This window comes from Lolium perenne, chromosome 4 (assembly GCF_019359855.2).
Source record: "Lolium perenne isolate Kyuss_39 chromosome 4, Kyuss_2.0, whole genome shotgun sequence".
Taxonomy (NCBI): Eukaryota; Viridiplantae; Streptophyta; class Magnoliopsida; order Poales; family Poaceae; genus Lolium; species Lolium perenne.
In genome coordinates this window covers 279,037,021-279,109,109 of record NC_067247.2, presented here as the reverse complement: position 1 = coordinate 279,109,109, position 72,089 = coordinate 279,037,021, and the positions used below count along the sequence as shown (strand labels likewise).

At 43.6% G+C, this 72,089-nt stretch overlaps 2 protein-coding genes across 2 annotated transcripts; both read right to left on the bottom strand.

The window, feature by feature from the left end:
- Window positions 1–58,081: 58,081 nt before the first annotated feature.
- On the bottom strand, window positions 58,082–61,881 carry LOC139830168 (uncharacterized). Its single transcript, XM_071818170.1, has 3 exons — window positions 61,760–61,881; window positions 59,188–61,501; window positions 58,082–58,375 (listed from the first exon to the last, which is right to left on the bottom strand). The coding sequence occupies exons 1-3, from the start codon at window positions 61,879–61,881 to the stop codon at window positions 58,082–58,084; spliced, it is 2,730 nt and encodes a 909-aa protein (XP_071674271.1).
- A 1,719-nt stretch (window positions 61,882–63,600) lies between these two features.
- LOC127295523 (aquaporin SIP2-1) lies at window positions 63,601–66,616 on the bottom strand. Its single transcript, XM_051325487.2, has 3 exons — window positions 65,989–66,616; window positions 64,586–64,843; window positions 63,601–64,019 (listed from the first exon to the last, which is right to left on the bottom strand). Exons 1-3 carry the CDS (start codon window positions 66,304–66,306, stop codon window positions 63,861–63,863), a joined length of 735 nt encoding a protein of 244 aa, XP_051181447.1. The 5' UTR covers window positions 66,307–66,616; the 3' UTR covers window positions 63,601–63,860.
- Window positions 66,617–72,089: the final 5,473 nt, after the last annotated feature.

The following is a 72,089-nucleotide window of genomic DNA, read 5'->3' as shown; positions in this document are numbered from 1 at the left end:
AAGCGCTTTGCTGTCCAGGACTGGCATGTGGTTGATGGTGGTAATATTGCGGGAAGTACAGATGCAGTAGAATAGTAAACAAGCAGCGATAGCAGTATTTGGAAACAAGGCCTAGGGATCATACTTTCACTAGTGGACACTCTCAACATTGATCACATAACAAAATAAATAGATAGATGCTAGACTCTACACTCTCTTGTTGGATGATGAACACCACTAACTGTGTAGGATTACACGAACCCTCAATGCCGGAGTTAACAAGCTCCACAATATTCGATGTTCATATTTAAATAACCTTAGAGTGCACAACAGATCAACATAACCAAACCAAGTACTAACATAGCATGCACACTGTCACCTTCACGCTACGAAAGGAGGCATAGATCACATCAATACTATCATAGCAATAGTTAACTTCATAATCTACAAGAGATCACAATCATAGCCTACGCCAAGTACTACACGATGCACACACTGTCACCATTACACCGTGCAGGAGGAATAGAGTACTTTAATAACATCACTAGAGTAGCACATAGATGAATAGTGATACAAAACTCATATGAATCTCAATCATGTAAGGCAGCTCATGAGATCATTGTATTGAAGTACATAGGAGAGAGATTAACCACATAGCTACCGGTACAGCCCTTAGCCTCGATGGAGAATTACTCCCTCCTCATGGGAGACAGCAGCGGTGATGAAGATGGCGGTGGAGATGGTAGCGGTGTCGATGGAGAAGCCTTCCGGGGGCACTTCCCCGTCCCGGTGGCGTGCCGGAACAGAGACTCCTGTACCCCAGATCTTGGCTTCGCGATGGCGGCGGCTCTGGATGGTTTCTCGTACCGTGGCTTTTTCGTATCGAAGATTTAGGTCAGGGACCTTTATATAGGCGAAGAGGCGGCGTCAGAAGGTCGACGAGGCGGTGACACACTAGGGGGGCGCGGCCCAGGCCCTGGCCACGCCATCCTGTCATCTGGGGCCCCTGTGGCCCCCCTCTGGTGGCTCTCGGGTGTTCTGGAAGCTTCCGGGGATTCTAAGATGCTGGGCGTTGATTTCGTCCAATTCCGAGAATATTTCCTTACTAGGATTTCTGAAACCAAAAACAGCAGAAAACAGCAACTGGCCCTTCGGCATCTCGTCAATAGGTTAGTTCCGGAAAACGCATAAATATGACATAAAGTATGCATAAAACATGTAGGTATCATCAATAAAGTGGCATGGAACATAAGAAATTATCAATACGTCGGAGACGTATCAGCATCCCCAAGCTTAGTTCCTGCTCGTCCCGAGTAGGTAAACGATAACAAAGATAATTTCTGGAGTGACATGCCATCATAACCTTGATCATACTATTGTAAGCACATGTAATGAATGCAGCGATCAAAACAATGTAAATGACATGAGTAAACAATTGAATCATAAAACAAAGACTTTCCATGAATAGTACTTCAAGACAAGCATCAATAAGTCTTGCATAAGAGTTAACTCATAAAGCAATAATTCAAAGTAAAGGTATTGAAGCAACACAAAGGAAGATGAAGTTTCAGCGGTTGCTTTCAACTTGTAACATGTATATCTCATGGATATTGTCAACATAGAGTAATATAACAAGTGCAATATGCAAGTATGTAGGAATCAATGCACAGTTCACACAAGTGTTTGCTTCTTGAGGTGGAGAGAGATAGGTGAACTGACTCAACATAAAAGTAAAAGAAAGGTCCTTCAAAGAGTTAACTCTTATGCAAGATCTGGGGTCCTCAAAAAGAAAGCCTTCCGGGGGCACTTCCCCGTCCCGGTGGCGTGCCGGAACAGAGACTCCTGTACCCCAGATCTTGGCTTCGCGATGGCGGCGGCTCTGGATGGTTTCTCGTACCGTGGCTTTTTCGTATCGAAGATTTAGGTCAGGGACCTTTATATAGGCGAAGAGGCGGCGTCAGAAGGTCGACGAGGCGGTGACACACTAGGGGGGCGCGGCCCAGGCCCTGGCCACGCCATCCTGTCATCTGGGGCCCCTGTGGCCCCCCTCTGGTGGCTCTCGGGTGTTCTGGAAGCTTCCGGGGATTCTAAGATGCTGGGCGTTGATTTCGTCCAATTCCGAGAATATTTCCTTACTAGGATTTCTGAAACCAAAAACAGCAGAAAACAGCAACTGGCCCTTCGGCATCTCGTCAATAGGTTAGTTCCGGAAAACGCATAAATATGACATAAAGTATGCATAAAACATGTAGGTATCATCAATAAAGTGGCATGGAACATAAGAAATTATCAATACGTCGGAGACGTATCAGCATCCCCAAGCTTAGTTCCTGCTCGTCCCGAGTAGGTAAACGATAACAAAGATAATTTCTGGAGTGACATGCCATCATAACCTTGATCATACTATTGTAAGCACATGTAATGAATGCAGCGATCAAAACAATTTAAATGACATGAGTAAACAATTGAATCATAAAACAAAGACTTTCCATGAATAGTACTTCAAGACAAGCATCAATAAGTCTTGCATAAGAGTTAACTCATAAAGCAATAATTCAAAGTAAAGGTATTGAAGCAACACAAAGGAAGATGAAGTTTCAGCGGTTGCTTTCAACTTGTAACATGTATATCTCATGGATATTGTCAACATAGAGTAATATAACAAGTGCAATATGCAAGTATGTAGGAATCAATGCACAGTTCACACAAGTGTTTGCTTCTTGAGGTGGAGAGAGATAGGTGAACTGACTCAACATAAAAGTAAAAGAAAGGTCCTTCAAAGAGGAAAGCATCGATTGCTATATTTGTGCTAGAGCTTTGATTTTGAAAACAAGAAACAATTTTGTCAACAATAGTAATAAAGCATATGTGTTATGTAAATTATATCTTACAAGTTGCAAGCCTCATGCATAGTATACTAATAGTGCCCGCACCTTGTCCTAATTAGCTCGGATTACCTGGATTATCATCGCAATGCACATGTTTTAACCAAGTGTCACAAAGGGGTACCTCTATGCCGCCTGTACAAATGTCTAAGGAGAAAGCTCGCATCGGATTTCTCGCTATTGATTATTCTCAACTTAGACATCCATACCGGGACAACATAGACAACAGATAATGGACTCCTCTTTTATGCATAAGCATATAGCAACAATTAATTTTCTCATATGAGATTGAGGATATTTGTCCAAAACTGAAACTTCCACCATGGATCATGGCTTTAGTTAGCGGCCCAATATTCTTCTCTAACATTATGCATGCTCTAACCATTTTAGTGGTAAATCTCCCTTACTTCAGACAAGACGAACATGCATAGCAACTCACATGATATTCAACAAAGAGTAGTTGATGGCGTCCCCAGGAACATGGTTATCGCACAACAAGCAACTTAATAAGAGATAAAGTGCATAAGTACATATTCAATACCACAATAGTTTTTAAGCTATTTGTCCCATGAGCTATATATTGTAAAGGTGAAGAATGGAAATTTTAAAGGTAGCACTCAAGCAATTTACTTTGGAATGGCGGAGAAATACCATGTAGTAGGTAGGTATGGTGGACACAAATGGCATAGTGGTTGGCTCAAGGATTTTGGATGCATGAGAAGTATTACCTCTCGATACAAGGCTTAGGCTAGCAAGGTTATTTGAAACAAACACAAGGATGAAGCGGTGCAGCAAAACTCACATAAAAGACATATTGTAAACATTATAAGACTCTACACCGTCTTCCTTGTTGTTCAAACTCAATACTAGAAATTATCTAGACCTTAGAGAGACCAATTATGCAAACCAAATTTTAGCAAGCTCTATGTATTTCTTCATTAATAGGTGCAAAGTATATGATGCAAGAGCTTAAACATGAGCACAACAATTGCCAAGTATCAAATTATTCAAGACATTTTACCAATTACTACATGTAGCATTTCCCGTTTCCAACCATATAACAATTAACGAAGCAGTTTCAACCTTCGCCATGAAAATTAAAAGCTAAGAACACATGTGTTCATATGAACCAGCGGAGCGTGTCTCTCTCCCACACAAGCATTTATTCAAATAAAAACAAAAACAAACAGACGCTCCAAGTAAAGTACATAAGATGTGACAGAATAAAAATATAGTTTCAAGGGAGGAACCTGATAATGTTGTCGATGAAGAAGGGGATGCCTTGGGCATCCCCAAACTTAGATGCTTGAGTCTTCTTGAAATATGCAGGGATGAACCACCGGGGCATCCCCAAGCTTAGAGCTTTCACTCTTCTTGATCATATTGTATCATCCTCCTCTCTTGACACTTGAAAACTTCCTCCACACCAAACTCGAAACAAACTCATTAGAGGGTTAGTGCATAATCAAAAATTCACATGTTCAGAGGTGACACATTCATTCTTAACACTTCTGGACATTGCCCAAAGCTACTGGAAGTTAATGGAACAAAGAAATCCATCCAACATAGCAAAAGAGGCAATGCAAAATAAAAGGCAGAATCTGTCAAAACAGAACAGTCCGTAAAGAAGAATTTTATTGAGGAACCAGACTTGCTCAAATGAAAATGCTCAAATTGAATGAAAGTTGCGTACATATCTGAGGATCACTCACGTAAATTGGCATAATTTTCTGAGTTGCCTACAGAGAATTAGGCCCAGATTCGTGACAGCAAGAAATCTTTTTCTGCGCAGTAATCCAAATCTAGTATGAACCTTACTATCAACGACTTTACTTGGCACAACAATGCAACAAAATAAGATAAGGAGAGGTTGCTACAGTACTAACAACTTCCAAGACACAAATATAAAACAAAATTACTGTAGCAAAATAAACACATGGGTTATCTCCCAAGAAGTTCTTTCTTTATAGCCATTAAGATGGGCTCAACAGTTTTAATGATGCACTCGCAAGAAATAGTATTTGAAGCAAAAGAGAGCATCAAGAGGCAAATTCAAAACACATTTAAGTCTAACATGCTTCCTATGCATAGGAATTTTGTAAATAAACAAGTTCAAGAAGCATAATGCAAAAAGCATAGAAAGATAAAACAAGTGCAGCTTCAAGATTTTCAGCAAAAAGAGAGGTGTTTTAGTAACATGAAAATTTCTACAACCATATTTTCCTATCTCATAATAATGTCCAGTAGCATCATGAGCAAACTCAACAATATAACTGTCACATAAAGCATTCTTATCATGAGTCTCATGCATAAAATTATTGCTACTCCCAACATAAGCATAATCAATTTTATTAGTTGTAGTGGGAGCAAATTCAACAAAGTAGCTATCATTATTATTCTCATCATCAAATATAGGAGGCATATTGTATTCATAATCAAATTTATCCTCCATAACAGGCGGTACCAAAAGACTACTATCATTATAATCATCATAAATAGGAGGTAAAGTATCATCAAAGTAAATTTTCTCCTCAATGCTTGGGGGACTAAAAATATCATGCTCATCAAAGCCAGCTTCCCCAAGCTTAGAATTTTCCATAGCATTAGCAACAATAGTATTCAAAGTGTTCATACTAATATGTTCCATGGGTTTTTTAATTTTCGGATCAAACCATCCATGTCTTAAATCAGGAAATAGAATAAGAAGCTCATTGTTGTCCATTATGCCTTCCTAGTGTAAACAAGAAACAAAAAGATGCAACTGCAGGATCTAAAGAAAATAGCTTCGAGCACAAACACAATGGCGCCAGAAAAGTACTGTTACCTGGAACCGGAGTATGAGTGCCTTTTACCTTTCCTCCCCGGCCGGCGCCAGAAAAGTGCTTAATGTCTACGGGAGCTTCTATTCTTGTAGACAGTGTTGGGCCTCCAAGAGCAGAGGTTTGTAGGACAGCAGCAAGTTTCCCTTAAGTGGATCACCCAAGGTTTATCGAACTCAGGGAGGAAGAGGTCAAACATATCCCTCTCAAGCAACCCTGCAACCACAAAACAAGAAGTCTCTTGTGTCCCCAACACACCTAATAGGTGCACTAGTTCGGCGAAGAGATAGTGAAATACAGGTGGTATGAATAAGTATGAGTAGTAGCAACGGCACCAGAAAAGTGCTTTGCTGTCCAGGACTGGCGTGTGGTTGATGGTGGTAATATTGCGGGAAGTACAGATGCAGTAGAACAGTAAACAAGCAGCGATAGCAGTATTTGGAAACAAGGCCTAGGGATCATACTTTCACTAGTGGACACTCTCAACATTGATCACATAACAGAATAAATAGATAGATGCTAGACTCTACACTCTCTTGTTGGATGATGAACACCACTAACTGTGTAGGATTACACGAACCCTCAATGCCGGAGTTAACAAGCTCCACAATATTCGATGTTCATATTTAAATAAGCTTAGAGTGCACAACAGATCAACATAACCAAACCAAGTACTAACATAGTGATACGTCCAAAACGTATCTACTTTCCCGAACACTTTTGCTATTGTTTTGCCTCTAATTTGTGTATTTTGGATACAACTAACACGGACTAACGCTGTTTTCAGCAGAACTGTTCTGGTGTCTCATTTTTGTGCAGAAATCCAACTTTCGGGAAAATCCTCGGAATTTATGCAGAAGGCCCTATTTTCCCAGAATACTGACGGAGCCAGAAGGACAAGTCAGGTGGAGGCCCGAGGGCCCCACACCATAAGGCGGCGCGGCCTAGGGGGGCCCGCGCGGCCCTGTGGTGTGGCCCCCTCGGTCGGCCTCCGACGCCCTCATTCGGACTACTTATTGCCTTCGACCTAAAAACGCACGGGGGGAAGTCGAAGTCGCCAGAAAGCCTCCAGAACGCTGCCACATTGCGAAACTCCGTCTCGGGAGCCAGAAGTCTCCGTTCTGGCACTCCGCCGGGACGGGGAATTGGAGGAGATCATCGCCGCCATCACCACCGACGCCTCTCCATCAACCAGCAATGTTTCCCCCATCCATGTGTGAGTAATTCCCCCGCTGTAGGCTGAAGGGGATGGTAGGGATTGGATGAGATTGGTCATGTAATAGCATTAGATTGTTAGGGCATAGTGCCTAGTGTCCGTAATTGGTACTTTGATGATATTGTTGCAACTTGTTATGCTTAATGCTTGTCACTAGGGCCCGAGTGCCATGATCTCAGATCTGAACATGTTATTATTTCATCATGATATTCATTGTTTATGGTCTTACCTGCAAGTTGTATACACATGTCGCTGTCCGGAACCAATGGCCCCGAAGTGACAGAAATCGGGACAACCGGAGGGGATGGTAGTGACGTGAGGATCACATGTGTTCACGGAGTGTTAATGCTTTGCTCCGGTACTCTATTAAAAGGAGTACCTTAATATCCAGTAGATTCCCTTGAGGCCCGGCTGCCACCGGCTGGTAGGACAGAAGATGTTGTGCAAGTTTCTCATTGCGAGCACGTACGACTATAATTGGAACACATGCCTATTGATTGCTTTGTACTTCGACACCGTTTTATTATTATCTGCAAATGCCCTGCTATGATTGTTACATGAGTTTCTCTCATCCATGCAACGCCCGTCATCCATCCACTGTGCCTACGGTATTTTAATCCCGTTGTTTACTATAATTACTACTGCTGTCTTTGTTACTCTCTTGCTTGTTATTCTACTACTACTTGTTATAAAACTGTTACTACTGATAAACTCTTGCGAGCAAGTCTATTTCCAGGTGCAGCTGAATTGACAACTCCGCTGTTAAGGCTTCCAAGTATTCTTTGTCTCCCCTTGTGTCGAATCAATAAATTGGGTTTTACTACCCGCGAAGACTGCTGCGATCCCCTATACTTGTGGGTTATCAAGACTGTTTTCTGGCGCCGTTGCCGGGGAGCATAGCTTTATTTGGAAGTTCACTTGGATTGATATTGTTCGCTGCAAATTCTCCATCATGGGTAAAACTCGCGATCCTAAAGTCGCCATATTACCATCCACTACAAGAAAAGGTACAACTCTGAGTACCTCTGCTACACTTGATTCACCATCTGTGATAAGTCAACTTGTTTCACCGCCGCAAGCTTCACTTGCTGGTACTTCTGCTGAATCTGAAAACTCTCATAATATTGATAATATTTCTGCTGTGCTTGATGATAGTGGTTCATTGGGATCCTTTCTAGATGCTACAATTGTTAGGTCTAGACAAATTGAAAATGCTGAAACTCCTAATGCTTCTACACCTGTTAATTCACCTGAACTTGATTATTCTAGTGATTATCCTGATGAGGATTATGTGGAGCTTAATGATGATTTTATTAATAGATGCAATGCTACTACTGATGCAAGAAAAATTAAAAAGTTTCTCGCACAATATACTGTTAGACATAAGTTATCTCCTGATCCTGAATTTGCCACATCTCCTATATGCATTAAGGATAAAGATTATGATTTTTCTCTTGATCTATCTCATATAGCTATTGTAGAGAAAACACCCTTTGGTGGTACTGAAAAAGAAAGTGCTGTAGAACACATGATTGAACTTTCTTCTATGAGTAGCTTGTTTTCTGATGATGTCAAGATGCGTACTTACTTTGTCGCTAAAATTTTTCCTTTCTCATTACAGGATGATGCTAAAACTTGGTATAATATGTAATATCCCAGTATTAGGGGTTACAAAAAGAGAGGAAATAGATGTGTGCATTGCATTCATGCATAGAAAATCCGGGGAATTTTCGCGTTTTTGTTTAAAACCATCAAAGTGATTGAGGTTTCTTACATCGATGGAATTAAGTTAGTCATCGATGTGGGCGTGACAAATTTCGACATGACCTTTGTGAATTCATGTGTTTTCGGGAGAACAAATTTGAATTCAAATTAAATATGGATACTATGAATTCAAATAAGAATTTGAATTCTAAACAATTATATAACATACAAAGTAACAACAAATATAAATAAGAATCAAATATTACTAATAAGAATTCACATAAGTATTATTACAACACTTATTGAAATATTACAAGTTACATAAGAAATGTGAGATTACAAAATGGAACTAAAAGAAATTCTAAATCTAATCTAAATCTTCTCAACATTTCTTATTCTTCTTTTCCTGCAATAAGAGAAACAAAACAAAGAAAAAGGGAAAATTATTGGGTTATGGTTATAATGTTGCCATCATATGAAATGAGGCATTTTAATATTGGAACTCAATTAATGGAAATTAGGAACCAGTCCTAATCCCCAAAAGTGACTAGAGGGAATTATTCATCTTCGACAACATTTGTGATTTAGGAACTACTAGATAGTACCATTGGAGGCAGCAATGATAAATTAGGCATCAAATAGGCAACCAGGGATATTGTGCAACAAGTTATGATCAATTGGAATGGCAACAGAAGGCAACATTGTTATTTTCCCTCTAATCTAATCAAGTTCCTATTTAGAAGCCACAAATTAATTTAAATGGATCATTATTGACATAGAAAAGTCAATATGACCCTAACCAAATATTAATAAGCCACTGATAATTATGCAAAGCTTACATGCCAATAGATCAGTAGGCACAATACAGTTGGCAGCCACAAATAAAAATAAAGGTCAATACAAGATAACTACAAGCACCAGCCGTGCCTTGCACATGAGGCAAAGCAAACATCTACTTGACCACATACAACTGTACCAGGGACACAGGCAGCATAGTCACCGCATGCAACCATGTGCTGTCAGCAGCACAAGCAACAGCCAACCATATAAAAGAAGGAGCCAGCCGTACCAACATTCTTTTGCCTCACTAGTTAGCACCCCTAGCACACACATTTTTCTCACATTAGCTGAACCAACCAGCAACAAGTTTAGCAACCATTTGCACAAGCTAAACCGCCAGATCATCTAGCAGTCCTCCATCCATCAGATACAACAAGAACACCACCCAGTTAGTCTGGAAACCAGCAGAAGCAGCAAGGAGGTGCAGGCTCTACCGCAAGAGGCAGGCTAGATCAACCTCCAGAAGATCAAGTTTCTCTACCATAGCAGGTTGAAACAGCAATCTCTAATAAAAGCATCAAAAATAGCTTGTTTGGGGTAGTTTTTAACATCATATGATCATAGGTATGATCAAAGCCTATCTAAATCACCACACAAATACCTGCAGTACCAAATCATGCTAAGCATATTGTTACTCTATGCACACTCTTATGAGGCACCACAGAGAAACATAGATCTAGCAGATGGCACAGGCATTTATGCAAGTCAAATAAATAGGAATCCATCATAAACTATAAAATCATCAGTTCAGTTGTGAGATAGATTTTTCTCTCAGTTTGGCATAGAGATGCTATGCAGATTCATCACAGAGAATTTTAAACAAACTACAAGAAATAGTATCTGTTCTTAATAAAGGATTTAGCCTCAGACTTTTGCATCACTGGCAGGGTCAAGAAACAAAGCAAGATCTGTTCTTATCAGTTCTAAGTAAATAAGCAGCAAGCCCATGAATAAAAAGAAACCATCCAGTACATAAGGTACACGAATTTGGCAACATAATTATCTTGCACAGCCACATGCAAATAGTTGCTATTCCACACTTACAAGTGATAATAAAGAATCATTATATCATCTGGGTCTATCCACAAAACCCAAGAATGAGGCTATAACCACATCAATGAAATATCAAGAATACACACATGATCAGATGAGAATCTCATCATCTTAAGTATGGAACATAAATCGGAAGATACAACAGTGCATTAATACTATAACATCATCCAAACAGGGGCATGGCAGCAACTCACTTTAACTGAATTAATCTTCCAGATTATCAGTAGCAATAATATAGCTAACCATGCATGTCAATAAGGAATAGTCACCCAAATGAAAGCTTCACACACTAAAACAGGGCAGTGATCATTTGGATCATACCTCCCTTGTCCAAGTCATAGACCCAAGGGAACTAGCTCTAGTAATTTTGCAGCACATTGCACATAGATAGAGGAGAGGGAATGATTTAGCTCACAGTGCCATAGCGGAGAAGTAGACGCCGGGGTTGCGTCCGCGACACCATCCATCCGGCGTCGAGGATGGAGTAATCGCAACAGCACATCACAGCACCACCAGTACACAGACGCCGGGGTTGCACACCAGTGGCCGTCCCGCCGGCGTCGAGGCGGTGGTCGACACACGACCAGAAGCATCACCACAGCTAGGGTCCCGTGTCTGCGCGTGTGATAGCGCTAGGAAGCGTCGTGGCGGCGCCTGTTGAAGGAGAAGTCGATGGCAAAGCCACTCCGGCAGACGGCGACACCAGAAGAGGCCGGCGGCGGTCAAATCGACCGGCCACCGCGAGGTTCCCAGGGTCGTGGGCGAGCGACGTAGGCCACAAAAATCAGATCGAACTAGAGGGAGTTGTAGAGCTAGTCGAGGCGATCTAGAACCCCATCACGCCGGAGCTGGAGAGGGCCGGAAGGACTTGGCGTGGCGGAGCAACGCCGGCAACCGCGCCAGACCGCCAGGCTAGGGTTAGTCCGAGGGGTGAGAACCTTGGTGTAAGGGGCATTTCGGCGAGGGGAACTTGGTGGAGGAGAAGAACGAGCGGGTGGCGGAGCAGCTCCAGCGAGCGGCGGCGTCGGATGCGGCCAACATCGGTCGGAGCGGCGTCGGGCAGCAGCAGGGCGGCGGGTGCGTGTGGATGAGGAACGAGGATGTGCTGTGCGTGTGTGCGTGACGGAGAGACGAGAAGAGAGAGGGGTGGGTTTGGATCGGTTTGGGTTGACCCCAAACTAGGCCAAGCCAGACCAGGCTTCTTGGGCCGATTGGCCCAGCAGCCTCATGGTCCACAGCCCAAATAACATTTTAATGTAATTCTTTTAGGAAATTCTTTTGAATAAAATCAATACTAGAAATCAAATGAAGTAAGAATATTTGGTAACAGAAAATCTTAAATACAAAATAATATGTATGCAAAGATTACTTATTAACTATAATCCATTAGTCCACACTTATTTTTGTAAAGTTATATTTAATTATTCAAAATTCCAATTCTAACTTAAAATCACTTAAAATACGATTTATTAATGGAGGAAAATATCAAAGGAATTAATGCTCTTTTTCTTCAACTATATTTGATGTTTATTAAGTACAACAATTATATAGGCTCATCTTCTATTAAATTCTTACAAGTCCTAGATGCAAATTGAATTGTTCATTTCATCTTTTCACCCTAATACTTGTTCTTTTATAACAGTGGAGAATTATATAAAACCCTAACTCCATCATTTTATGCGAAACTCTAAAACCCTAGGAATTGTTAAATGTGATCATATGAACTTAAAATTCGCTCATAGATCTATAATTAGCAACTAAATAAATATTCTTGTTCTCATAAAATAGTAGAAGCCATACTACTAATAAGTTGGTATTTCATATACTCATCCTAATAAAAACCACATGATCAAATAGGATTAATTAAGTGTAAACCCTAGTTCCTATCATCCAAATTACCATCCTTAACCATCTATATTTAGCATCACATCATGGTGATCCACTCTAATAGTAACCATGTCTAGTATTGGACTTAACATGCTCATACCCAATAAACCCTACTAGTATTAGATATTTATTAACCATCCTATATACGAACCAACTATTCCTTACTTAGTGGATCCAATAGCAAAACATAGATAACCTCAGCCTTAATTGAATTACTTCTTATTACCTAAGTAGGATGTTCTTTAAAAGTTACTCTTTTGTAGTAACTAAAGAATAGTCACCAACCTTACCTAATAGGACCTATAGACAATAGCCAGTTGTCACCAGTAAGGTATACCAACCTTAATAGCAACCATGTATAATTAATTACTTGAGCTGCTTGTGCTTAAGTAAAATCATACAAGCCACAGTTCTTTGATGAATCCAACATTGTTTTGATCCATCTAATACTTACTTCAGAAACTAAGAAGAACCATAGTAAACCATAAAACCACAACCCTAATTATCATACTTGTTCTTTATCAAAGAACATGTTCTTCAAAAGTTATTCTTTTTGAAGTATATGATAAGTAATCATTAACCATGCCATATAGTACTAAAACCAACAACTGTTTATTACATGTTAGGATTATACCAAATCCCATTGTTGTGTGCTATTAATATTACTGCTGTGATGTATTGCACTACTTGTTTATGATACCAAGTAATCAACCTTAATAAAAACCTTGTTTGTGAATCACTCTAAAAGTGCAACACACCCCAAAGAAATCATATCAACTCACTAATCCTAAAACATCGGGGTTAGGTCACGCTTAGAGCGATTGCATCTCATACTAATGCATTATTGCATCTTTGCAATCTTTTAAACATCGTCCTTACCGGACGATGATGTTATTTCAGAATTTGGAGTTATTGCGTATCGAAGACCTTGACTGCATAATCTTGCAGCCAAGAAAGGCAAGTTCATCACTTGCTCATGTCATTTGAGTATTTCTATCAAATTACTTGCAAAGTACTATGGTTATCACTATTGCATAAAAACCAAAACCACTACTTTCATAACTATGAATATAACTATGTGGTGGGCAATGGAACCATGGATTGTGTTGATATGGTGGAGGTTCCATTGCAAGGGTTTATATCCATCTAGGATTAAACAACAAATGTCGCCAGTGATTCTTGTGCCGTAATACCCGTGTTAACCATAAGATCTGGAGTGGGACGGAATAGTCAATTGTATTTCCACCTCTTGTACATCAACGGATGCGCTTTACCGTAGACCCTTGATCCAAGAGAGGACAAGTGGTACCCTTGATCCAAGAGAGGACAAGTGGTAGGGTGGGGGTCCCGATGAAGTCCCCACGGTAATTGCGGTCTATGATGGGTTGCAGCTGCCGGCGAAGGAGTTCATGGTAGAGACCTGAACTGTTGTCGTGGTCGGGGGCCGTCCTTAATTGGTATAAGAGCACCGACGAGGACCCAGGGTCGGAGTTTGCATCAACGGGTGGGTGTATGAGGTAGCGGAGGAATATGATTGGCTATGACCTTATACCGGGCCTCACACCAAAGGAAGTGTGGACGAGAACTATAGACTCGGTTGGCACCAAGGTTAAGATCTCTTATGGGTAAAGCAACACACCTCTGCAGAGTGTAATGAATCGTGACCTGTCGCTCCCTGTTCCGGGATATGGAACTGCGAACGCGGCCGGAAAGGAGCTCCATGAAGTTCTAGTAAACCGGTGAAGGCTGACGGACATAGTTCTTCTGAATAAAAGCAACCTTTTTAAGAAATGGTTATGAAAACCTGCATGGGTATTAGACTTTCTGGTCTAATGCCGTAGCTAGTGCATTAAACACCTCTTTCCTATAATGAACTTGTTGAGTACGCTCGTACTCATCCCACTCTTAAATCCCCTGCTTAGATATGGAGGCATCGAAGGAGGATCTACCATGCAACTCGAAGACCGAGGAGTCTACAAATACTTCAAGGGGACAGGAACCTGCCGGAAGGGTCAAACACTACAACTACCATGGAGAAAACCTAAATTAAGTAGTAGAAGGGAACTAGCTTCCTAAACCTAGCTCCTATTTAGCTAGAATCTAGTCATAGCCTCTTTAGCTAGTCAAATACTCTATAAATAGAGTACGTGATAAGATTAGATCACGAGTCGTTCTTTTGGAGTTTATTTGCAGTTTTACCTCATTGTAAAGTAGGAGGCTGTGTGGATCTTTTGTAAAGAGTCTGGGTTGTAATTCTATAGACATGCCTTGGACCCGCATATGTTTCTGTTGTACCACTCTGAGCGATATAATACGAGTGGAACGGTGTTTCATTGGTGTTATATCAGACTTTCATACTACACCATGCAGTGGTATGCTGGGTCACCACAGTTGGTATCAGAGCAAATGCTTTGACCTTAGGATTAAAACCCTTTAAAGGAGACCTATAGGATTGGTAGTGTCTATAGGAAATTGTCCTAGGTAAACCAAATACTTCTTATGACTTGAGATGGATATTCACTTGAGAATAATCCTGACACACTTAAGTCAATGTTTCTTCCTTAAGTTAGTTAGCTAAACAAAGAGCACACCATTAAGTCCCTAAAACAATATATGAGTAGATCACAGTTGGTATACAATACATGGTAGTCCAAAGAGAGGATACAACCATAAGGATGATATCCTATTGGAAGATGTGTACCAACACAAGTTATGGTTAAGTAAGAGTTATCCAGAACTGTAATAGGAGTTATATCAAGTGATGAAATTAATTAAGATATCCTAATAGAAGATGTAGACCTAGATAAGTAATGAGTAAGTAAAATTATCTAGACATGTGAAACCACTGATAGTAAGTGATAAAAACAACTGATATGAGGTAGTATAGACCATGATGAGTCAATCATGGGAAATAAGGAAGAGTGATAGGAATAATATATGTCTACCTACATGGTAGAGTTGCTAATCATATATGATTCACTTGAGAGTCATTATGTGATGAAGTAGAACATCTAAAGTATTTAGGAGGAGTACAATAAGAAGCCAAGTGCTAAACAAATAGTGCAAGAATTGTGTTCCAAAACAATAAGAAGTGTGCCAAGCACATCATGACCATAGTTTTACAATAGAAACACTTGGAAGTATAGGAGCTATAGTCCAATAGTTATGTGTTCAGAATAACTATGCAAGAATCTAGATATACCATATGAAGTAGTCCTCAACATAATGAAAGCTAAGTTACTAATTCCAAAGAAAATTAGGTTAACCTTAACTATCCTAGACCACCTTGTTCCAAGTTATCTTATTGCAATTGTGCAATTAAGGTAAAGGTTGAGACAAATAGTAGACTTCCATATATTCGTGCTAACTATCACGATACAAACCTATCTTATGTGGTGATATATACTACACATCTCAGCCTGATGTTTAGAGATGTCTTACTCAACTATCATTATTCAGGCTTATGATGGTGTGTATTATAAGCACAAAGCTAAATCTTCTTGGATTTTTATTGGATTTTCATTGATTGACTAGATCTGTGCATGAAGTTTGACCTTGGTGTGCAAATGCATGTTGCATCATTGAGTTCTTTCTTGATGTTACAGGTCTAGAGGGTAAATGGGATCGCGTGAGGGAGAGACGAGTTACCAACCAACTGAGGAAATAGTAACGACTCATGAAGAGAGGGAGGCAAAAGAAGGTCAGGAAAGAGAAGCTAAGCGGATGGAAGAGGCATTCTCCGCCACTAGAACATCAACATCAACCCCTGTCCTGCTTGAGCAAGAATTCTTTGAGTACATGGAAAGGATGGCTGAGGATAGAGCAGCAAACTTAGCACAACAAAATGAGTTTTTCAGTCGTTTGATACGTGAGAATAATGGAGGTATCAGAAATGGAGGGCCAAAAGGAGTGAGTCTTACGGAATTCCTACAAACCAATCCACTGACTTTTGCTACCGCACCAGAACCTATGGATGCGGATGATTGGTTGAGGGACACTGAGCGGAAATTAAAGACAGTTCGGTGTAATGATGAAGAGAAGGTTAGATATGCCACATATCTACTATCAGGACTAGCAGCGTCATGGTGGGATAACGTGACTCTAATTCAACCTACGGAACATGTTTTCACGTGGGACGAGTTTAAGAAGAAGTTCCGAGAAGCCCAGGTTCCTGAAAGTATCATGGAGCTAAAGAGAAGAGAGTTCGAGACCTTGAAGCAGAATGACTTGTCGGTATGGAAATATCTAGTAGAGTTTGATCGTTTATCACGTTATGCAGCAGAGGATGTGAACACAGAGGAGAAAAGGATAAAAAGGTTCTTAAAAGGGATGAATCCATTCCTGAAAATGTAGTTGAATCTAACCAAATGCACAAGGTTCCACGAGCTAGTGGATACTGCAATTACTTTGGAGAATGATTATGAAGAAGTGCAGAATGAAAGAAAACGGAAGGCAAGGTTGGAACCACAACCAATTCAGATACAACAAACTCAGTCAGAGATGAATTTCCAAACTAGAGATGAGACAATCACACCGTTTTATAGTCAAGTTCGATGCCATAACTGTGCAAGAAAAGGTCACTATGCCAAGGATTGCACGCAACAGGATATTACCTGTTTTGGATGTGGACAACTAGGACATAGGAAATCAGAATGCCCGGATCCATATCTGGTACGAAGATCAAATGAAACAATGAACCAATTTTCAAACCATCGGGGGAGCTCATCATCTAAGAAGTCCGAACAAGGAAGTGGATGGAGCACAAGGACGGATGCATAGGACTTTGACCATACTTGTTCTGACTCAATCAGTATGTTGAAACAACTTCTTCATTTAGCATAATATTAATTGCAGAATAATATCTTTAAATTACTCAAGCTTTCATGGGCAACACACTTGTCCTGTGTAAAGTTGGAATAACCATAGTTGCATAACCAACTAACATATCATATTGGTATTCATAGCCATGTGGGTACACAATCAATCCAAATAGGATACCCTATAAAAGTACAATAGAAAGCCAAGAAAAAGACATATAGCCTAACCAAGGAGCTAGTTGGTTGGGGAAGATGAGCTTAACAACCATTAGGACAACCCTAAGGGGGAGAGCGAGGGATCAGTTGGATCCAATATGAATCAATACTTTGAGCAAGATAGTTGATGAAGGTCTGAACTGAGAGAAAGTTCGATCTTATTTTCATAAGATTATCGAACACTACTTTCAGAAGGATGTCAGACCAGAAGCCGAGGTTTATACCTCGAGGAAGTAAGAAGTGGACTATAACTTGAGAAAGTGAGTAATATTTACACAGAAGTATGAAAGCTCAAGTAAGACAAAACCTAATGGATTCCAGGAAGAATCTGGACAAGGGATACATTCAATTATATCTAGTGAGATCACCACGGAGTTCGAGAGAAGTCGTAGTCTGCATAAGTCAGATCCACACTCCGAAAACGTAAGAGAGTTCAAACTTCGAGGACGAAGTTTAGTTTAAGGGGTAGAGACTGTAATATCCCAGTATTAGGGGTTACAAAAAGAGAGGAAATAGATGTGTGCATTGCATTCATGCATAGAAAATCCGGGGAATTTTCGCGTTTTTGTTTAAAACCATCAAAGTGATTGAGGTTTCTTACATCGATGGAATTAAGTTAGTCATCGATGTGGGCGTGACAAATTTCGACATGACCTTTGTGAATTCATGTGTTTTCGGGAGAACAAATTTGAATTCAAATTAAATATGGATACTATGAATTCAAATAAGAATTTTAATTCTAAACAATTATATAACATACAAAGTAACAACAAATATAAATAAGAATCAAATATTACTAATAAGAATTCACATAAGTATTATTACAACACTTATTGAAATATTACAAGTTACATAAGAAATGTGAGATTACAAAATGGAACTAAAAGAAATTCTAAATCTAATCTAAATCTTCTCAACATTTCTTATTCTTCTTTTCCTGCAATAAGAGAAACAAAACAAAGAAAAAGGGAAAATTATTGGGTTATGGTTATAATGTTGCCATCATATGAAATGAGGCATTTTAATATTGGAACTCAATTAATGGAAATTAGGAACCAGTCCTAATCCCCAAAAGTGACTAGAGGGAATTATTCATCTTCGGCAACATTTGTGATTTAGGAACTACTAGATAGTACCATTGGAGGTAGCAATGATAAATTAGGCATCAAATAGGCAACCAGGGATATTGTGCAACAAGTTATGATCAATTGGAATGGCAACAGAAGGCAACATTGTTATTTTCCCTCTAATCTAATCAAGTTCCTATTTAGAAGCCACAAATTAATTTAAATGGATCATTATTGACATAGAAAAGTCAATATGACCCTAACCAAATATTAATAAGCCACTGATAATTATGCAAAGCTTACATGCCAATAGATCAGTAGGCACAATACAGTTGGCAGCCACAAATAAAAATAAAGGTCAATACAAGATAACTACAAGCACCAGCCGTGCCTTGCACATGAGGCAAAGCAAACATCTACTTGACCACATACAACTGTACCAGGGACACAGGCAGCATAGTCACCGCATGCAACCATGTGCTGTCAGCAGCACAAGCAACAGCCAACCATATAAAAGAAGGAGCCAGCCGTACCAACATTCTTTTGCCTCACTAGTTAGCACCCCTAGCACACACATTTTTCTCACATTAGCTGAACCAACCAGCAACAAGTTTAGCAACCATTTGCACAAGCTAAACCGCCAGATCATCTAGCAGTCCTCCATCCATCAGATACAACAAGAACACCACCCAGTTAGTCTGGAAACCAGCAGAAGCAGCAAGGAGGTGCAGGCTCTACCGCAAGAGGCAGGCTAGATCAACCTCCAGAAGATCAAGTTTCTCTACCATAGCAGGTTGAAACAGCAATCTCTAATAAAAGCATCAAAAATAGCTTGTTTGGGGTAGTTTTTAACATCATATGATCATAGCTATGATCAAAGCCTATCTAAATCACCACACAAATACCTGCAGTACCAAATCATGCTAAGCATATTGTTACTCTATGCACACTCTTATGAGGCACCACAGAGAAACATAGATCTAGCAGATGGCACAGGCATTTATGCAAGTCAAATAAATAGGAATCCATCATAAACTATAAAATCATCAGTTCAGTTGTGAGATAGATTTTTCTCTCAGTTTGGCATAGAGATGCTATGCAGATTCATCACAGAGAATTTTAAACAAACCACAAGAAATAGTATCTGTTCTTAATAAAAGGATTTAGCCTCAGACTTTTGCATCACTGGCAGGGTCAAGAAACAAAGCAAGATCTGTTCTTATCAGTTCTAAGTAAATAAGCAGCAAGCCCATGAATAAAAAGAAACCATCCAGTACATAAGGTACACGAATTTGGCAACATAATTATCTTGCACAGCCACATGCAAATAGTTGCTATTCCACACTTACAAGTGATAATAAAGAATCATTATATCATCTGGGTCTATCCACAAAACCCAAGAATGAGGCTATAACCACATCAATGAAATATCAAGAATACACACATGATCAGATGAGAATCTCATCATCTTAAGTATGGAACATAAATCGGAAGATACAACAGTGCATTAATACTATAACATCATCCAAACAGGGGCATGGCAGCAACTCACTTTAACTGAATTAATCTTCCAGATTATCAGTAGCAATAATATAGCTAACCATGCATGTCAATAAGGAATAGTCACCCAAATGAAAGCTTCACACACTAAAACAGGGCAGTGATCATTTGGATCATACCTCCCTTGTCCAAGTCATAGACCCAAGGGAACTAGCTCTAGTAATTTTGCAGCACATTGCACATAGATAGGGGAGAGGGAATGATTTAGCTCACAGTGCCATAGCGGAGAAGTAGACGCCGGGGTTGCGTCCGCGACACCATCCATCCGGCGTCGAGGATGGAGTAATCGCAACAGCACATCACAGCACCACCAGTACACAGACGCCGGGGTTGCACACCAGTGGCCGTCCCGCCGGCGTCGAGGCGGTGGTCGACACACGACCAGAAGCATCACCACAGCTAGGGTCCCGTGTCTGCGCGTGTGATAGCGCTAGGAAGCGTCGTGGCGGCGCCTGTTGAAGGAGAAGTCGATGGCAAAGCCACTCCGGCAGACGGCGACACCAGAAGAGGCCGGCGGCGATCAAATCGACCGGCCACCGCGAGGTTCCCGGGGTCGTGGGCGAGCGACGTAGGCCACAAAAATCAGATCGAACCAGAGGGAGTTGTAGAGCTAGTCGAGGCGATCTAGAACCCCATCACGCCGGAGCTGGAGAGGGCCGGAAGGACTTGGCGTGGCGGAGCAACGCCGGCAACCGCGCCAGACCGCCAGGCTAGGGTTAGTCCGAGGGGTGAGAACCTTGGTGTAAGGGGCATTTCGGCGAGGGGAACTTGGTGGAGGAGAAGAACGAGCGGGTGGCGGAGCAGCTCCAGCGAGCGGCGGCGGCGGATGCGGCCAACATCGGCCGGAGCGGCGTCGGGCAGCAGCAGGGCGGCGGGTGCGTGTGGATGAGGAACGAGGATGTGCTGTGCGTGTGTGCATGACGGAGAGACGAGAAGAGAGAGGGGTGGGTTTGGATCGGTTTGGGTTGACCCCAAACTAGGCCAAGCCAGACCAGGCTTCTTGGGCCGATTGGCCCAGCAGCCTCATGGTCCACAGCCCAAATAACATTTTAATGTAATTCTTTTAGGAAATTCTTTTGAATAAAATCAATACTAGAAATCAAATGAAGTAAGAATATTTGGTAACAGAAAATCTTAAATACAAAATAATATGTATGCAAAGATTACTTCTTAACTATAATCCATTAGTCCACACTTATTTTTGTAAAGTTATATTTAATTATTCAAAATTCCAATTCTAACTTAAAATCACTTAAAATACGATTTATTAATGGAGGAAAATATCAAAGGAATTAATGCTCTTTTTCTTCAACTATATTTGATGTTTATTAAGTACAACAATTATATAGGCTCATCTTCTATTAAATGCTTACAAGTCCTAGATGCAAATTGAATTGTTCATTTCATGTTTTCACCCTAATACTTGTTCTTTTATAACAGTGGAGAATTATATAAAACCCTAACTCCATCATTTTATGCGAAACTCTAAAACCCTAGGAATTGTTAAATGTGATCATATGAACTTAAAATTCGCTCATAGATCTATAATTAGCAACTAAATAAATATTCTTGTTCTCATAAAATAGTAGAAGCCATACTACTAATAAGTTGGTATTTCATATACTCATCCTAATAAAAACCACATGATCAAATAGGATTAATTAAGTGTAAACCCTAGTTCCTATCATCCAAATTACCATCCTTAACCATCTATATTTAGCATCACATCATGGTGATCCACTCTAATAGTAACCATGTCTAGTATTGGACTTAACATGCTCATACCCAATAAACCCTACTAGTATTAGATATTTATTAACCATCCTATATACGAACCAACTATTCCTTACTTAGTGGATCCAATAGCAAAACATAGATAACCTCAGCCTTAATTGAATTACTTCTTATTACCTAAGTAGGATGTTCTTTAAAAGTTACTCTTTTGTAGTAACTAAAGAATAGTCACCAACCTTACCTAATAGGACCTATAGACAATAGCCAGTTGTCACTAGTAAGGTATACCAACCTTAATAGCAACCATGTATAATTAATTACTTGAGCTGCTTGTGCTTAAGTAAAATCATACAAGCCCTGGTTGCTGATGAATCCAACATTGTTTTGATCCATCTAATACTTACTTCAGAAACTAAGAAGAACCATAGTAAACCATAAAACCACAACCCTAATTATCATACTTGTTCTTTATCAAAGAACATGTTCTTCAAAAGTTATTCTTTTTGAAGTATATGATAAGTAATCATTAACCATGCCATATAGTACTAAAACCAACAACTGTTTATTACATGTTAGGATTATACCAAATCCCATTGTTGTGTGCTATTAATATTACTGCTGTGATGTATTGCACTACTTGTTTATGATACCAAGTAATCAACCTTAATAAAAAACCTTGTTTGTGAATCACTCTAAAAGTGCAACACACCCCAAAGAAATCATATCAACTCACTAATCCTAAAACATCGGGGTTAGGTCACGCTTAGAGCGATTGCATCTCATACTAATGCATTATTGCATCTTTGCAATCTTTTAAACATCGTCCTTACCGGACGATGATGTTATTTCAGAATTTGGAGTTATTGCGTATCGAAGACCTTGACTGCATAAGAAAGGCAAGTTCATCACTTGCTCATGTCATTTGAGTATTTCTATCAAATTACTTGCAAAGTACTATGGTTATCACTATTGCATAAAAACCAAAACCACTACTTTCATAACTATGAATATAACTATGTGGTGGGCAATGGAACCATGGATTGTGTTGATATGGTGGAGGTTCCATTGCAAGGGTTTATATCCATCTAGGATTAAACAACAAATGTCGCCAGTGATTCTTGTGCCGTAATACCCGTGTTAACCATAAGATTTGGAGTGGGACGGAATAGTCAATTGTATTTCCACCTCTTGTACATCAACGGATGCGCTTTACCGTAGACCCTTGATCCAAGAGAGGACAAGTGGTACCCTTGATCCAAGAGAGGACAAGTGGTAGGGTGGGGGTCCCGATGAAGTCCCCACGGTAATTGCGGTCTATGATGGGTTGCAGCAGCTGGCGAAGGAGTTCATGGTAGAGACCTGAACTGTTGTCGTGGTCGGGGGCCGTCCTTAATTGGTATAAGAGCACCGGCGAGGACCCAGGGTCGGAGTTTGCATCAACGGGTGGGTGTATGAGGTAGCGGAGGAATATGATTGGCTATGACCTTATACCGGGCCTCACACCAAAGGAAGTGTGGACGAGAACTATAGACTCGGTTGGCACCAAGGTTAAGATCTCTTATGGGTAAAGCAACACACCTCTGCAGAGTGTAATGAATCGTGACCTGTCACTCCCTGTTCCAGGATATGGAACTGCGAACGCGGCCGGAAAGGAGCTCCATGAAGTTCTAGTAAACCGGTGAAGGCTGACGGACATAGTTCTTCTGAATAAAAGCAACCTTTTTAAGAAATGGTTATGAAAACCTGCATGGGTATTAGACTTTCTGGTCTAATGCCGTAGCTAGTGCATTAAACACCTCTTTCCTATAATGAACTTGTTGAGTACGCTTGTACTCATCCCACTCTTAAATCCCCTGCTTAGATATGGAGGCATCGAAGGAGGATCTACCATGCAACTCGAAGACCGAGGAGTCTACAAATACTTCAAGGGGACAGGAACCTGCCGGAAGGGTCAAACACTACAACTACCATGGAGAAAACCTAAATTAAGTAGTAGAAGGGAACTAGCTTCCTAAACCTAGCTCCTATTTAGCTAGAATCTAGTCATAGCCTCTTTAGCTAGTCAAATACTCTATAAATAGAGTATGTGATAAGATTAGATCACGAGTCGTTCTTTTGGAGTTTATTTGCAATTTTACCTCATTGTAAAGTAGGAGGCTGTGTGGATCTTTTGTAAAGAGTCTGGGTTGTAATTCTATAGACATGCCTTGGACCCGCATATGTTTCTGTTGTACCACTCTGAGCGATATAATACGAGTGGAACGGTGTTTCATTGGTGTTATATCAGACTTGCATACTACACCATGCAGTGGTATGCTGGGTCACCACATTTGCCTCCTGGTTCTATTAAAAATCCAACTGAGCTGCGTGATGTTTTCTTTTGAAAATACTTTCCTGCTAGTGCTCAACATATTGCTTTACAGAAAATTTATAGGTTTGACCAGGGAGATGAAGAGAAATTGCCTGAGGCTTGGACAAGATTTTGTTCTCTTATCAGAGCTCGACCTGGACATGATTTAGAAAAGAATGATCTACTTGATATATTTTATAGTGGACTAACCATTGAATCTAGAGCATATTTGGATAGTTGTGCTGGTTGTGTTTTCAGGAAAAGAACTCCAGACGAAGCTGAAGAATTATTGGCTAGAATAAGCCGGAATTATGATGATTGGAATATACCTGAACCAACTCCAACGCCAATATTGAAGAAGAGGGGTTTAATTGAATTGAATGATGAAGATATGAGGGAAGCTAAGAAGTCTCTCGAGGAAAAAGGTATTAAATCCGAAGATGTGAAGAATCTACCTCCCATAGAAGATATATGTGAGATAATTCCCCCTTCATCCATGATCGAGGTAAACTCCCTTCAACGCTTTACTAGGGAAGATATTCCGTATTCAAAACCTCCTGCTCAATGCTTAGATGAGTTTGATAATTATATTGTTAAGCAAGAAAATTTTAATATGAGAGTAGAGAATCATCTAATGGAAAATTCTCAAGCTATTAGTGAATTGCATGATATTGTGGAGAGAACCTCCAATGATGTTAAGATGCTTGTTAAACATTTTCAAATGGTTCAAACTCAAATTGATCAACTCACTAAAGTTCAAAATGACTTGTTAAAAAATAATTCTAAAGAGAAACATGCTTATGAAGTAACAACTAGAGGCGGTGTCTCTACCCAGGATCCTCTATATCCTGAAGGGCATCCCAAAAGAATTGAACAAGATTCTCAACGAATTGAACCTAGTGCTCCTTCTAAGAAAAAGAAAAAGAAACATAAAAATGTTGTAGAATCCTCTGAACCTGTTAATGATCCTAATAGTATTTCTATTTCCGATGCTGAAACTGAAAGTGGTAATGAACATGATGATAATAATGGTAATGATAAGAATGATGTTTCTGATAAAGAAGAAGTTGAAGATGAACCTGAAAAGCATGCTAAAAATAAAAAGTATACTAAAGAAGATGTTATTGCTAAGAAACATGGTAATGAAAGAGAACCTTGGGTGCAAAAGCAAATGCCTTTTCCTGCTAAGAAACTAAAATCAAAAGAAGAAGAACACTATAATAAATTCTGTGATTGGATGAAACCTTTATTCTTGCAAATCCCTTTGACTGATGCTATTAAATTGCCTCCTTATTCAAAGTATATGAAAGATATTGTTACTAACAAAAGGAAAATCTCCAATGAGGAAATTTCCACCATGCTTGCTAATTACTCTTTCAATGGTAAAGTTCCAAAGAAGTTGGGCGACCCAGGTATACCTACTATTCCTTGTTCTATTAAGAATAATTATGTTAAAACCGCTCTATGTGACTTGGGAGCCGGTGTTAGTGTTATGCCTTTTTCTCTCTATAAGAGACTTTATTTAGATAAGTTGATACCTACTGATATATCTTTGCAAATGGCTGATAAATCTACTGCTATTCCTGTTGGTATATGTGAGGATGTTCCTGTTCAAGTTACTACTAACTGCTTGATATTAACTGATTTTATTGTGTTGGAAATGCCTGAAGATGATAATATGTCTATTATTCTTGGGAGACCTTTTCTTAACACCGCAGGGGCTGTTATTGATTGCAACAAAGGGAAGGTTACTTTCAATGTTGATGATAAGGAGCATACCGTCTATTTCCCCAAGAGGATTGATAAAGTATGTGGAGTTAATACTATCTCTAATGTGAGAACTATCAAAGTTGGAACTATTGATTGTCCAATATATGAGCCTAAATAAGAATATCAAACTCTTATGATTGGGTCCATATCAATACAATTCAAGGTAACATGATTGATTTTAGGTTTATTTCTTCTTATGCTATGTAAAATTTATTTGGTGGCAAGACTTGATCAACCTTGTTAACAAATACTTTTTATATGCATAGAGGGGGTAAACAACATCTCTTTCTTCCTCCACTTGTTTTACTCACTGTATCAATACCTTTGTATCTTTATTTTATTGCAATGTTGTGCCAAGTAAAGTCTCTAATAGAAGGTTGATACTAGATTTGGATTACTGCGCAGAAACAGATTTCTTGCTGTCACGGATCTGGGTATGATTCTCTGTAGGTAACTCAGAAAAATCTGCCAATTTACGTGAGTGATCCTCAGATATGTACGCAACTTTCATTAGTTTTGAGTTTTCTTATTTGAGCAACGGAAGTACCTCTTAAAAATTCATGTTTACTGGCTGTTCTGTTTTGACAGATTCTGTCTCTGTTTTTGCATTGTCTCTTGTAGACTTTAAGTAAGGCTTTCTAGACGTGGAGAGCTGTAGCTAATGTTTTATTGAGTTCTTGCAATGTGTCACTATAGGACTAAAGTGGATTAAAGTTTTTGAGTACTAACCCCTCTAATGAAGTTTATGAGAAGTTTGGTGTGGCAGAAGTTTTCAAAGGTCAAGAGAGAAGGGTGATATAATGTGATCAAGAAGAGCCAAAAGCCTAAGCTTGGGGGGAGCATGACTCCACCAGCAGCATGACTCCGAGGACGCCGAGCCCTCCTACGATTACACCGTCACGTATCCGGGTGCTTCCTCTAGCACATACCCGGAATATGATCCATCTTCGTCGTACTACGGAGATGCTACCTCATGGCCTCGATGGGATTGAACTCCACTTAGGCCAAAAGCCTAAGCTTGGGGGGAGGTATACCGGCATCACTCATTCTTTGCATATTATGATTGCTGGATACTTGTACATACTTGTTTAGTTTGTTTGAGTGGTTTTCTAATGAGAGGGAGATGATATTTGGGGAAGTGCTGATTGAAAACAGATTCTGGACTGTCACCATAAAAATTCTCAAAAACAGCCAGAACGTTATTTTGTGAAGCCAATTTTTGAGCATGTTCCCCAGGTTGTTATCTAACTTTCATTAGTTTAACACTTTTCGATTTGAGCAGTGGAAGGATTTCTTAAAAATCGAGTACTGTACTGCTGTCAAGTTTGACGAATTTCTGCTGCTTTGTGTTTATGTGAGTCTTCTAGTTTGCCATTTCTTGTTTTTGCTTTGTTTCCTTCCTAAAACACAAAAAGACCAAAAATATTTCTGTTGTTTCTCTTCACCATTTGTTTATTTTGGTTTCTTGCTTTTACTTTGCTTTATTTGCTATCGTTGGTTTGCTATAAGAAAATCCAAAAAGATTTTGCTTTGTTTGCTTGTTTCCTCTTGTTCTTGTTTCCAATTCGAAAACACCAAAAATATTTGATGTTCTTCTTTGGTTTGTAAAGTTCATTTTGAGTTCAATGGTCTTCGGTGGCTGAAGCGTGGTTTTCATTTCATATTATCCAAGCTACACAAGTGAAAGGCAATAATGACGATCTACGACAATTGGATTGTGGTGAGAGGCTGGTATGAACTCTATTTGTTTTCATTTTTGTACATATACTCATCCATGTGAGCATGCTTAATTGGTTCATGTGAGGTATATGTCATTTGATAAAGTCTAGTAGTTCATGATCTCTCATGTTTAGCTCCAATTTATTAATATGAGTAGCATGTCATGGATGTTTGCTTGCATTGTTTTATTCATAAGTTGGTATGGCATTGTGGTATCCTCCTCTGAATAATTCATTTATATCGACTTGGCACATGCTCACGCATGCATATGACTGAACAAAAGTCAATTAAGCCTCGATGATTTACATTGCTTCAGAGTTCTTGTATCAATTTTATGCCTCCGTTAATTTATTTTGCCGCAAGCATGATTATGACAGTTACTGCTCTCTTGATTTGTCGCTCCCCGGTCTATTGCTAGCCTTCATTTGTACTGAGCGGGAACGTTGCTCGTGCTTCCAAACACCTGAAAACCAAGTTGTTCCAAAGTGTCCACCATAAATACCTATGCATGGCATTTCAAACCATTCCAAGTAAATTCTCATGCGCTACCTTTAAAACTTTCAAAATGCTTCTCAATTTGTGTAATGTTTTATAGCTCATGAGGAAGTATGTGGTGTTTAACTTTCAACCTTGTCATTTACTCTTGACGGACTTTCATTATGGACTAGTGGCACATCCGCTTATCCAATAATTTTGCAAAAAGAGCTGGCAATGGGGTTCCCAGCCCCGATTAATCAAACTTCATTAATAATTCTCTTCACATATTTTGCTCTGATTCATCAGTAAGCAACTTAATTTTGCAAATAGACACTCCTCCATGGTATGTGATTGATGGAAGGCACCCGAGGATTCGGTTAGCCATGGCTTGTGTAAGCAAAGGTTGGGGGGAGTGTCACCCATAATAAAACTAAAATACGTGTGTAAACAAAAGAGAAGAGGGATGATCTACCTTGCTGGTAGAGATAACGTCCTTCATGGGAGCCGCTCTTGAAAGTCTGGTTGGCGAGGTAGTTGGTGTACCCATTACCATTCGTTGACAACAACAAACACCTCTCAAAATAATTTTACTCCTGCTTTAAAAATGAAAAGCTCTAGCGCATGTTAATCCCTGCTTCCCTCTGTGAAGGGTCAATCTTTTACTTTTATGTTGTGTCTCCATCCTTTCTTTGAGCACTTTCTTGAGAGCACAACTGTCATTCTTAGTACAATATGCTTGTCTCAAAATATTATTGATTGTGGTATAACTTTGATGCTTTTATCTTTGACAATCTCTATTTCCAGTCTTTCTATGAACTTCAGAGGTGCCTGAGCATTTATGTTTTGCTGATCAAATACAGGCAAGCGAGATACCACTTTATCATACTCTTTTATGAACATTGCAATCCTGCTTATAGACATGATTCATGATGCTTATTATTAATTATTGGTACCTCTCCATGATTGACATAGCTGTTAGATGATCTTATTTGCATGCATCTTATTATGAACTGCCTAAGTGTTAGCCATAGCATGAGAATATATACATCATATGAACAAATGTGTTCGTAAAAGTTCTTTTATCGCTCAGTTGTTAACTGAATTGCTTGAGGACAAGCAATAAGCTAAGCTTGGGGGGAGTTGATACGTCCAAAACGTATCTACTTTTCCGAACACTTTTGCTATTGTTTTGCCTCTAATTTGTGTATTTTGGATACAACTAACACGGACTAACGCTGTTTTCAGCAGAACTGTTCTGGTGTCTCATTTTTGTGCAGAAATCCAACTTTCGGGAAAATCCTCGGAATTTATGCAGAAGGCCCTATTTTCCCAGAATACTGACGGAGCCAGAAGGACAAGTCAGGTGGAGGCCCGAGGGCCCCACACCATAAGGCGGCGCGGCCTAGGGGGGGCCGCGCGGCCCTGTGGTGTGGCCCCCTCGGTCGGCCTCCGATGCCCTCCTTCGGACTACTTATTGCCTTCGACCTAAAAACGCACGGGGGGAAGTCGAAGTCGCCAGAAAGCCTCCAGAACGCCGCCACATCGCGAAACTCCGTCTCGGGAGCCAGAAGTCTCCGTTCTGGCACTCCGCCGGGACGGGGAATTGGAGGAGATCATCGCCGCCATCACCACCGACGCCTCTCCATCAACCAGCAATGTTTCCCCCATCCATGTGTGAGTAATTCCCCCGCTGTAGGCTGAAGGGGATGGTAGGGATTGGATGAGATTGGTCATGTAATAGCATTAGATTGTTAGGGCATAGTGCCTAGTGTCCGTAATTGGTACTTTGATGATATTGTTGCAACTTGTTATGCTTAATGCTTGTCACTAGGGCCCGAGTGCCATGATCTCAGATCTGAACATGTTATTATTTCATCATGATATTCATTGTTTATGGTCTTACCTGCAAGTTGTATACACATGTCGCTGTCCGGAACCAATGGCCCCGAAGTGACAGAAATCGGGACAACCGGAGGGGATGGTAGTGACGTGAGGATCACATGTGTTCACGGAGTGTTAATGCTTTGCTCCGGTACTCTATTAAAAGGAGTACCTTAATATCCAGTAGATTCCCTTGAGGCCCGGCTGCCACCGGCTGGTAGGACAGAAGATGTTGTGCAAGTTTCTCATTGCGAGCACGTACGACTATAATTGGAACACATGCCTATTGATTGCTTTGTACTTCGACACCGTTTTATTATTATCTGCAAATGCCCTGCTATGATTGTTACATGAGTTTCTCTCATCCATGCAACGCCCGTCATCCATCCCTGTGCCTACAGTATTTTAATCCTGTTGTTTACTATAATTACTACTGCTGTCTTTGTTACTCTGCTGCTGTTATTCTACTACTGCTACTGTTATAAAACTGTTACTACTGATAAACTCTTGCGAGCAAGTCTGTTTCCAGGTGCAGCTGAATTGACAACTCCGCTGTTAAGGCTTTCAAGTATTCTTTGTCTCCCCTTGTGTCGAATCAATAAATTGGGTTTTACTACCCGCGAAGACTGCTGCGATCCCCTATACTTGTGGGTTATCACATAGCATGCACACTGTCACCTTCACGCTACGAAAGGAGGCATAGATCACATCAATACTATCATAGCAATAGTTAACTTCATAATCTACAAGAGATCACAATCATAGCCTACGCCAAGTACTACACGATGCACACACTGTCACCATTACACCGTGCATGAGGAATAGAGTACTTTAATAACATCACTAGAGTAGCACATAGATGAATAGTGATACAAAACTCATATGAATCTCAATCATGTAAGGCAGCTCATGAGATCATTGTATTGAAGTACATAGGAGAGAGATTAACCACATAGCTACCGGTACAGCCCTTAGCCTCGATGGAGAATTACTCCCTCCTCATGGGAGACAGCAGCGGTGATGAAGATGGCGGTGTTCCGGGGGCACTTCCCCGTCCCGGCGGCGTGCCGGAACAGATACTCCTGTCCCCCAGATCTTGGCTTCGCGATGGCGGCGGCTCTGGATGGTTTCTCGTGCCGTGGCTTTTTCGTATCGAAGATTTAGGTCAGGGACCTTTATATAGGCGAAGAGGCGGCGTCAGAAGGTCGACGAGGCGGTGACACACTAGGGGGGCGCGGCCCAGGCCCTGGCCGCGCCACCCTGTCATCTGGGGCCCCTGTGGCCCCCCTCTGGCGGCTCTCGGGTGTTCTGGAAGCTTCCGGGGAATCTAAGATGCTGGGCATTGATTTCGTCCAATTCCGAGAATATTTCCTTACTAGGATTTCTGAAACCAAAAACAGCAGAAAACAACAACTGGCCCTTCGGCATCTCGTCAATAGGTTAGTTCCGGAAAACGCATAAATATGACATAAAGTATGCATAAAACATGTAGGTATCATCAATAAAGTGGCATGGAACATAAGAAATTATCGATACGTCGGAGACGTATCACATACCGCCGGAACCACCCCTCAGGAAGCCGGAGCTGGTCCCGAGCAGGTCGAGGCACCGGAAAACAACGCTGCTCCGGATCGGCAGGAGGCTGTCGGAGAAAGCGAAACTCCGGTTGAAGAGTCGATTCTGGGTAACCTAAGTCCAATTTCCGGAGATGCCCCCTCCATGAATACAGAAGAGTTCGATCGCAAGGTGTCGGAACTCGGATATGGTGAACAGTCTGAAGTTGAATCCGCCCAGCCTAAACAGGTTCTTGCAACTTTGGCGGTGCTGGATCCGCGACATTCTGAGGACAACACCTATTCCGATCCACAGCCATCCACTGCAGGATCTCCGCTCTCGCGGGAGCGTCCGCACAAGGAAGTGCTGTCCCCTGAAGAGCTGATTGAGCAAGCAGGCATGGAGGCAATCGCACACTCGGATATTCTCAACAAACCCATAACCCCTAACGATGCCGCAGATCCGGAGGCTCTAGAACCTAGAAGACAGGAGATGCTGGCAACAGCCCAAAAATTCGCCAGAACCGCAGCGGCAATGCTGGATGAGAGGAAAGAAGCCGCGCACTTCGTGGAAAATTTCCACCAGCGGGAGCTTGAGGTTGAAGAACAACTGGTAAAATTCAAGGAGCTCCAGCAACACTGGAAAGACAAGGTCACCGAGCTTCAGCGGGAGGCCGATAAAATCAGGCGGGATGCTATACCTCCCCGCAAGATTACCTTCGCGACCCCCACTGAGCAACAGCCACTCGCAACTCCAAAGGATAACATGAAGAAGGCTGCGGAGATCTTGAAGAAAAAGACCGAGGAGATTGACATCGAATACGTCCGTACGCTTGTTGCCTCAGCAATGAAGCAGCAGAGCAAGGCAGATACTTCGCGCAGATTGGAATCCAACCCCGAGCATTGTGTCTCTACTGCGCAGAAGGACGCCTACGACAATCGCCATCGCGATGACGAATCACGAACCGGATCCTCGGAACGCAGAAGGAAAACCAGAGAACACCCAAATCCAATCCCCGTACCATCAAAGACACCCCCGTCAGATCCAAGAAAGGGAAAGGATGCGATGTACACTGGTAGGAACAAGTACCGGAATCCCTCACCTCCACCCAACGGATACCCGCGTCCTCCACTCCCTCGCCGCCGTAGTCCAGTCGGAAACACCAGGCCTCACGGTCCAGGTGGAATCAACATCCGCGACAACGTGCCGCCTCAGAGGAACAGAGAGCGTACGCCGGAACCTCGCCGGAGCCGGAACAACGATCGAGAACCCGAGCCTAGGAGGAGTCGGAACGAGGAGCGTGACCCGGAGCCTCGCAGGAGCCGGAACGACGAAGGCAACCAGCACCATGGTGAAGGCAGCCATCGAAGCCGGAGTCAACACCGCGAAGGACGGGGAGATTCGGATGGCGGTAGCAAGAGGTCACATCGGCCCCCTCGCAGGTCTCCCTCACCACCACCCAGCGGTGGAGGCGGAGGTGGAGGCGGAGGTGGCAGCCGGAGATCTCGCTCTCGCTCAAAATCCCCCCGCCACGGCTCGCGTGACGCGCGGGAACGTCTCAACGAATACAGAACTGATTACATAGGCCCAAAGTGCTTCGGCAGGATGATTCGAGAGGAACCAACGCCAAGGATGAACCTCAAGCTACCCGGAAACCTGAAGACTGATGTCTACGGGAGCTTCTATTCTTGTAGACAGTGTTGGGCCTCCAAGAGCAGAGGTTTGTAGAACAGCAGCAAGTTTCCCTTAAGTGGATCACCCAAGGTTTATCGATCTCAGGGAGGAAGAGGTCAAAGATATCCCTCTCATGCAACCCTGCAACCACAAAGCAAGAAGTCTCTTGTGTCCCCAACACACCTAATAGGTGCACTAGTTCGGTGAAGAGATAGTGAAATACAGGTGGTATGAATAAGTATGAGTAGTAGCAACGGCACCAGAAAAGTGCTTTGCTGTCCAGGACTGGCGTGTGGTTGATGGTGGTAATATTGCAGACAGTACAGATGCAGTAAAACAGTAAACAAGCAGCGATAGCAGTATTTAGGAACAAGGCCTAGGGATTATACTTTCACTAGTGGACACTCTCAACTTTGATCACATAACAGAATAAATAGATAGATGCTAGACTCTACACTCTCTTGTTGGATGATGAACACCACTAACTGTGTAGGATTACACGAACCCTCAATGTCGGAGTTAACAAGCTCCACAATATTCGATCTTCATATTTAAATAACCTTAGAGTGCATAACAGATCAACATAACCAAACCAAGTACTAACATAGCATGCACACTGTCACCTTCACGCTACGAAAGGAGGCATAGATCACATCAATACTATCATAGCAATAGTTAACTTCATAATCTACAAGAGATCACAATCATAGCCTACGCCAAGTACTACACGATGCACACACTGTCACCATTACACCGTGCAGGAGGAATAAACTACTTTAATAACATCACTAGAGTAGCACATAGAATAGTAGTGATACAAAACACATTGCAATCATAAAGAGATATAAATAAGCACTTCACTATGCCATTCATAACAGTGAATAAGTATTCTGTGAAATATAGCCTAAGAGACCCACACGGTGCACACACTGTCACCTTTACACACGTGGGACAAGGAGTCTCCGGAGATCACATAAGTAAAATCCACTTGACTAGCACAATGACATCTAGATTACAAGCATCATCATATGAATCTCAATCATGTAAGGCAGCTCATGAGATTATTGTATTGAAGTACATAGGAGAGAGATGAACCACATAGCTACCGGTACAGCCCCGAGCCTCGATGGAGAACTACTCCCTCCTCATGGGAGACAACAGCGTTGATGAAGATGGCGGTGGTGTCGATGGAGGAGCCTTCCGGGGGCACTTCCCCGTCCCGGCGGCGTGCCGGAACAGAGACTCCTGTCCCCCAGATCTTGGCTTCGCGATGGCGGCGGCTCTGGAAGGTTTCTCGTACCGTGGCTTTTCCGTATCGATGTTTTAGGTCAGGGACCTTTATATAGGCGAAGAGGCGGAGTCGGAGGGGCGACGAGGCGATGACACAATAGGGGGGCGCGGCCCAGGCCCTGGCCGCGCCACCCTGTCAGCTGGGGCCCCTGTGGCCCCCCTCTGGCGGCTCTCGGGTGTTCTGGAAGCTTCGTGGAGTTTTAATACTCTGGGCGTTGATTTCGCCCAATTCCGAGAATATTTCCTTACTAGGATTTCTGAAACCAAAAACAGCAGAAAACAGGAACTGGCCCTTCGGCATCTCGTCAATAGGTTAGTTCCGGAAAACGCATAAATATGACATAAAGTATGCATAAAACATGTAGATATCATCAATAATGTGGCATGGAACATAAGAAATTATCGATACGTCGGAGACGTATCAGCATCCCCAAGCTTAGTTTCTGCTTGTCCCGAGCAGGTAAACGATAACAAAGATAATTTCTGGAGTGACATGCCATCATAACCTTGATCATACTATTGTAAGCACATGTAATGAATGCAGCGATCCAAACAATGGTAAATGACATGAGTAAACAAATGAATCATAAAGCAAAGACTTTTCATGAATAATACTTCAAGACAAGCATCAATAAGTCTTGCATAAGAGTTAACTCATAAAGCAATTATTCAAAGTAAAGGTATTGAAGCAACACAAAGGAAGATGAAGTTTCAGCGGTTGCTTTCAACTTGTAACATGTATATCTCATGGATAGTTGTCAATGCAAAGTAATATAACAAGTGCAATATGCAAGTATGTAGGAATCAATGCACAGTTCACACAAGTGTTTGCTTCTTGAGGTGGAGAGAGATAGGTGAACTGACTCAACATAAAAGTAAAAGAAAGGTCCTTCAAAGAGGAAAGTATCGATTGCTATATTTGTGCTAGAGCTTTGATTTTGAAAACAAGACACAATTTTGTCAACGGTAGTAATAAAGCATATGTGTTATGTAAATTATATCCTACAAGTTGCAAGCCTCATGCATAGTATACTAATAGTGCCCGCACCTTGTCCTAATTAGCTCGGATTACCTGGATTATCATCGCAATGCACATGTTTTAACCAAGTGTCACAAAGGGGTACCTCTATGCCGCCTGTACAAAGGTCTAAGGAGAAAGCTCGCATTGGATTTCTCGCTTTTGATTATTCTCAACTTAGACATCCATACCGGGACAACATAGACAACAGATAATGGACTTCTCTTTTATGCATAAGCATGTAGCAACAATTAATTTTCTCATATGAGATTGAGGATATTTGTCCAAAACTGAAACTTCCACCATGGATCATGGCTTTAGTTAGCGTCCCAATGTTCTTCTCTAACATTATGCATGCTCTAACCATTTTAGTGGTAAATCTCCCTTACTTCAGACAAGACGAACATGCATAGCAACTCACATGATATTCAACAAAGAGTAGTTGATGGCGTTCCCAGGAACATGGTTATCGCACAACAAGCAACTTAATAAGAGATAAAGTGCATAAGTACGTATTCAATACCACAATAATTTTTAAGCTATTTGTCCCATGAGCTATATATTGTAAAGGTGAAGAATGGAAATTTTAAAGGTAGCACTCAAGCAATTTACTTTGGAATGGCGGAGAAATACCATGTAGTAGGTAGGTATGGTGGACACAAATGGCATAGTGGTTGGCTCAAGGATTTTGGATGCATGAGAAGTATTCCCTCTCGATACAAGGTTTAGGCTAGCAAGGTTATTTGAAACAAACACAAGGATGAAGCGGTGCAGCAAAACTCACATAAAAGACATATTGTAAACATTATAAGACTCTACACCATCTTCCTTGTTGTTCAAACTCAATAATAGAAATTATCTAGACCTTAGAGAGACCAATTATGCAAACCAAATTTTAGCATGCTCTATGTATTTCTTCATTAATAGGTGCAAAGTATATGATGCAAGAGCTTAAACATGAGCACAACAATTGCCAAGTATCACATTATCCAAGACATTTTAGCAATTACTACATGTATCATTTTCCAATTCCAACCATATAACAATTTAACGAAGAAGGAACTTTCGCCATGAAAATTAAAAGCTAAGAACACATGTGTTCATACGAACCAGCGGAGCGTGTCTCTCTCCCACACAAGCATGAATTTATTCAAACAAAAACAAAAACAAAAGCACACAGACGCTCCAAGCAAAGTACATAAGATGTGGCTGAATAAAAATATAGTTTCAAGAGAAGGAACCTGATAATTTGTCGATGAAGAAGGGGATGCCTTGGGCATCCCCAAGCATAGATGCTTGAGTCTTCTTGAAATATGCAGGGATGAACCACCGGGGCATCCCCAAGCTTAGAGGTTTCACTCTTCTTGATCATATTGTATCATCCTCCTCTCTTGACCCTTGAAAACTTCCTCCACACCAAACTCAAATCAAACTCATTAGAGGGTTAGTGCATAATCAAAAACTCACATGTTCAGAGGTGACACAATCATTCTTAAAACTTCTAAACATTGCTCAAAGCTACTGGAAGTCAATGGAACAAAGAAATCCATCCAACATAGCAAAAGAAGCAATGCGAAATAAAAGGCAGAATCTGTCAAAACAGAACAGTCCGTAAAGATGAATTTTATTGAGGCACCAGACTTTCTCAAATGAAAATGCTCAAATTGAATTAAAGTTGCGTACATATCTGAGGATCACTCACGTAAATTGGAATAATTTTCAGAGTTACCTACAGAGAATTAGGCCCAGATTCGTGACAGCAAGAAATCTGTTTCTGCGCAGTAATCCAAATCTAGTATGAACTTTACTATCAAAGACTTTACTTGGCACAACAATGCAACAAAATTAAGATAAGGAGAGGTTGCTACAGTAGTAACAACTTCCAAGACTCAAATATAAAACAAAAGTACTGTAGTAAAATAAACACATGGGTTATCTCCCAAGAAGTTCTTTCTTTATAGCCATTAAGATGGGCTCAGCAGTTTTAATGATGCACTCGAAAGAAATAGTAGTTGAAGCAAAAGAGAGCATCAAGAGGCAAATTCAAAACACATTTAAGTCTAACATGCTTCCTATGCAAAGGAATCTTGTAAATAAACAAGTTATGTAGGCATAATGCAATAAGCATAGGAAAACTAGACAAGCGCAACTTCAAGATTTTTAGCATATAGAGAGGTGTTTTAGTGACATGAAAATTTGTACACCCATATTTTCCTCTCTCATAATAATGTCCAGTAGCATCATGAGCAAACTCAACAATATAACTGTCACATAAAGCATTCTTATCATGAGTCTCGTGCATAAAATTATTGCTACTCCCAACATAAGCATAATCAGTTTTATTAGTTGTAGTGGGAGCAAATTCAACAAAGTAGCTATCATTATTATTCTCATCATCAAATATAGGAGGCATATTGTAATCATAATTAAATTTATCCTCCATAACAGGTGGAACCAAAAGACCAATATCATTATAATCATCATAAATAGGAGGTAAAGTATCATCAAAGTAAATTTTATCCTCAATGCTTGGGGGACTAAAAATATCATGCTCATCAAAGCCACCTTCCCCAAGCTTAGAATTTTCCATAGCATTAGCAACAATAGTGTTCAAAGTGTTCATACTAATATGTTCCATGGGTTTTTTAATTTTCGGATCAAACCATCCATGTCTTAAATCAGGAAATAGAATAAGAAGCTCATTGTTGTCCATTATGCCTAACTAGTGTAAACACGAAACAAAAGGATGCAATTGCAGGATCTAAAGGAAATAGCTTCGAGCACACACACAACGGCGCCAGAAAAGTACTTAGTTACCTGAAACCGAAGTGTGAGTACCTTTTACCTTTCCTCCCCGGCAACGGCGCCAGAAAAGTGCTTGATGTCTACGGGAGCTTCTATTCTTGTAGACAATGTTGGGCCTCCAAGAGCAGAGGTTTGTAGAACAGCAGCAAATTTCCCTTAAGTGGATCACCCAAGGTTTATCGATCTCAGGGAGGAAGAGGTCAAAGATATCCCTCTCATGCAACCCTGCAACCACAAAGCAAGAAGTCTCTTGTGTCCCCAACACACCTAATAGGTGCACTAGTTCGGCGAAGAGATAGTGAAATACAGGTGGTATGAATAAGTATGAGTAGTAGCAATGGCACCAGAAAAGTGCTTTGCTGTCCAGGACTGGCGTGTGGTTGATGGTGGTAATATTGCAGACAGTACAGATGCAGTAAAACAGTAAACAAGCAGCGATAGCAGTATTTAGGAACAAGGCCTAGGGATTATACTTTCACCAGTGGACACTCTCAACTTTGATCACATAACAAAATAAATAGATAGATGCTAGACTCTACACTCTCTTGTTGGATGATGAACACCACTAACTGTGTAGGATTACACGAACACTCAATGCCGGAGTTAACAAGCTCCACAATATTCGATGTTCATATTTAAATAACCTTAGAGTGCATAACAGATCAACATAACCAAACCAAGTACTAACATAGCATGCACACTGTCACCTTCACGCTATGAAAGGAGGCATAGATCACATCAATACTATCATAGCAATAGTTAACTTCATAATCTACAAGAGATCACAATCATAGCCTACGCCAAGTACTACACGATGCACACACTGTCACCATTACACCGTGCAGGAGGAATAAACTACTTTAATAACATCACTAGAGTAGCACATAGAATAGTAGTGATACAAAACACATTGCAATCATAAAGAGATATAAATAAGCACTTCACTATGCCATTCATAACAGTGAATAAGTATTCTGTGAAATATAGCCTAAGAGACCCACACGGTGCACACACTGTCACCTTTACACACGTGGGACAAGGAGTCTCCGGAGATCAGATAAGTAAAATCCACTTGACTAGCACAATGACATCTAGATTACAAGCATCATCATATGAATCTCAATCATGTAAGGCAGCTCATGAGATTATTGTATTGAAGTACATAGGAGAGAGATGAACCACATAGCTACCGGTACAGCCCCGAGCCTCGATGGAGAACTACTCCCTCCTCATGGGAGACAACAGCGTTGATGAAGATGGCGGTGGTGTCGATGGAGGAGCCTTCCGGGGGCACTTCCCCGTCCCGACGGCGTGCCGGAACAGAGACTCATGTCCCCCAGATCTTGGCTTCGCGATGGCGGCGGCTCTGGAAGGTTTCTCGTACCGTGGTTTTTCCGTATCGATGTTTTAGGTCAGGGACCTTTATATAGGCGAAGAGGCGGAGTTGGAGGGGCGACGAGGCGATGACACAATAGGGGGGCGCGGCCCAGGCCCTGGCCGCGCCACCCTGTCTTATGGGGCCCCTGTGGCCCCCCTCTGGCGGCTCTCGGGTGTTCTGGAAGCTTCGTGGAGTTTTAAGACTCTGGGCGTTGATTTCGTCCAATTCCGAGAATATTTCCTTACTAGGATTTCTGAAACCAAAAACAGCAGAAAACAGGAACTGGCCCTTCGGCATCTCGTCAATAGGTTAGTTCTGGAAAATGCATAAATATGACATAAAGTATGCATAAAACATGTAGATATCATCAATAATGTGGCATGGAACATAAGAAATTATCGATACGTCGGAGACGTATCAAAGACCTATGATGGCACCGAAAGGCCGGATACCTGGATTGAGGATTACTATAATGCAGTAACCTTTGCCGGAGGAACCCCTAATATCACCTGCCGCATGCTTCAGTTGTACCTTGTAGGTCCAGCCCGGATCTGGCTCAGCGACCTCGAAAAGAACTCCATCTTTTGCTGGTTCGACCTGAAGACCGCCTTTGAAAAGCACTTCAGGGGCACCTACAAAAGACCTGCCACAAGAAGCAACTTACAGGCGTGTATCCAGAAGAAAGGTGAAACATCAAGGAACTTCCTCACCCGATGGTTGGCATGCAGAAACGAGTGTGAAAATGTCGATCACACGACAGCTATGCACGCCTTTATAGGTGGACTGCAGCGAGGAGGATTACTGCGGCACAAGCTCACATGCTTGGCTAACGCAAATAAACTGACTTTGGATGACATGATATCCATTGCCAGCGATCATACTGCCGCCGATGACAACGCAGGCGGAGATCTAGCGGCCACAGCGATTCCCCTGCATCAACAGAAGAAGAACCGCGACAACGGTAACACCAGCGGCAGCAAGCGGAAAAATCCCCCTGATGACCAGAAGAGTGGCGGATCCGAGATGGTCGCCATGGCGTTCCAACGCGGAGGTCAAGGAGGCGGAAGAGGACGCGGCCGCGGAGGCGGAGCCGGCAGGGGCCAGCAGCGTGACGAAGTCACTGCTGCCGGAACCCGCGCCCCTCAAACTTATGAAGAGTACAGAGACATGCCTGCACAGCCCACGGATCCGGCTACAGGGAAGTCCACTCACACCAATCGCAACTGCAAGTGGGTCAACGATCTCAAATCTGACCCGGAAGCAGGCTACAAGCGAGCCCGGAAGCACCGCCCGCGCGGCAAAGGAGGCAAGGGCAAGAACAAGGACAAGGAGGAAGACAGTTCCGAGGCAATGGACGAGGATGATGCTTTGTCGGATCCCAAAGAGGGAACCGCAGCTAAATCTAATCCCTTTGGCAAAAAGAGTGTAGGCGCGTACCACACCTTCCTCAGAACCCCAACAGTCCGTCACAGCAAATCAGCTCTCCGGATCCTGAACGCCACAGTTTCGGCTGTGCCGCAGTATGTCAGGTGGTCGGAAACTCCATGTACGTTCGACAGGAAGGATCACCCTACTGTCGTTCCGAAAGAGTGTTATGCATTGGTTGTAAGTCCCCGCATCGACGGCTATGACTTCTCCAAATGCCTCATGGATGGCGGGGCCAGCTTGAACATCATGTACCTGGAGACTCTGGAGCGGATGAACCTTACCAAGGAACAGCTCAAACACAGTACCACTGAATTCCATGGTGTAGTTCCGGGTAAAAAGGCAAACTCCCTTGGCAGCATCAGACTTCTCGTGGCCTTCGGCGATGTTAAGAATTTCCGCGAAGAGATGATCACGTTTGAGGTCGTGCCCTTCAAGAGCTCCTACCACGTCATCTTCGGCAGGCCCACCTACCACAAGTTCCACGCAAGAGCGTGCTACATCTACAACAAGCTCAAGATTCCGGGTCCCAATGGTATGATTACCGTATCCGGAGACTACAAAAAGGCTCATGAATGCGAGTTGGGCGAAGCCGCCTTCGCAGAGTCTGTGATATCTGGAGAGGAGCTGAAAGGCTACAGAGCCGCGGTGGATCCGACTGAAATGCAGACCACCAAGAAACAGATCTCCGAACAGAAAAACTCCTTTAAGGCCGCGATAGAGACCAAGAAAGTCAACTTCAAGGAAGGAGACTCCACCAAGCAGGTCTCAGTCGGAGCCAACATGGACCCCAAATAGGAAGACGCGCTCGTCAAGTTCCTCCGCGCTAACATGGATATCTTCGCATGGCAGCCTTCTGACATGTCCGGAGTACCAAGGGAACTCGCCGAGCACTACCTCAACATAAACCCGGGGGCTAAACCGGTGAAGCAAGCTATGCGATGCTTTGGAGATAAGAAGCGCCGCGCCATAGAAATGGAACTAGCAAAGTTACTAGAGGCAGGTTTTGTAGTAGAAGTTATCCATACTGATTGGGTCGCAAACCCCGTCCTTGTACCCAAAAAGAATTCTGAAATACTAAGAATGTGCATCGATTACTCTGGCTTGAATAAGCATTGCCCGAAGGATCCATTCCCCTTGCCGCGCATTGACCAGGTCATTGATTCGACGGCAGGGGCGGAACTTCTGTGTTTTCTTGACGCATATTCCGGGTATCATCAGATTCGGATGAAGAAGTCCGACCAAAAGGCGACCTCGTTCATCACCCCATTTGGCACTTACTGCTATGTTACTATGCCTTTTGGCTTGAAAAACGCAGGTGCCACCTACCAACGTACGATGCAGCGGTGCCTGAAGGACCAAATTGGCCGGAATATGCACGCTTACGTCGACGACATCGCGGTCATGACCAGGAAAGGATCCGACTTGATCAGCGATCTCACAGAAACTTTTGAGAATCTCCGAAGGTACAAGATGATGTTAAATCCGCTGAAGTGTGTCTTTGGCGTTCCAGCTGGAAAACTCCTTGGCTTCATTGTCTCTAACAGGGGCATTGAGGTTAACCCGGAGAAAATCAAGGCAATCCTATGCATCAAAAGGCCAACTTGTCTCAAAGACATGCAGCGACTAACTGATTGTGTTGCAGCAATCAGCAGGTTTGTCAGCCGTCTTGGCGAGAAGGCGCTACCCCTGTACAAGCTATTGAAGAAGACAGACAAATTCGTCTGGGATGAGGCAGCAGATGCAGCACTTCAAGGGTTGAAGGAAATACTCACCTCCCCACCTATCTTAGCAGCGCCAGGAGAGTCAGAGCCTATGCTCCTTTACCTAGCAGCTACCAACAGAGTCATCAGCCTCGTCATCGTGGTGGAGCGACAGGAAGAAGGACACGAATATGTAGTCCAAAGGCTAGTCTATTATATTAGCGAAGTGCTTACGGAGTCCAAACAACGCTATCCTCACTTTCAAAAGCTAGCCTACGGAGTTTTCCTAGGCAGCAGGAAGCTGAGACACTACTTCCAGGAGCATCCAGTAACAGTTGTGAGTAAAGCTCCACTGTCAACGATTCTCAACAACACTGACGCAACAGGACGCACAGCAAAATGGGGCATTGAATTATCCGCCTTCGACATCAACTACAAAGCCAGGACTGCGATCAAGTCCCAGATCCTGGCGGATTTTGTCGCAGATTGGACAGAAGCTCCGGACATAAGCCTGGAGCCGGAACTAGAGACATGGGTTATGCACTTCGACGGATCCAAGCAGCATCAAGGCTCAGGAGCCGGAGTCACCCTGAAGTCCCCTACCGGAGAAGAACTGCAGTACGTTCTGCAGATCCACTTCCAAGCTACAAACAATATGGTGGAATATGAGGCTCTACTACACGGACTGCGCATCGCTAAGGAGATAGGGATCAAGCACATCATTTGCTGCGGAAATTCCGACTTGGTGGCACAGCAGGTAGCCGGAACCTGGAACGCCAGAAACTCCGTCGTGGCGGCTTACAGAGACGAAGTTGACGAGATCGCCAAATGCTTCCTCGGATACGAAGTCAAGTACGTCAGGAGAGACGACAACGCAGCGGCAGACATGCTATCCAGCTGACCCGCGCTGTTAGGCTGGATCCGCTTGGTGAACCAAGACAAGGTAAGGTCTTTCCCCGTCAACCCCTCCTCCGTGAGCTTGCAGATCCGCCTAACAGCGCGGGTCAGCTGGGGCGACTTGGAGAGGTGGGGGCATTGCGTCCATGCCGGAGTTTCGCTGGCGGGGCAGTTCTTGAAGGGCGGCAGCCTCCTTTCGCTCGCCGGGTCGGAGATGTCCTTCAAGTAGAAGAAACCCCCTGACCAATACCGCGCGGATTCGTGGCGGTCGGTATGGGGGTAGACGCGGCCAGGGCGGAGCATGAAGGTGATGGACCCGCATGTCGCCAACTCGGAGGTCTGGCGGATCTTCTCCTTCTTGACGGAGAAATAGTATTGGAAAAGAGAGAGTTCGGGAGATACCCGGAGATGGCCCTCACAGAGGGTGACGTGGTTGCTGATCGCTAACACGCTGTTCGGTGATATGTTGTGGGGCTGAAGCCCATACACCTTCAGGATTTCCGAGAAGAAATCCGAAGGCGGAAACGAAAAGCCCCGCTCCACCAGCGCTTTAGTCAACACCATCTCGTTATCTTGGGGGGCTGGAGCCAAGGAATTCGGAATTGTCCGCCAGCTTCCGGGTTGCAGGAAACCTTCCGCCTCCAGGTTCTTCAACTCCATTTCAGTGGTGGTGCAGGGCCACCATTTCCCTTTGGCTTCGGAATCTCGCTGACGAGCCTTGGATTTCTTGGCGGCGTTTTCTTCCGCCTTCTGTTCCGCCTATTCCGCCCTGGAGGTTTTCTCCGGGTTAGCAGAGGTACCTTCGGCGTCCTTACCGGAATCCTTAGTAGGATCCAGTTGGACTGGGGCGAAGGGAGGAGGGGCGGAGGAGAGGGGGGTCGCCATGATTGGCCCGGAGGTTGGAGGCGGAGTCGTCGAAGACATCTGAAGAAGAAGCAGTGGCGGAAAACGTAACTTAGTCGGATCCACACCATCGTCCTAAGAATCATCCCTTCCAACTACGGCGAAAGGTTGAAGCTCGAAGAACTCACCGTGATGGATTCCGCGGTGGTCGGAGTCGCCGGCGATGAGGATTTCGCACGGTGGCTCGCCGAAGTTAAGAACTCGATGAACTGCGCGGTGGTGAAATCGCTCCGGCGAAACTCCGGCGAGTTTTCCGGCAGACTCCGGCACGGCGGAGGAGGAGCTCGCGGGCGGCGCTTCGCAGAGAGGTGAAAGAGGGGGTGAATGGGAGGATTAGGGTTGACGGTGGATATTTATAGGCCGTGGGGAGGAGATTCGTGCTCCGCATCCTGTGGTCGGAACGCAAGCGTCGCACCGTTGGATGCGTGACACGTGTCCAAACCCTAAACGGTAAAAATGGCTAAGGATAAGTTACCGCTCAAATCGCGCGAAAATGGCGCCAGAATTGGCGGAACCGTTTGAGTCTTTTAAGATTCCGGGTAACCGCGCGAAGATAAGCAGATCTCATTCGCAAGCGGGGGAGTAACCCGGAGACATGTCTTGGACTGTCGATGGATGAAGTCCCGCAGGATGAGAAGATTTTCCGACTAAAGGTTGGGAAAGAAGAAAATGTGAAGTTGGAGTTCTTCAAGTTTCTCCGCGTTACCAACATTGCCGGAGACCATGAGGCGCTAGCAAGGCGGAAACAGGAGGTGAAACTCGGAGAACTCTGGGGGCTACTGTTGTGGGTATACTTCATGGGTGTACCATCGACAGTGCCTAAATCCGGCAAGCCCGGGTGGCCCATAGATGGTGATGTGGCATGCGGCCCATCGGGCGGCCCAGTTGCTATTGATCCTGAAGGATGAAGTCCGGCCCAGGAGAAGGGAGCCGGATCCGACCGACCTTTGGAGGTACCCGGATCCATGAAGGCCCAGTAGGAACCCGGATCCGGGACGATGTATAGAGGGAGGCGGATCCTTGACGTACACGGCAAGACATTGTACCATAGTTAGGCAAACCTGTATCCGGCTAGGACTCTCCATGTAAACCCTAGATCCGTGCGCCTTTATAAGCCGGATCCCGGGAGCCCTAGAGGCACAACTACAACTCATTGTAACAACGCGAAAGCGCCCAGATAATTCCAGACAAGCAGCAGTAGGCCCTGTCATCGAGCAGGTGTTCCGAAGCTGGGTAAATCGCGTACCACCGTCCCGAGTGCTCTCCGCCCTATGGCCCCTACTTCTTCTCCCCCTCGTGAGGATCCCTCCTCCGAGGTACCGTCGAATAGGCAACGACAGCGTCTACCCGTTTTCCTGTAGTTTTGTAGCCACCACTACCCTTCTAATCATCCCACTATAGATTAGTTCGGTTAAAAACCATGACGCTAAATAAAAACTTGAAATAGATACCACATTTTTGAATTTTCTATTCGCCTAATAGTTTCGATATAGATAGATGAGCTCAAATTCATCATAGCAAACATTATATTTCAGTGGTTAAGAGCATCTTCAGTCATGTCCTCCAAAGCTAAAAAAAAGAAGTCACATTTTGTTTCCGGTATCCTGAGTAGAGACTCTATACAAAGGAAACATGTCGGAGATGCCGAACACAAATGAAACGACGGATGCATGCATGCAACCCCTAGTCACGTGTCATTCTCTTTCTCCACCTAACTCACACTTTCTCTCACCTACTTTTCCCACATGGAATGATCATCTCTCTTAGGGCATGTCCAATCTGAAGCGCTTATCCAGACGCTTAGAGATCAAAAGAGATGCCATCAATTTAAAAAATCATTGAAGCGTCTCTTCTCTCCAACGATGGGCGCTAGCGGCTGGATGCAAAACTGCCCGATTGCTGCGTTGCATGCTTTCCTCGGCAGAAAGAAACGGGCTAAGCGTCACCTCCTTTTGCATCGATGCCATACAGACGCCAGGATTTTCAACCATAACCGCCCATTGACTTGGATTACTATCCTAGCGCCCACGCTAAGCGTCCCCGTTGTACATGCCCTTAGTTGCCCTCTAATCCACTCCAATCCACTTGTGGATTAACCGAACATGGCCTGAGTGTGCATGGCCCTGCATGCAACGAACGGATGCGCGGAGGTGATGAACCGTGCGTAGTGATCGACGGATGAAGCTCATACATATCCTGCTACTGGCCACAGATCCACGAGCGACAACATCTTTCACGTAGAATGCACGGTGTGGGCTTCTCTACCGGCTGGAGAGAGAGACATATATATCTCATCAAAGCAGGCAGGTGCATTGATCTTCCGAAATCCGACTGATCGGCACGTCAGGCCATCGGAGCTTCACAGATTTGGAATGAAATTGCCGTCCAGCTTAACTCGCGGCGGCTGTCACGCGCGTCGGCATTCCCAAACGCGGCAAAGAGTTCCTTTCTTCTTCCTTTTCGGTTAATCCTTGCTCTAGGGCACTATTTGTAAATCTTTGTTCTACCTACTAATATATGACGCCAGCTCTTTGCTGGATCTTCCGAGAGAAAAAAACGCGGCAAAGAGTCAGAGATAGCGCCCACCCGGAACACATGAGGGGCCAGAGTTGCCAAATCCGCCACCCAAAATCATATATACATGTAAGTTTCTGAAAAAACATGGCGTTGAACAAATACTCGAAATAGATATTGCATATTTGAAAATTCTGTTTGCGCAATATTTTTGACATACACAGATGAGCTCAAGTTCATCATAGCAAACATAGTACATCATTTCTGTGCGCCCTCCATTGCGTGTATTTCACGTAAGCGTTCACCAACACCAACACTGGAATGTATGCAGCCGCGCGATGTGCCGAAGCCTCCCACACGGCTTGCAGAGGAGTGGTTAACTTGAGGCATTGATGTCCATCCGGCCATGGGGTTCCGAATCTTCTGTTCGTCGGTGTGCGAGGAGGCGGCATGAGGGTGCAGGCAACTTCGCCGAGGAGGAGGAGAAGCTTGTGTGGAAAATGGGAATTTGGTACCCGCAAACACTCCGACTTAGGTATATAGCGCGTCGGCAGCCAGGTTCCGATAATTTTATCCAGGGCCAAGCTAGCTTTAGGGATCTGTTCGGGATACGACAATAACCCAAAACCCAAAAAAATCAACCATTTAATTTTTTCTGATTGCTCGACCTGTGCAATTTGTTATGGGTATATGGACCCTTCAACAGCTCCCTTGTTGTTCTATTCTAGGTTCCAACCACATGCCACCGGCCGGGAAAAGGGGAAAAATTACCAGCTCATCAGGCTGTTTTTCTACAACTGGCTCATCAAGCTGTTTCGTTGAACTATATTGTCACAGCTCACAACAAACTAAGCCTTAAAATAGATTATCACGGAAGATAAAGCCGAGCGTTGGCCCACCCCTAATGTGTGGCCTCCCAATGGATATGCATGCCAATATGCCATGTTCTTGGACTGGACATCCTGACAACTGACGTGCACTAATAGCTAGAGATTTTAAATTTTCTTCTTTTACATCGTACTCCGGCTTTATTTCCAATCAGGATCAAAATATTCGGCCGTGAATTTGGAAGCTACCTCAGGGAATCTTCAACGACGCGACGCATAAAAGTGGTCGCGAGCGTCCGTTTGCGTCGCCCCGCAGACATATTTTGTCGCGCGTCCGTTTGCGTCTGGGTGTGCTTTTAACGGGGAGATCATTTATAGATTTGCAATATATTTAGAAAGCATAGAAAGTACTACAAACTATACAAAAATAGTTGTAGAAGACTAGACTACTTGCTGCCTGACGGGCCTGTCCCGTCGCTGCGTCCCTCCCTCGTCTGTTTCTCCGCCACCTGCCGTGCGGCCGCTAGGGCTCGGTGCGCCGCCGCGTCCTCTAGCCGGCACTGCTGCAGCCTCGCGTTGGCAGCGTCGTCCTTGAGCGTCTCGAAGGACTCGACTAACGCCCTCTGCTCCGCCGCCCTCTCCTCCGGGGTAGGCGCATCAGGGTCATCGGAAGACCATGAGATGTCGGAGTCGTCGTCCTCTACGGCCGCGGCAGCCGCCGCCCTGCGGCGTTCCATCTCGGCGTCGAACGCCGCGTGGGCCACCCGCTTCTCCTCTGCTTCCTTCTCCGCTTCAGCCAGGGCCTTGGTGTCCCTGACCGGGTCGAGGAGGTCGTCCGTGCTGTCGTGCTCGTCAAACTCCTCGTCGGACCTCGAGGCTGGGGGAGGTGGAGTGGGAGGTGGAGGTGGAGGTGGAGGCGCGGCAGCCTGGCCGCGGCCAGCGCTGCTCATGGTGGCTCCGGTGGAGGCTGAGCGGCAACGGCGCTACGATGGAGATTGTGCGGTGGCTATGGTTTAGTGGGGAGGAGATGAGATGCTCGCGCCCCTGTTTATATAGGTCGGAGGCAGGGCGACGGCCGCGGCACGTGTGGCATCGCCATTAACTTCGTGCGCATAGGTAGGCGACGGCCGCGCGCCACGCGAGGCATCGCCATTTACGTGGCCGCAAACTGCCGAAGCGACGCCTCGGCGCCAGTACTGGCGCCGCTGAGAAGACGCATCAACGCTGGGTCACTGCCATGTGGGCCAGACGAAACGTCCGCTGGACGCGAGCGGACACTTTGCGCGTCCGCGCATCGTCCGCGGAGACGCATCCGAGGCGCAAATTTTGGTCAGGTTTGCGTCGCCGCGGACGGCCCGGTCACTTTGCGTCACCCCGCTGGAGATGGTACCAGACGCATTTTTCGGTCCGACGGACGCGAACGATCGCTCAACGGTCTGTTTGCATCGGCCCATTGAAGATGCCCTCACGTGCTGCCTCAGTCATCTGACAACTTCCGCTGCAGAATAATTTCATAAGTTCTCAATGAAAGCCCTTTATTAAACTTCATAAATTACCCTTGCGCTAGTATAACTTAATAAAAGAGTGAATTCTAGTTTTTAACTTCTAGTTATGCATTTGTGATACATATTACCCCGCCGAGTGAAAATTTTGTGTAGATTACCCATTTTAAAATCTTTGGACCCTTGCTTTCTAATGTGTGTTCACTGGACAAGGTGTTAGGCGATGATCGGCGTCCAAAAATATCAAGGCGATAATGAGAAATGGAACATATGGATTAAAGAAATTTGAACATAATTATCCATGAGGCCCTCCAATATTTACATATTTTATCGCTCTGCATCGACGTATCATGCCTATCCTACCTAATAATAAGAGAAAAACTAAATTAGGGATAAAGCATATTTAAAGTCTCAAAAATAGGATATTTGGTAGAACTTCAACTAAATGGGGTAATATCTATCACAAATACACAACTACAAAGTAAAAAGTGGAATTCACTCGTAATAAAATTATATAAGCTCACACCTTGCCTTTATACAGTAAACACTTTTTCTAAAAACCGAAGGCAAAAGTTTTACCTCATCCATTAATTAAGACGAGAGTGCACAGTGCACACTTAGAATTGCACATAGCCACACTTGCATGTGCACTTATGAAAATTTTGAGACATCCAATGTCCCATTTCTTCGAACGATCATTTGAATATTCTACATTTCCAAAGGAAAGGAAATGAAAATGCTTCCTCTAGCACAAGTGCTGGTAATATCATGATAGATGCTGCTAGCAATTTCAGTGGATAAACTACACAAACACACAGGATATTGAGGCACCACTTATATTACTGAATTTAGAGGTGCCTTCTTGGCTGAATTTAGAGGTTTACAGACCAAGTACTGGCCAGCCGGAACACGGCGGCGCTAGGGTTCTAACCCAGAGGGAAAAAGATGAGATTACAAACTCGGATCGAGCCCTCTTATCCTGCTCGAGCTCTAACAGCGACGGAGCAGGTAAGCGTTAAGTTGAACGGAAAAGAAGCTAACAGCAGGCTTCACCGTTATCTTTGATCTCGACCATTCGCCCTTCATCCAACGGCATCTGTAGCATCAACCGAGTGAACCATGATGGCTTCAGGTCGTCAGGTGATCAGTCCTGACAATGCCCTCTTGTTGAGATACGACTTGTCCTCAAGGAGTGAATTCAGGAAAGACCTTCTGAATGAACGAAGTGTCTTCCTAGGCAGCGGATGATTCTAGCAAGTTAATCCATTTAACAAGCCATTGAACCACAGGAATGCTTATCGTACCTTGCTTGCGAGGAATCAGTTTGCGTTGAAGAACAGCCTCAGGGCCCAGCTGGATGTTTCCTTCATCATCGATCAATGGAAGTGCTAGCGCAGGTATTGCAAGAGGGCCTTTGTGTTTCTTCAGTTGACTCACATGGAAGGTGGAGTGAAGCTTACAGCCTTCAGGGAGTAGGAGCCTATAAGATGTTTGTCCCACTTTGGCAAGTACTCGAAATGGATCGTAAAACTTGCTGTGGAGTTTGATACAGTGGTGGATGCTGAGAGAAGAATGGCGGTATGGTTGCACTTTCAAGTAGACCATATCCCCAACAAGGAGCTCTCTGTCACTTCTGTTTCTGTTTGCAAAGTGCACAATGCGGTTTTGAGCTTCTTGCAAGTTGCGCTTGATGATTTGATTGGCCACTTGCCTGTTTTGGAGCATCTCAGCAGCAGTTTCAGTATTGTCATTGATACGTCTCCGACGTATCGATAATTTCTTATGTTCCATGCTTGTTTTATGACAACACCTACATGTTTTGTTCACACTTTATATCGTTTTGATGCATTTTCCGGAACTAACCTATTGACGAGATGCCGAAGGACCAGTTGCTGTTTTCTGCTGTTTTTGGTTTCAGAAATCCTAGTAAGGAAATATTCTCGGAATTGGACAAAATCAACGCCCAGCATCTTAGAATTCCACGAAGCTTCCAGAACACCCGAGAGTCACCAGAGGGGGGCCACAGGGGGCCCACACATGTAGGCGGCGCAGCCAAGGGGTGGGCCGCGCCCCCCTATTGTGTCGTCGCCTCGTCAGCCCTCCGACTCCGCCTCTTCGCCTATTTAAAGGTCCCTGACCTAAAACTTCGATACGAAAAAGCTACGGTACGAGACCTTCCAGAGCCGCCGCCATCGCGAAGCCAAGATCTGGGGAACATGAGTATCTGTTCCGGCACGCTGCCGGGACGGGGAAGTGCCCCCGGAAGGCATCTCCATCGACACCACCGCCATCTCCATCAACGCTGCTGTCTCCCATGAGGAGGGAGTAGTTCTCCATCGAGGCTAAGGACTGTACCGGTAGCTATGTGGTTAATCTCTCTCCTATGTACTTCAATACAATGATCTCATGAGCTGCCTTACATGATTGAGATTCATATGAGTTTTGTATCACTATTCATCTATGTGCTACTCTAGTGATGTTATTAAAGTACTCTATTCCTCCTTCATGATGTAATGGTGACAGTGTGTGCATCATGTAGTACTTGGCGTAGTTTATGATTGTGATCTCTTGTAGATTATGAAGTTAACTATTACTATGATGGTATTAATGTGATCTATTCCTCCTTTCATAGTATGATGGTGACAGTGTGCATGCTATGTTAGTACTTGGTATAATTGTGTTGATCTATCATGCACTCTAAGGTTATTTAAATATGAATATCGAATGTTGTGGAGCTTGTTAACTCCGGCATTGAGGTGCTCTTGTAGCCCTACACAATTAGTGGTGTTCATCATCTGACAAGAGAGTGTAGAGTGGTTTTATTATGTGATCAATGTTGAGAGTGTCCACTAGTGAAAGTATGATCCCTAGGCCTTGTTTCCAAATACTGCAATCATCGCGTGTTTATTGTTCTACTGCATCTCTACTTCCTGCAATATCTCCCACATCAACTGCACGCCAGCAAGCACTTTTCTGGTGCCGTTACTACTGCTCATATACATTCATACCACCTGTATTTCACTATCTCTTCGCCGAACTAGTGCACCTATACATCTGACAAGTGTATTAGGTGTGTTGGGGACACAAGAGACTTCTTGTATTGTGGTTGCAGGGTTGCTTGAGAGGGATATCTTTGACCTCTTCCTCCCTGAGTTCGATAAACCTTGGGTGATCCACTTAAGGGAAACTTGCTGCTGTTCTACAAACCTCTGCTCTTGGAGGCCCAACACTGTCTACGAGAATAGAAGCGTGAGTAGACATCACGCACTTTTCTGACGCCATTGCCGGGGAGGAAAGGTAAAAGGCACTCACACGCTGGTCCCAGGTAACCAAACACTTTTCTGGTACCGTTGTGAGTGCTCGAAGCTATTTCCTTTAGATCCTGCAATTGCATCTTTTTGTTTCTTGTTTACACTAGTTAGGCATAATGGAAAACAACAAAAAAATTAGAGATCTTTATGAACTTTATCTTGAATTAGGACATGATGTGTTTGAAGAGAGAATTAAAAAACCCATGGAACTTTGTTTGCAAAATAGCAATGTTATTAGCATGAATTCTTTGAATACTATTATTGCTAATGCTATGGAAAAATCTAAGCTTGGGGAAGCTGGTTTTGATGAGCATGATATTTTTAGTCCCCCAAGCATTGAGGAGAAAATTTACTTTGATGATACTTTGCCTCCTATTTATGATGATTATAATGATAGTGGTCTTTTGGTGCCGCCTTTTATGGAGGATAAATTTGATTATGATTATACTATGCCTCCTACACTTGATGAGAATAATAATGATAGCTACTTTGTTGAATTTCCTCCCACTATTACTAATAAAATTGATTATGCTTATGTGGAGAGTAATAATTTTATGCATGAGACTCATGATAAGAATGCTTCATGTGATAGTTATATTGTTGAGTTTGCTCGTGATACTACTGAATGTTATTATGAGAGAGGGAAATATGGTTATATGCATCTTAATAATATTAAGTTTCCTCTCTATATGCTGAAATTTTTGAAGTTACACTTGTTTTATCTTCCTATGCTTGTTGCATTATGCTTAAATGACTTGTTTACTTACAAGATTCCTTTTCATAGGAAGCATGTTAGGCTTAAATTTGTTTTGAATTTGCCTCTTGATGCTCTCTTTTGCTTCAAATACTATTTCTTGCGAGTGCATCATTAAAACTGCTGAGCCCATCTTAATGGCTATAAAGAAAGAACTTCTTGGGAGATAACCCATGTGTTTATTTTACTACAGTACTTTGTTTTATATTTGTGTCTTGGAAGTTGTTACTACTGTAGCAACCTCTCCTTATCTTTATTTTATTGCATTGTTGTGCCAAGTAAAGTCTTTGATAGTAAGGTTGATACTAGATTTGGATTGCTGCGCAGTAACAGATTTCTTACTGTCACGAATTTGAGTCGCCCTGCCTGTAGGTAACTCAGAAAAATATGCCAATTTACGTGCGTGATCCTCAGATATGTACGCAACTTTCATTAAATTTGAGCATTTTCATATGAGCAAGTTAAGTGCCCCACAAAAATTCGTCTTTACGGACTGTTCTGTTTTGACAGATTCTGCCTTTTATTTCGCATTGGCTCTTTTGCTGTGTTGGATGGATTTCTTTGTTCCATTAACTTCCAGTAGCTTTGTGTAATGTTCAGAAGTGTTAAGAATGATTGTGTCACCTCTGAACATGTGAGTTTTTGATTATGCACTAACCCTCTAATGAGTTTGTTTCGAGTTTGGTGTGGAGGAAGTTTTCAAGGATCAAGAGAGGAGGATGATATAATGTGATCAAGAAGAGTGAAAAGTCTAAGCTTGGGGATGCCCCCATGGTTCATCCCTGCATATTTCAAGAAGACTCAAGCATCTAAGCTTGGGGATGCCCAAGGCATCCCCTTCTTCATCGACAACTTATCAGGTCACTTCTCTTGAAACTATATTTTTATTCGGTCACATCTTATGTACTTTACTTGGAGCGTCTGTTTGTTTTTATTTTTGTTTTGTTTGAATAAATTCATGCTTGTGTGGAGAGACACGCTCCGCTGGTTCATATGAACACATGTGTTCTTAGCTTTTAATGTTCATGGCGAAGGTTGAAACTGCTTCGTTAATTGTTACTATGGTTGGAAACGGGAAATGATACATGTGGTAATTGGTATAATGTCTTGAATAATTTGATACTTGGCAATTGTTGTGCTCATGTTTAAGCTCTTGCATCATATACTTTGCACCTATTAATGAAGAAATACATAGAGCTTGCTAAAATTTGGTTTGCATGATTGGTCTCTCTAAAGTCTAGATATTTTCTAGTAAGGGTTTGAACAACAAGGAAGACAGTGTAGAGTCTTATAATGCTTGTAATATGTTCTTATGTAAGTTTTGCTGTACTAGTTCATACTTGTGTTTGCTTCAAACAACCTTGCTAGCCTAAGCCTTGTACAGAGAGGGAATACTTCTCGTGCATCCAAAATCCTTGAGCCAAATACTATGCCATTTGTGTCCACCATACCTACCTACTACATGGTATTTCTCCGCCATTCCAAAGTAAATTGCTTGAGTGCTACCTTTAAATTTCTATCCTTTATCTTTGCAATATATAGCTCATGGGACAAAATAGCCTAAAAACTATTGTGGTATTGAATATGTACTTATGTATCTTATTTCTTATTAAGTTGCTTGTTGTGCGATAACCATGTTCCTGGGGACGCCATCAACACTTTGTTGAATATCATGTGAGTTGCTATGCATGTTCGTCTTGTCTGAAGTAAGGGTGATTTATCATGAGTTGAATGGTTTGAGCATGCATATTGTTAGAGAAGAACATTGGGCCGCTAACTAAAGCCATGATCCATGGTGGAAGTTTCAGTTTTGGATAACAGTCCTCAATCTCTTATGAGAATATTATTTGTTGTTGAATGCTTATGCATAAAAGAGGAGTCCATTATCTGTTGTCTATGTTGTCCCGGTATGGATGTCTAAGTTGAGAATAATCAAAAGCGAGAAATCCAATGCGAACTTTCTCCTTAGACCTTTGTACAGGCGGCATAGAGGTACCCCTTTGTGACACTTGGTTAAAACATATGTTATGCTATGATAATCCATGTAAATCCAAGCTAATTAGGACAAGGTGCGGGCACTATTGGTAATCTATGCATGAGGCTTGCAACTTGTAGGATATAATTTACATAATGCATATGCTTTATTACTACCGTTGACAAAATTGTTTCTTGTTTTCAAAATAAAAGCTCTAGCACAAATATAGCAATCCATGCTTCCCTCTGTGAAGGGCCTTTCTTCTACTTTTATTGTTGAGTCAGTTTACCCATTTCCTTCTATCTCAAGAAGCAAACACTTGTGTTAACTGTGCATTGATTCCTACATACTTGCATATTGCACTTATTATATTACTTTATGTTGACAACTATCCATGAAATATACATGTTACAAGTTGAAAGAAACCGCTGAAACTTAATCTTCCTTTGTGTTGCTTCAATGCTTTTACTATGAATCTATTGCTTCATGAGTTAACTCTTATGCAAGACTTATTGATGCTTGTCTTGAAAATACTATTCATGAAAAGTCTTTGCTATATGATTCAGTTGTTTACTCATTATCTTTACCATTGCTTTGAATCACTTCATTCATGCTTTACAATAGTATGATTAAGATTATGTTGGTAGCATGTCATTTTAGAAATTATCTTTGTTATCGTTTACCTACTCGGGACGAGTAGGAACTAAGCTTGGGGATGCTGATACGTCTCCGACGTATCGATAATTTCTTATGTTCCATGCTTGTTTCATGACAATACCTACATGTTTTGTTCACACTTTATATCGTTTTGATGCATTTTCCGGAACTAACCTATTGACGAGATGCCGAAGGGTCAGTTGATGTTTTCTGCTGTTTTTGGTTTCAGAAATCCTAGTAAGGAAATATTCTCGGAATTGGACGAAATCAACGCCCAGCATCTTAGAATTCCACGAAGCTTCCAGAACACCCGAGAGTCACCAGAGGGGGGCCACAGGGGGGCCACACATGTAGGCGGCGCGGCCAAGGGGTGGGTCGCGCCCCCCTATTGTGTCGTCGCCTCGTCAGCCCTCCGACTCCGCCTCTTCGCCTATTTAAAGGTCCCTGACCTAAAACTTCGATACGAAAAAGCCACGGTACGAGAAACCTTCCAGAGCCGCCGCCATCGTGAAGCCAAGATCTGGGGGGACAGGAGTCTCTGTTCCGGCACGCCGCCGGGACAGGGAAGTGCCCCCGGAAGGCATCTCCATCGACACCACCACCATCTCCATCAACGCTGCTGTCTCCCATGAGGAGGGAGTAGTTCTCCATCGAGGCTAAGGGATGTACCGGTAGCTATGTGGTTAATCTCTCTCCTATGTACTTCAATACAATGATCTCATGAGCTGCCTTACATGATTGAGATTCATATGAGTTTTGTATCACTATTCATCTGTGTGCTACTCTAGTGATGTTATTAAAGTACTCTATTCCTCCTTCATGATGTAATGGTGACAGTGTGTGCATCAAGTAGTACTTGGCGTAGTTTATGATTGTGATCTCTTGTAGATTATGAAGTTAACTATTACTATGATGGTATTGATGTGATCTATTCCTCCTTTCATAGTATGATGGTGACAGTGTGCATGCTATGTTAGTACTTGGTATAATTGTGTTGATCTATCATGCACTCTAAGGTTATTTAAATATGAATATTGAATGTTGTGGAGCTTGTTAACTCCGGCATTGAGGTGCTCTTGTAGCCCTACACAATTAGTGGTGTTCATCATCCAACAAGAGAGTGTAGAGTGGTTTTATTATGTGATCAATGTTGAGAGTGTCCACTAGTGAAAGTATGATCCCTAGGCCTTGTTTCCAAATACTGCAATCATCGCTTGTTTACTGTTCTACTGCATCTCTACTTCCTGCAATATCTCCCACATCAACTGCACGCTAGCAAGCACTTTTCTGGTGCCGTTACTACTGCTCATATACATTCATACCACCTGTATTTCACTATCTCTTCGCCGAACTAGTGCACCTATACATCTGACAAGTGTATTAGGTGTGTTGGGGACACAAGAGACTTCTTGTATTGTGGTTGCAGGGTTGCTTGAGAGGGATATCTTTGACCTCTTCCTCCCTGAGTTCGATAAACCTTGGGTGATCCACTTAAGGGAAACTTGCTGCTGTTCTACAAACCTCTGCTCTTGGAGGCCCAACACTGTCTACGAGAATAGAAGCGTGAGTAGACATCAGTCATCTATCAAAAACATTTCTGCCACTCGTGGAGGTGGAAAACCATACAAGGCTTGGAAGGGAGTCATTTTTAGAGCAGTGTGGAAACTTCTGTTGTACCACCATTCTGCCATTGGAAGCCAGGAACACCATTTCTTAGGTTGGTCAAATGCCATGCATCTAAGATAATTTTCCAAGCACTGATTAACCCTTTCGGTTTGTCCATCAGTTTGAGGGTGGTAACTAGTACTCATGTGTAGCTTGATTCCCAAAGATTTGAAGAGATCCTGCCAAACGTGGCTAGTGAAGATTTTGTCCCTATCAGTTACAATGACTGTTGGCAGACTGTGTAATTTGAAAATATTAGAGATGAATGCATTGGCCACTGTCCCTCACTGTAATTGGGTGCTTTAGAGGGATGAAATGACTGTATTTTGTGAATCTATCCACCACCACTAGGATCAGGTCTTTGCAGTCAGAAAGAGGAAGTCCTTCCACAAAATCCATATAAATGTGAGTCCAGGCCATATCTGGAACTGGTAGTGGCTGTAGCAAGCCAGGATACTTGAGATGTTCTGGTTTGTTCAGTTGGCATACGTGGCTTTCTTTGACATAAGAAGCCACCTCTAATCTCATCTTGGGCCAGTAGAACACCAACTGCAGGAGATGGAATGTTGCCCGTTCAACAGAATGTCCTCCCATTTCAGATTTATGAAATGCCATCATCAATGTTTTCTTCATTTGATCATCATTGCCAACCACAATTTTATCCTTGTATCTAAGTATGTTGTTCTTGAGTTTACAGCCAACTTGGCCAGTAATTCCTTGCATTTTGCATCATTGGCATAAGTAGCCACCACATCAGTAACCCAAGCTGATTGAACTGATGACCCCAACAAGGCTAGTATCTTATATTTGACTCGAGATAGAGCATCTGCTACTTTATTCTCTTTCCCACGTTTGTTTTCCACAGAATAATTATAGCCTAATAATTTGATGAGGAGCTTGTGTTGTAATCCTTCATTGATTTTCTGCTCTTGAATATGCTTTAAGCTTTGATGATATGTTTTAATTATCAGAGAGGAAGCTACAAAATAGTGTCGCCACTTCTTCAAAGCTTCGATGATGGCTAGGGCTTCTTTGTCATAGGTAGACAATGCAGCTGCTTTGGGGCCAATGGCTTTACTAAAAAAGGAGATTGGTTTGCCACTTTGCATCAGGACAGCGCCAATACCATACCCGGATGCATCAGCTTCTAACACAAACGGTTTTGAAAAGTTTGGCATGGCTAGGACAGGGGATTTAGTCATGCAAGATTTTAGTTCCATGAATGCCTTCTCTTGATGTTCAGACCAAGTAAACTGATTTTTCTTCAAGGCATCAAACAATGGTCGGCACATAATTCCATAATTTTTGATGAATCTTCGATAATAACCTGTTAGTCCCAAGAAACTTCTTAACTTAGTCACATTTGTTGGACTTGGCCACTTAGTAATAGCAGTGATCTTAAGAGGATCAGTTGCGACTCCATCTCCTTGTATGATGTGGCCCAGGTATTCCACCGTTCTCTGTCCAAAAGTACATTTCTCCATTTTGACTGATAGGTGATTCTCATGAAGCGCTTGGAAGACTTGAGCCAAGTGTTGACTATGCTCATTCTCAGATTTGCTGTATATAAGAATGTCATCAAAGAAGACCAAAACAAATTTTCTGAGAAATGGTGCTAAGAGTTTATTCATTAATGATTGAAAAGTGGCTGGAGCATTTGTTAGCCCAAAAGGCATAACTAAATATTCAAAATGACCCATATGTGTGTTGAAAGCAGTTTTTGGGATGTCCTCCTCTTTCATCCGGATTTGGTGGTAGCCACTTCTGAGGTCGATCTTCGAGAAAATTGTTGCCCCATGCAGCTCATCCAATAAGTCCTCAATGACTGGTATTGGATATTTATTCTTGATGGTCTGAGCATTTAATTTTCTGAAGTCATTGAGTAATCTCCAAGTGAAATCTTTCTTTTTAACCAGCAAGGCAGGAGAAGAGTAAGGACTGGAGCTATCTCTTATGATCTGTTGTTGCAGCAGTTTAGCAATAATTTTCTCCATTGCATCTTTCTGGTGGTGAGGCAGCCTATACGATCTCTGATTGACCACTTTGGCATTGGGTATTAGTGAGATAGTGTGATCACACTTTCTAGGTGGTGGTAATGACACTGGTTCAGAGAATAGGTGCTTGTACTTGTGTAGTACTGCTTCCAGAAATTTGGGCACCATGTTCTGTTCTTTCTGATGGACTTCTTGTGGTGTTGCTGCATGGTAGAAAAGAAAGGCTCCACGGATGGTGTCATCAGTTTGTAAGGAGAAACTTTCAGTTTGAATCACATCATCAGTGGAGGGAAGTGATTCGTCTAGCAGCAGAACCTTCTCACCGTTATCCTTAGTAATCTTAATGAACATTTTTTTGTAGTCCATTTCAACTGGGCTATGGTGGTCCATCCAATCTGTGCCAAAGATTATGTCATAGCCAGACAATGGGAGGATTCTGAAATTGTATAGCAACTTGTTGCCTTGGAGAGCAAACTGGCAGTCTTTAGCATGGAACTCTGAATGTAAGTTTTCGCCATTAGCCACTGTAACCTTGACTTTCTTGTTTGGGGTGATTAAGCATTGTGCTTTGTTCGCAAGTTCAGGAGTCATAAACGTGTCAGTGCTGCCTGAGTCAACCAGGACTGTTGCGATAGTGTTGCCCACCTTTGTTGTGAGAGTAAAGCAATGTTGTTTCTTGGCCTGGCCCGTGACTGCATGCATAGACAATTTTAGGTGGGCGTCAGGGTTAGGAGGGACATGCGCTTCATCGCAGTCATCGTCATATTCAGTTATATACACTATTTCGGTTTCCTCTTCTGCTTGTTGTTGCAGTGCCTGAATTTGAACCTTTGTGCCAAACTTGCACACTTGCTTGTGTCCGGGGAACCAAGGTTCCTTGCATTTATAGCATACCTTATTGAGCCTTGCCTGCTGAATAACATTGGCTAACCCAGAAGTGGGAGCAGCAGGTTTGACTGGCTCCACATAAGCTTGTTTTCTGACCATGGGTTGATAGGACTGGTACACAGGTCTTTTAGGTGGTTCTGACATTTCAATTCTTCTTGCAAACCACATTGCCTCTTGTAAGTTTTTGGGCTTATGACACTGCAGATGATTTTGTATATAATCAGTCAAGCCAGAGATAAAACAGTTAACATAGTAGTCATTGGGTAAGTTTGGATTGTCTCTCCTCATGACATTCAGGAGCTTCTCAAACTGTTCAATATAGACTACAATAGTAGACACTTGAGTAAGAGCATGGAAGGCTCTAACATTGTCACAGATTGAACTCTCCGCAAATCTGTCTGCCAGATAACCACAGAATCGAAACCAAGGTAATGTTGAAGCAACATGTCCTGTTCCTCTCCACCATTGCATTGCTTTGCCTTTTAGATATGAGACTGCAATCTCAGTTCGTTGGTCTGTGGGTGTTCTGCTAGATTCAAAATATTGTTCAATCTGCTGAATCCATGCATCAGCTTCCTCTCCTTCAAATTCTGGAATGTTATACTTAGCTGGTTTGACTGCCAAAGTGTTTCTTCTAACATCTTGTTGAAAGAGTGGTCTTGCCCTGTTTCTTCTGCCATCAAAACCCTCCTCGTCAGCTTCCTGAGTATTTCTCATAATCTGGTTCTGGTTTGTAATGTGGTGATCTTGTTTAGTGTCTTTGACAGGTGGTTGGCCAGTTGCATTAGGGTGCCTGTAGGGAATCTTAGGTGTACCATCAAGGTTAAGCTCACGCCCATCTTCATCATAGAACTTGCCCTTCCCTCTAGGAGCTAGCTGCTTGTCAAATATTGTGTTGCTACCCTATCCTGGAGTTATGCCAAGTGGATCTTCCTCCTCTACTTCTTCAGTTTCGAGTACGGCATGGATTGTAGTGGTAAAGAACTTTGCAAAATTGGCTTGAATGCAGGTAAAGTTGTTCTGCAACACCACAAAATTGGTGTGAACTGACTGAGCAAATTCAGTAAATTCCTTTTTATCTTCCTCTCTGTATCTTTGCAGTGTTTTCACATCTAACTGGAGTGACTCTAGTTCTAAAGCTGAAGTATTTGTTGATTCATCTGCAGGTGCCATGTTGCCAGAGAGGGATTCTACCAACTCACAGAGAACGGCTGAGCTTCTATTGCTATTGAACTGGAAAAAATTGGATGCTTGCCTTACCCAATTCAGTCAGAAGCTGCTGTCTTGAGCAAATGGATGTTGGTGTTGGAGAGGGTCTTCGTCATTGACCAAAGAAATCCCACACCTTGCCCGCAGTTCTACCGCCGCCGTCTCCAACTGCTCCCTTCAAGAAGCACAACCCCACCGCAGGAATCAAGGGCAATCCGGAGGATTTGACGAGAGAACCCCCACTCCGATGCGCTCAAGATCCACTCTCCGCCAAGAACCGATTAGCTCTGGATACCAATTGATAGATGCTGCTAGCAATTTCAGTGGCTAAACTACACAAACACACATGATATTGAGGCACCACTTGTATTACTGAATTTAGAGGTGCCTTCTTGGCCGAATTTAGAGGTTTACAGACCAAGTACTGGCCAGCCAGAACACGGCGGCGCTAGGGTTCTAACCCAGAGGGAAAAAGATGAGATTACAAACTCGGATCGAGCCCTCTTATCTTGTTCGAGCTCTAACAGCGATGGAGCAGGTAAGCGTTAAGTTGAACGGAAAAGAAGCTAACAGCAGGCTTCACCGTTATCTTTGATCTCGACCATTTGCCCTTCATCCAACGGCATCTGTAGCATCAACCGAGTGAACCATGATGGCTTCAGGTCGTCAGGTGATCAGTCCTGACATATCACTATATCAGGATGATACCTGCTCGGGTCATGTTCCATTTTTCCTATTTGTAGTATTCACGTTATACTTTATGTGTTGCTTGTTCGATTAGTAGAATCTCTTGATAGTAACCTCACACCAGAAATGGAATAAGAAATATGTTTCAAAATGAAAAGAAATTAAAGAGCAAATATTAGCGTAGTGGGTCTACACTGAGCCACCGCTGGCAGGAGAAGGACGTGAAACACTTTCGATGGGCTAGATGCCCCGCAGACAAGAAACATGTCGCGTGGACCTGGACCACACAATGGGCCAATTGTGCTCGTCTTGCAGCCCCATTTGGAACAGGAAATACTTTTCTGTTCCTGGTGGCAAATAAACGAACCTTGAGAAAAAAATCCAACGCCCTGCTCGCCTGTATACAAATACACACAGTGGCTACTGTTTCGAGTTTCTTACTTTCTTGATCTTGTATGAACACTATTGTACTCCCTCCATCCATAAGATGATGCCAAAAATTTATCCGAATTCAGATGTTATCTATACACTAAAGAGTTTATACATCCGAATTTAGTCAAATTTTCGACATCTATTTATGGTGTTCAAGCAGTGTGTAGAAAAACAATTGTAAAACTACATTTATATTATTACCCGAGCTATCCTGTCTGATGGAGCAGTGCCCTCTCCAGATCTCCTATCTTTAGTAGACGCGATAAAGCATGAAAATAGTTTGATACACGAATCTTCCAGAATTAGATAAAACAGATTGGTAGGCGGGCCGACCACATGCTCCATCGGCACTGAATAATTATTAGCCTGAAAAAAGGAGAACAGGAAGTCCTGAGCCAAAATTTCAGGTTTTGATATCTGATAGCATGTTGGTGAACAGCAACAGTTAGTTTGAGACAAGTGCTGGGTTCAAGAATTGTGGCACTTTTATCGCACTCGAACTGTATCATCTCCCTGCTGTTTCCAGAACCTGTCTGAAACAATTATGTACCAGCTTTAACACAATTTTAAGCTAAGATACAAGAGGTACACATTAAAGAGGCTTCTGACATGTTGACAGATCCCAAATGTACATTTTTTTTATAGCAAAATGATAGTAATGTTGGGATCTGAAGTTTTGCTCCAGAACAAATGGTGGAAACCACTTTAACACTAGTGTATCCCTTCTTTTTTGAAGGAAAGACTAATAGGATTGAATTCATGTTCACGTGGACTTGAACCCAGGTGAAGGTACTGTACATCCACTCCCCAACCACTTCCTTAGTCTATTTCTTCTTCTTGTTTTCATCTACTACCTTCTTCGGTTTAGTTAAGAAGGTAACAACCCATACTCCTAGCAGGGTTGCTTGGAGGGGTGCAAGCCAATATACCAATAGGTGGTCAAATGTCGCATGATCTCCTCGAGCATAAGCCCAAGCAAAAGCCTGCAAAATTTAACAGATAGGAAATCATTAGAGAACTGAAATTTGATGTAGCAAGTAATGCATGTCAGGTGTTACTATTTTGGGGATAAAAACTAATTCATGATATAGCACTAATCTCGATAGCTATTATGTAGGAATGAACATCTGAGAATTAGTTAGTTGATGTGATATACCATGATCATCATGTGAGTCTTTGATAGCATGAATGGACCATCTTTGAGGCAATGAGAAAAGGTATGTATGTGGAGCCATTTAGGCAATCTTAGAAACTTCTTGATTTTACAGCCTAAGTTTGATATCATCATGATACAGAAGTTGACAATTGGATAATGTGAACATTGTACAGCTCAATCGATCATATTATATGCAACGAAACAGAAGTACTATGAACTGCTGCCTAGCCGAAACCTATTTGCAACCAGAACAAAATTGGTGCAGCCATACATGCATTTGCATAGTATTACTTCGTATTCGATTCATATGGAAGTTACGCACATGTGTTGTAGTTCAAATCCAAGAGGTCAGTTTCTAGATCAGTTATGACCATAGGTGTAGAAAGAACTTACAGATGCAGGGTTCATAATCCCTCCAGTACTATCCGAGCTAAGGATATGAATTGTCATTTTCCAAATGCTCGCGATCCATGTCTTCATAAAGAATCCCTTTTCTTTCTTTTTAAGTGTCACTGACACCATAACAACCAAAAGAGTTGCCAGTCCTTCAGCTAATGCTCCGTGATGAACGCCGACGCTTAACGCAGCTCCTTTACCTACTTGAGGGAAAGCTGTTCGGATGAGCTTCACTCCTAGAACCGCCCCAATCACCTGATAACACGCAGATCCATAAATCAATATGGCTGCACCAAATAGGCCGCTCAACCAAAGATAAAGTGGTCATTTTTCAGAAATATATTTATAAGTCTCTGCCCCTTACAAAAGTATGAAACATCTTCCCTGCAACAGAAAAAGTATGAAACATCTTCCTTGCAACAGAAAAAGTATGAAACGTCTATGGTTCACCATCGATTAGTTAGATCCAATGGTTCGTCTCTCCCCTGTAACCGATTTCATGTGGACTAGAAACAAAACATTTAGTGTCACACCTTTTATGTCCCCTCTTCTCCAATTTTTAGAAATCATCTACACGGCCAACACAGATACTTTCCAGTCAATTTACATATGAATTGACTAAAGTTGATCACAAGATAATAAGGCTGACTATGCCACATCCCCAAACAGTTGGTATTTTCACCCCTTCAGATGAATAGCGTTAAATTTAACTATGCTAGACTTCTTTGACATGCATTAATAGTTAATAGCAAAGTGAAAATTCACATTTGAACCCAAGCTCATATGGTCCTGCTCGGCTGCTCTAATAGAAAAAACGATAATATAGCAAACAAAATTTCAAAATCTGATTTTTTTATAACGAATTTGTTAATGTGTTCTAACTGCATGCGACATTTGTGGAGAGATGAAATGTGTGGTGGTCTATGGATAAAAGGCAAAATTCGGTGCTGTTTAGAGTATTCAGATTTGTTGTTTACAACACTCAGTTTTGTCTTTCTTTTGTTTCAGATCATATTAATCCACTTGTGCGCTAGAACATAAAAACGAGAATCACAATAGCTTAGTTTTAGGGCATCCAGAATGTGGCCAAATACAGGTGCCAAAACTCAAATCTTGGCACCGCTTGCTATATCGACTATTATAGCTTAACATTGTGACATAGGTATGTCGATAGGAATATAGAGTAGAACAGAAACGACAACACCTCATCGATTAGTTATGTGACATTATAAGATATAATAACATACTAATGTACTAGTATTTAGAGGCAATTGATCATTTGCCCCTCAAATAGGTACTATGTGCTGCTCTAATTGTAATCGTTCCTCTCTTGATAAAAAAAAGTTTAGCTACACGTTCCTCTCCAGTAGATAAAAGGGAGAGACAGGGCGACGCCTTACCTGGGCAGGGACCCGTAGGAAGACGGTGAAGAGGTAGAGGGCGGGGCCACCGTGGGAGGCGACGGCGCCGGAGAGGGCGGTGAGCGGGTTGTATGAGGCGCCGCCGGTGAGCGATTCGAGCCCGGCGAAGAGGAACATGTAGACGACAGAGAGCGAGACCTTGGCGGCTTCGCCCTCCGGGGTCCCACCGAGGCCGAGCACGCTGTACACGAACAGCTTCACCAGCGCGCCTGCGCAAACCCAGAGCGCCGCGAGCACCAGGTCGCCAACGACCAGCCACGGCCGGATGCGGCCGCTCGACGCCGGAGCCGGAGCCATGGGCGGGCTCGGGGGGAGCTGCCGGGCGTGGGAGAGGTTGGCTGCCGGTGCCTGCGGCGGCAATGGCTTCCGTTACCGCGAGGGATTCTTGTGCCGGGATTAGACAGGAGACAAGCTAGAAATTTGGAATTTTAAATTCGGGAGCGGGTTAAGAATAGATTCCCCATTGATAGGAAACCTCTGCCGTAGTGGTGCGCGTCGATGATTGTCCACAACGGGTACAGCCCTCAGGCCCGTCGCGCTGTCCAACCTTACATTTGTGGACGTTCGCAAAGTGACGTGCAAGTGCAACACACTCCTCCGATCTTCCAGCGACGGAGGTGGCGGCGACCCACACTCCTCCGATCTCCACCTGCCAGGGCGTTGATCCCCTCTCCCTCCTGCCGCCGGCCCTCTCTCCCTCTGCTTGCCGCTCCCCATATAAGCGCCGGCAGGTGCGTCAACAGCGTGATACCGGGTCGCCGGCACCTGCTCCTCAATTTGGGGAGTAGTTGCACACACCAGCAACCCCGAAGAATACAAGAAAATTAGTTTTGAATAATCAACCGATGAATTTCATTCAAATTTACAAAAAAATAATGAAACTTGAACTTCAAACTAGATTTAACCCTAATATATTGGCCGTCGGTTGGGGCGCGCGACGGACCTGCCTCGTCGCCGTTCTTTCCCTTTGCCGCATGCAGTCGTGCCCACCTCTCCGCCCTTGCTTCCCGCATCTAGCGGTGGAGCATGGCCGCCGATGACGCTGGAGCATGCCGGCGGCGAGAGAGTATCCTATGAAACGACTCAATTTATGCACCTGCTGGACCGGTAGAAAATTGACCTTTACATTGATAGAAAAGGGACAAGATCTAACCACACAGTGGGCTTCTGGTACATTTTATGGATTGGACCTCGTAGAGTTTTTCAATTGCGCTAAAACCGAACTTCCCCAAACTAATCGTCTCCTGCATCTCTGTACCATGCGAGGTCGCCGAGATGGTTTGATCCGGCGCCTCCCTCCCCCACACTGCTGCGCCACTCGACTCACCCTCTCTCTCTCTCATCTATGTAGATCCAGCAGTCCAGCACCATTGAAGCACCAGCGTCGGCCGGCCATCCTTTCTGTAACAGCCGCGGCCACCAAAATCGTCTTTGCCGGCGGCGGCCGGCTAGCTGCGCGTGCGTCAATCAAGCGACGTGGCAAGGAGCTAGTTAGTTTGGCCCCTCAAGGATCCGAAATATGCTGTCTTTTATTCGTTTATAGCCATGGATTATGGTCGTACTTGGTTCTGCCAATTCATCGATTTCCTTTCACAGGAGAGGGACGGTGTGGGGAGAGAGCGGATGACCGGTATTCCTCCAATTCAGTGACACAGGGAGGTTCGCTTTGCAAATGAGCCATCATCCCACCCCTTTGGTGCATCATGTCCATTCCTTTCATATTCAATGGCCCATAAAAGATAGGTGCAGCGGGTGCACAGATCTTCAGTTTCACTGGATACGTTCTCTGCCGGCGGCGCTGCCCCCTTAGCGCCGCCTGCCACTGGCAAGACTCCTCGTTCTGGGCGAGCCTCGCTTCCTCACCGGCAGTCGCCTTAGCCTAGCGCTGAGCGTTGAGCTCAAGCGGTTTCTATCGCTGCTTGAGGAGACGACCCGCCTCCTCTGTGGTCGCCCGCTATCGCGAGATCTCGACGGAGTGCTCGAAGTTGGCGTCGTTGACGCACTCGAGTTGTTCCTCGTACAGCATCCGAAAGCACCGCATGTTGAAGGAGGCCAGGATCGCCACCTGCTCCTGGTCACCGTGGACCTACTGCTCCTCGCCCCACTTCGCCACCTCCTCTGCCGCCTCGGCTTCTGCGTTTGCTATGAACGCCTCGTTCCGCTCGTCGAACTGGGAGTCGTCCGAGTTGTCGGAATTGAAGTCCGGTAGCTCGAACTTGGCGCCGGGCTACAGCGGGGCCACATGCTCAGGCTACGATGGTTGTGGCTGCGGTGGCGGTTGCGGCGTACGGCATTTCTGGCCTAGCATCGAGTACGTGGTCACCAGCCGCCACGGCATTGTTCTGGAGAGGAGATCGTCGGTGGTGGAGAGGAGAGCATCGATGGTGGACAGGAGAGCGTCCATGGTGGAGAGGAGAGGCTAGTGCGGCGGAGGGGCTAGTCGTTGGTGGAGAGGAGAGGCTAGTGCGGCATCATAAATAGGTGGAGCCAAGTCGTCGCAGAGCAGCCGAGGCATCGCATTTACGGCGGTGTCTACGCGTGGAGAATCGGTGGCTTCATCGGCAACCGATGGCATAACATCCGAAGCGTCGCATTTACGGCGGCTTCTGCGCATGGAGAACCGATGGCTTCATCGGCAACCGGCGGCAGAGCATATGAGGCATCGTATTTATGATGGCACCAGTCGTTGAGTCGCTGACATGGCGGGCCCACAGACGAAGTCCGACGTGGCGCGAGGGCCGGCACGCCCGTTTGGGCCCCCCTGCAAAGAGGTCGGCATAGGGTTGCCGGCGGTTTTATTGGGCTCGAAACGGCGTTGGCGCTTTATTAGGCGCGCCGGTGTGAGCCCAATTTTAACGCCGCCCCCCAAATTGTTATTGGGGCGCTATTGGGCTCCCCGGTGGAGATGCTCTTAGCGATTGTCTGCTATGGCACATCGTTGGGGTGGTAAGAGCAATGCTCGGGCAAATAAATCTGCCACAACTCTACTTCCACACCAGTGACGACCTTTACGACGGAGTTTCAGAGTTGATAGCAATGTGTGCTTGACGATGCTTCAAATCGACAACGTGGTCTTCTCACCATGTCTTCAAATCTTGCCAGATCTGTTCCTCGACCTGTTGGTGGAGTTCTTCATTATCCACGACGGAGGTGGCTCGGAGGTGGTGGATCTCACCTTTTTCCCAACTTCGTCAATGTGATGTGGTGGATCTTGGTTCAAGATAGCACAAGACGTCACCGATCGATGTGCCACAGCGACATGTGCCTCGCTGCCAGCAGCGGACTTATTCATCGACTAACAAAACCTCGTTGCCGATAGTGCTCTCTTGGATCTAGCAAAGGTTGAGACTCGACACCTCTTCCAACGCGAATCTAGGTAGCGTTGGAGTTTGGCGGCGACCGCTAGCTTCGTCGATTGCATGAAACCCCAAAGATAGTTTTGTATTATCTCTTCGAATTTTTTCTACAAAATTTCCATCATCACTGTTTTCTCGTGGTTCGTTAGTTTCCAAATTTGTTTACTAACGTAACTTAATTTTCTATTAATGAAATAGGTGGTTTCTCTCTAAAAAAAAGATCACATGCCACCAGAGGCCTAGCGAGTCAAGAATCCTTCCCTTTCCCTCTTGTTACTTATCAATGGAGCTCTCTGGCGACATTAGCGTAGATGCCTAGATCAAAGATAGAACCCATTCCAACATCCCACCTGTCTCTGAAAGGGAGATTTAAATTTTGGCATTGCTTCCAAAATGCACCTTACGTTATTAGTTTGTAGTACAGCACCAGTTTACAAAAGTATCATGACACAAAACCAAACATATGATTTCCACATCTGATTTTCTTTTGAGAATTGCTGGTCACGTTTTAAAAGCTTGACACTACGCCCAAACCGCCATTGTTTTGAACTTTTAATGGCGAGAGAGGGAATATCACAATTCAAACCATGCCATCGCAATTTCCATAGTGTCTAAATTAGATGCTCAGATTTTGAACCAAGTTTGGTTTAAAGTTAAACCAAAGAGCTGAAGGAATATCACATAACTCAGTATAATACTGAACGATGACAAAATTTGTTCTAAGTTACCGAAGATTGGTAAGATCAAGTTGGACCAAAATTTGAACTAGAAATTTTCAAATGAACTAAAAGTGGGACGTTGCCTGGATCCCACCGACATATCTAAGAGTAAGATCACCTCACCTTTTTTGTTTTTCGATAAAGGGTGTTTTATTACTCAAAAGGTTTTAAGCATTACACCCAGCTGCATAACTGTTGACTGCCAAAACCCACCGGCGGGCAGCGGCCTGTCAACACAGTGTAGAGCCGGGAAGAGCCTAGAGCTGCGGCTGGCTGAGACCCCTCCGAGCGACGGCCCGCAATGCTCTTCTGGTCACACGCGGCGATGTGAAGTGCAAGGGCGTGCCACCTGACCTATACCTGGTCAGGAAGGTGATGGAGATGCCTCGCTTAGTTCCTGCATGGCATACACGTAAACATTAAATAAGAGCCTCGATCGGCTCTCAGGTTATCCTGTGAATCGGCTCAAAGAGCCGATCCACCCATGATTCGTACGGGGTGCACGAATACTTGGTGATCCTGCTTGATCAAGATAAAGCTAATGAGATCTACGACGATTTAGGGTTTTCACCGCATAATCGGATCATCCTACTCCAGGTTGGGCCTCGCGGCCACGCACGGTGCTCGTAAGCCGATCCTAAACAAGGCCAAAAAACCAACATGGCGTTGATCCTCGGAACATCCTGTTTAGGACTTGCGAACGCCACCCTACGTGCCGCTGGATCCTCCCCCCCTTTGTAAGGCCTAACTATTGCAGATATTAAACTAATCCTTGCAGAGCAAGGAGCAATCGTAACGGATCAGATCTACTAAATAATGAACAAGCAGGGTGCCGCCCCCACACCTGAGATAGGTGTGAGGGCGGCTAGACATGCAAGGGTTGCACTACGTAAGCATGTTATACGGAGAACTATGCTAACCCTAACACATCTATGATAACTACGTTGCCCGCCATCAAAGACGCTTCAGTACGGGCAACGCATGAACAACGTGGAGCTTGTGCTGCCTAGATCGCAAGATGCGATCTAGGCAGCATGTCGCTTACCTGATTGAAACCCTCGAGACGAAGGAGTTGGCGATGCGCCGAGATTGGTTTGTTTTTGGGGTGAACGTTGTGTTGTTGTTTATTCCATAAACCCTAGATACATATTTATAGTCCAGGGGACTTTCTAATTTAGGCGTGCACCTAACCGTGCACGGGTAAAATTCTATCTTCTAATCTAAGATGCAATCTATTATAATTAAAGATACACGGGCAATCCAGCCCAAACTCCTCGTGCAAGGCCGCTTCGAAGATGCTCCACGTGTATGTCCTTCAAGCCCATCTTCACTTACGGCCCATCTCCTGATTTGGCCAAAATCGGGTGATAACACATGCCCCCCTGGTTTTGATAATGATAATTGCAAAACCATCTGGCTTCGTCGAAGGGTCATGTCGTGGCAGAGCAGAACCGTCGCAGTATTTTCTCATCATGACGACTCGCCTTCCCACCTTCTCTGCACGATTTGACGGTTTTGGCACCACGTCCTCGAAAACTGCTCGACAATTAAATTTCCATCTCCTTTTATTTAACTGCATCGAACAGTTCTCCTCTTCATCCCCTTTCACCAGCACTTCCAAAAGCCCTCCTCTGCCACCATGCCTTCTTCTTCTTCCTCTTCATCGGGTCTTTCCGCGCAGTCCTCCCCCTTCCACGAGCCGACGCCGGAATGGAACCCGGAAGAGGCCCATGCGGCCAACATCCGCCGCGCCATCGAAGCCGGGGATGAGCCGAGCCACAATTTCTCCATCTGGTCAGAGGACGACCAGTCCCTGACCGACGGGGAGAGCGTCCTCCGTTGCTTCGCCAATGGGGCAGCGGAGGAAGAGAGCGACGACGACCTTCCCTGGGAGGGTGTCACCTCCTCCGAGGAGGTGGAGGAGGAGGAGGAGGAGGAGGAGGAGGAGGACGATAGCTCCTCCGACGAGCCGCCGGCCAAGCGCCACTGCCCCTGGCCCGGGAAC

Bases quoted from the DNA above. Each gene is read 5' to 3' on its own strand.
- LOC139830168 (XM_071818170.1), bottom strand. From the start codon at position 61,881: ATGGCACCTGCAGATGAATCAACAAATACTTCAGCTTTAGAACTAGAG. The intron at 61,502-61,759 runs GTCAGTTCACAC...GATTCCCTACAG, and splicing joins GAATTTACTGAATTTGCTCA to GCACCCTAATGCAACTGGCC. The intron at 58,376-59,187 runs GTGACTAAGTTA...CATCTCCTGCAG, and splicing joins AGTGGCCAAGTCCAACAAAT to TTGGTGTTCTACTGGCCCAA.
- LOC127295523 (XM_051325487.2), bottom strand. From the start codon at position 66,306: ATGGCTCCGGCTCCGGCGTCGAGCGGCCGCATCCGGCCGTGGCTGGTC. The intron at 64,844-65,988 runs GTAAGGCGTCGC...GCGTGTTATCAG, and splicing joins TCCTACGGGTCCCTGCCCAG to GTGATTGGGGCGGTTCTAGG. The intron at 64,020-64,585 runs GTAAGTTCTTTC...TAAATTTTGCAG, and splicing joins GGATTATGAACCCTGCATCT to GCTTTTGCTTGGGCTTATGC.